This window comes from Ceratotherium simum, chromosome 16 (assembly GCF_057802395.1).
Source record: "Ceratotherium simum simum isolate JZ-2026a chromosome 16, ASM5780239v1, whole genome shotgun sequence".
Taxonomy (NCBI): Eukaryota; Metazoa; Chordata; class Mammalia; order Perissodactyla; family Rhinocerotidae; genus Ceratotherium; species Ceratotherium simum.
Window position 1 is genome coordinate 42735802 of NC_141915.1, and position 68947 is coordinate 42804748.

General features: G+C 53.2%; 4 protein-coding genes across 14 annotated transcripts in view; 1 reads left to right on the plus strand and 3 right to left on the minus strand.

Moving 5' to 3' along the window:
- The window catches only part of CD300LG (CD300 molecule like family member g), a 14085-nt gene extending 7367 nt beyond the window's left edge, over positions 1 to 6718 (plus strand). For 5 of the 6 annotated variants that reach the window (XM_014789061.2, XM_087441240.1, XM_087441239.1 and 2 more), the window contains 3 exons: positions 1319 to 1371; positions 5064 to 5183; positions 5690 to 6718. In XM_014789061.2, the coding sequence (XP_014644547.1) occupies positions 1319 to 1371; positions 5064 to 5183; positions 5690 to 5803 (287 nt within the window). In that variant the 3' untranslated portion in view covers positions 5804 to 6718. Of the gene's footprint in view, positions 1 to 1318; positions 1372 to 2915; positions 3117 to 5063; positions 5184 to 5689 lie in introns of those variants that run through there. The other variant, XM_087441238.1, reaches the window with a different exon arrangement.
- A 5261-nt stretch (positions 6719 to 11979) lies between these two features.
- MPP2 (MAGUK p55 scaffold protein 2) lies at positions 11980 to 43476 on the minus strand. 6 transcript variants are annotated; one of them, XM_004432537.3, is made up of 13 exons: positions 43319 to 43476; positions 40430 to 40493; positions 35303 to 35421; positions 23121 to 23273; positions 22851 to 23000; positions 22239 to 22466; positions 21290 to 21421; positions 21091 to 21196; positions 20938 to 21006; positions 20554 to 20715; positions 19654 to 19856; positions 19194 to 19322; positions 11980 to 17921 (listed from the first exon to the last, which is right to left on the minus strand). In XM_004432537.3, the coding sequence occupies exons 2-13, from the start codon at positions 40458 to 40460 to the stop codon at positions 17745 to 17747; spliced, it is 1659 nt and encodes a 552-aa protein (XP_004432594.1). In that variant the 5' UTR covers positions 40461 to 40493; positions 43319 to 43476; the 3' UTR covers positions 11980 to 17744. The 6 variants fall into 6 exon arrangements, with proteins under 6 accessions (XP_004432594.1, XP_014644546.1, XP_087297347.1 ...); XM_014789060.2 differs by lacking the exon at positions 43319 to 43476 and adding an exon at positions 42998 to 43045; XM_087441221.1 differs by lacking the exons at positions 40430 to 40493; positions 43319 to 43476 and adding exons at positions 36241 to 36333; positions 36851 to 37053.
- A 15870-nt stretch (positions 43477 to 59346) lies between these two features.
- PPY (pancreatic polypeptide) lies at positions 59347 to 60020 on the minus strand. The gene is made up of 3 exons (XM_004432539.2): positions 59830 to 60020; positions 59541 to 59612; positions 59347 to 59371 (listed from the first exon to the last, which is right to left on the minus strand). Exons 1-3 carry the CDS (start codon positions 60018 to 60020, stop codon positions 59347 to 59349), a joined length of 288 nt encoding a protein of 95 aa, XP_004432596.1.
- An 8172-nt stretch (positions 60021 to 68192) lies between these two features.
- PYY (peptide YY) overlaps positions 68193 to 68947 on the minus strand; it is a 2876-nt gene continuing 2121 nt past the window's right edge. The window contains exons 2-4 of the mRNA XM_004432540.3: positions 68771 to 68947; positions 68582 to 68662; positions 68193 to 68433 (exon numbers count right to left, since the gene is read on the minus strand). The exon at positions 68771 to 68947 is cut by the window's right edge and continues 11 nt beyond it. Coding sequence (XP_004432597.1) covers positions 68409 to 68433; positions 68582 to 68662; positions 68771 to 68947 — 283 coding nt within the window. The 3' untranslated portion in view covers positions 68193 to 68408. The remainder of the gene's footprint in view (positions 68434 to 68581; positions 68663 to 68770) is intronic.

Consider the following 68947-nt stretch of genomic DNA (forward strand, 5'->3'; position numbering starts at 1 on the left):
GAGCACTGGAGCTTGCGCAGGACAGACACTGTGGCCCCACATCTGCCCCTGGGTCTCCAGAGGCGCTTAGCCCCTTTCAAGGCTTGGGTTCAAATCCCAGCTCTGCCACTTTTTAGCTGTGTGACCTTGGACAAATCACCTAACTTCCCTGAGCCTCAGCTTCCTCAGATATACGTCAGACAGAAACAGAATACAGGCTGCATGTGACATTTAAAATTCTCTAGTAGTCACGTGAAAAAAAGTAAAAAGAAACTAGTGAAGTTAATTCTAATAATATACTTTACTTAACACAAGATATCCAAAACATTGTCATTTCAACATAGAATCAATATAAAAATATTAATGATACACATTCTACATTCGTTTTTTCTCATTGAGTCTTGGAAACTCTGTGTAACTTGGAGTAGTCACATTTCCAGTGTTCAGTGGCCGCGTGCGGCTTGTGGCGCCTGTGCCGGACGGCACAGATTAAGAGGGTTAACTGAAATAACGGTAATAGCAGCCACCATGGGCCAGGCACTGTTGTGTGGCTTACGTTGCTTTTATCTCCTTTAATCTCCTCCATCCTGTGGAGTTTGGAACTACTTATTACAAGTGCCCCCATTTTTCAGGGGAAGAAACTGAGGCACAGAGCAGTTAAGCAGCTTGCTCTGTCTTTGCACGGCTAGGAAGCGGTGGCACCAGGGAAATGTGTGTGAAAGCGCTTTGCAAATTGGCAATGTTGTCCCAGTGCAGGTGGCTGTGGGGGAATCCTGGGCCTGCATCCCGACTCCTCCCTGTGTGGTCCCCAGGAAGAACTGTCAGCTTTGCCCATGTCCCCAGGCCCCCTCAGAGGAGTCGGGGGCGGGGGGATGGGGACACAGGATGGGAGCATCTCCATCACCTCAGAGCCTCTTGGCACCTTGCCTCTCAAATTGTGGTCCCCAGCTAGCAGGAGTGACATCCCCTAATAGCCTATTAGAAATGCAGACTCTTACGCCCCAACCCCCACCCACTGAATTAGAATCTGCGTTTTAATATAATTTCCCAGGGTCTTGTATGCACATTGAGGTTTAAGAAGCAACGACCTTAGCACACAGAATTTCTTCCCTAGCCGGTTTCCAGCCCACACAGGGGATTTCCAGGTACTGATCTCAGAATGCTGGGTCATTGCCAAGGGGTTGAGCTGGAAGGGGTTTCTCTGCCCAATCTGCCTGCCAGCTCCCTCTGCGAAGCACCCACTCCCAGGTGCAAGGGGGCCCATCCACCGCTGCGGGAGCAGCTGCAGGCTACTCCTAGCTACTCTTGGCTTCAAGGTGCTCCTTCCGGTCTCTTTCAGCTCAACTGGCCACGGAGACACAGAGGAATGAGAAGGTCCACCTCTCAGACTCGGTAAGGAAGGAGGCGGACCAAAGCCCAAGGTTGGATCCCCGTGGGGCTGGACGTCAAGATGCCTGGGCCCCACCTCTGTGTCTCCCTACCTGGTCCTCCACAGCCTACCTCGAGGCAGGGCTTGCTTCCCACCTCCGGGGAATCTGTGTGAGCCCCAAGATCAGCCCTTCAGGCTGCGAGCCGGCAGAATGCCCCTCCTCTCCCTGACTTCCCACCAGGTGCCAGGCAGGGCTCGTCCCAGGCCCAGTGCCCTCTGCCCGTGAGAGAACATCAGAGCTGGATCCAGAGGGGGCCTTTGACGTCATCTAGTCAGCCTTTCTCTAAGTTTGGTGCAAAACCTCCTTCAGAACACCTGGCAGGGTGCCTGTTAGAAATACACCCTGCCAATCCTAGCAGAAACCTCTGGGGGGCCCAGGAACCTGAATTTAAAACATGGCCTCCAGGGATTCTGACAGCACACCAGAGTATGACAACTTCAGACTCTAGTCTGCTTTTGCAGAAGAGGAAACTGAGCCCAGAGAGGGTAAAAGTCTTCCCAAGGCCACATAGCAGGTCGTGGCCCAAATAGAGAGCAGGACCCATCTCTCCTCTTTCTGGAACACCCTAATGTTTTCTCTGAGCTTTCCTTGGCTCTGAGACCAAGGTGGCATGGCTACCCTGAGACCCAGGCCAAGGGTGGTGCTCTCGGGACCAGGGGGTAGAAGGAATGGGAGTCCCTGTCCTCATCTTCCTGGAGAGAGGAACCTGCCTTAAGGCTGCCTGCTTCAGGGCCCTTCCCTGACCCCTGCAAGGAGAGACCATCCCTTCCCACGCCAGCACTCCTCCAGAGAGTGCTGCAGAATTAAGCCCACCTGCCGCCCCCAGCCTTCCACCCCGGCCCTTCCTCCCTCAGCTGTTTACTGAGATGCCTCCACTTTGATTCCCTTAACCATGAGAGCAGGAAGCGGGGGCTACCATCACCTTCTTTCCTGGCGCCAGCAAGGACAAAAGACTCAGGCCCGATCCCTAGGGGAGGGGCTGGAGGGGGAATGGGGCGCTGGGCCCTGGCTCAGAGAGCAGCTGTTGTTGTCTCAGGAAGCTCAACAAGGCCAAAGGTGGGAAAAGTCATGGAGACCGCCACTACCACTGCCAGAGCCCAGCCTCCTGGCTCTGCCTCCTGGGGCTCACCCCCACCCACTCCAGAAGATGGGCTGGGGAAGGAGGGAGAACCTCTGTTCCGCTCGCCATGGGGAGGCCAAGAGTGCCCGTGCCAGCCCCTCTCCCTGCACTGCTGCCCTCCAGCTCACCTGGACCGCTGCCCACCTGAGGCCCCTGCTCTGGGGGAGGGACAGGAAAGGGCGCAGGGCCAGCAGGCAGAGGGGCTGGCAGGGGGCGGCCCCTTGTCGGGGGAAGGATGGAGAAGGTCAGAGGAAGACCCTGGGAATATGGCCAGTTGAGAAAATTTGCTTTTTTTTTGTTTATTTCCCTTTTGGCTTCTCTGTAGTTTTTAGCAGAGTCTGGAGGTGGAATTGAAAGGGTTTGGGGTTTTCTTTGCCCACATTCAGGTCAAAGACGGAAGAGGACACTCAACTCGCTCTGCCAGAGAGCCCCAGGGGGATGTGAAAACTCAGAGGGAAGTGTTAGGGGTCAGACCAGCATTTTCCTTCCCCAGAGAGCCATTGCTAGAAGCTCTCCATGTATCCTTTTCTTGAACACCTACTGTGTGCCAGGGGCTTTCCTATGTCATTAAATCTTCTACCCCCGCATGAGCTAGGTATTATTATTTCCTCCTCCTTACAGAATAAGAAATAGAGGCTCAGAGAGGATAAATAACTTTCCCACAGCAACCCAGCCTGAAAGAGGCAGAACCAGGGAAACTGACCTCGGTCCGCGGGGCTGGCTGCAGCGCCCTGTGCTCCTTCCACCCTCCACGTTGAAGGCCAGGGGCTTGAGGGATGGAGCCAGCTCCTGGGACCAAGACTCTCTCCAGACTTGGGAGAGAAACCCATCCTCGGGCCATGCACGTGGGATGGCCGTGGCCCCTGACTCCTGGAAGGGCCCAGGTGGGAGAGCTGGGCTAAGATCAGGACGCGACACGCTTCCCAAGGCTTCCCTGCGACATCTTTGCTACTATTTTTCCAGTGTCTAGAAGCAGAGGCTCTCATCTTGCGTGTCCATCAACCCAGAAAATGCCTCTGATTGTCCACAGTGTGGCAGAGGAACCAATGAGAGATGGAGACCCACACTGGACACAGGGTCGTGGTCCTGGCCACTGCCTACATGTGTGGTTTGGTCTCTGCCCCATGAGGTTCTTTCCTCAAATTTGGTCATCCTTGAGTAGGGGATACGTCCATGGCTGCTGGTGGTCAGTGGTTAGCAGTGGCTGGGTTTTGACTGAATCACAAAGCTGTAAATATGGGATTCATGGGAAATGGACCTGATGTCAGGGGGTCCTCTACTCCAGCCCAGCTCCGCCATGTCCTCACCATAGGCAGGGCTGGGAGGGCCAAAGGCCATGAGTGACAGCATTTGTGAAATCTCCTTCCCCCTGCCCTCATTCCCTTGTCCCTTCAGCCCCCCAGTCACTTCTCCTCCGAGAAATTCTGCTCTGAGTTTTATCTTGTAAGACTGAAGGTGTCACCAGAGATGGCTCAGACATCCACCTCTGCCCCCATCCCCTGCGGTGAGGGTACTGACAAAAGCAGGGGCCCAGTTGGTAGACAAGAGACACGGAGACAAAGAGAAGTGTGCGGCATGCCCTGTCAGGATGGCAGCATAGTGTAGGAAAAGAGCTTCGGTCTGAGGTCAAATAGTTGTGAATACAAGTCCCAGCTCAGCTTCTTGCCAGCTGTGTGACGTTTGGCAAGTTACATCACCTCTCTGAGCCTCGGTTTCCCTTCTCACAGATTGTGATTAGGAACAAGTGAGATGAGACACTCCTAGGTGTCCAGAAAATGGGAGCTTCTTTCTTTGGCTTCAGTGCCCATAGGGCCATAGGATTTGCTGGCCAGGGCACCTCAGGGCAGCTGTGCACTTGGGAGACTTGGCTGGGGGCCGGCTCCAGCCTCTGCTCTGCCCAGCTGCCAGGACAATGGGGCGGGACATGGAGGAGCCTGGCGTTCTGACCTGAGGACCTATGGGGACAGCCCGGCCCCGGGCTGGAGATGGGCTTCCCCACGCACTCTGGACTACCACCTCTCTCCCCTGGGCCTCAGTTTCCTCAGTGATCAAAGAGCGACTGCTCAGACTATAATCTCCTAAGACTTTTTTCTGTGTTGTGATTCGGTGAGTCTTTGAGGCGTCCAGCTTTGCTGTCTCCGGGCCTGTCACAAAGAACCTGCAGCCTGCGCGTTCTTTCTGCTTAAAGGATAGAAATAACAATACTGAAAACGAATGAATCATTCCGGGAGTTCCCAGTTGTTGAGTGATAAAACATTGTCGTGAATATTCACTGTAACCCTGAGGGAAGGATTCTTGTCCCCATTTACAGCTGATGAAGCTGGGCCTCAGGGAGGTTAGGTGGCTTGTCCAAGGTCCCCCGAGACTAGGAAGCTTGACCGAAGGGCGAGACTAGGAAACTTGGCCGAAGGGCTCTGACTCCGAAGCCCGCCTTCTTCCCCTTGCCCACCCCTCCTGCATTTCCCGCCTCCTGTTCCACTCACAGACCATCCCTGCTGCCAAGAACGGCCTGTTCTGACCCGTCTCTGTTTCAGCCGCTCCAGAACGGCGGGGTCCCGGAGTACACCGTGATCAACCTTGCAGGGCCCACTGGGCCTCATGCCAGCCCCAAGCCCTCCTCCAGTCCCTGCACGGAGATCCGGTGCCTAAGCCAGGTGGGACAGAGGGCCCGGGGGGTCCGGAGCCACCTAGCCTGGCTCCTCTTACAATGCAGGGAAGTGAGGGAGGGCTCTTTCCTCAGCATCCGCTCCCCAAACTCTGCTCCCCCGTGTCCACCCACCTACCCCATCATAACCATGGGCTTAGGCCATTTCACTCAAGAAACCAGGGATGTTGAGCTTACATCCTCTTTTTCCCTGATCCAGAAAATTCTTAATAGCTTGTCAGGAGTCACAGCTTAAAGATCTCTGGGCTGGCCGGTTTCCAACATCTGCAGCCAGAACCTGGCCTGAGGCCATGAGGATGCTCTCTCAGGGGATGGGTGGATGGGGGTGGTGGGCATGAATCAGAGTCGGGGGGTTCTGGGGAGGAGAACCTAGTTCCTGTGCCCCTCAGATGGGCAGAGGCCCGGAACTGTGGAAAAGGCTGGGATGGACCCAGCAGCTACTTGGAGACCCCTCAGCTGGGCTCTGCTTTTCAACCCCCACTGTTGTCTTTACAGACTTCAGAGGAAGACGAAGCCTCTTTGCACGACCCAGAGGGGGACACCATCCCAGGGCTTCCCTGCCACGTGTCTGAGGAGGAGCTTGGCTTCTCAAAGTTCGTCTCAGTCTAGCGGCAGACCACCCTCCAGGCCAGGCCTGCTGTGAATCTGAATGGCTGGATTTGCACTAACTCAGATAAGCTTTCTGCTACAGCTTCAGAGTTCACCCGCCAGACTCCAGGGCTCTCCTCCACCCTCCCCAGGCTCTCCTCCTGCATGCCCCTGCCTGACTTGGAAGCCTTTGTCAGCCCCGGAGCCTGCAGTGGTGGCCTCACAGTTCCAGCAGAGGCTGGGACCTCCATAATATGTTCACATCCCTGGGCAGGGAGGGCAGCCACTGGACCCTCACCAGGGCCAGGCAGGCCTCAGGAGATCTGGTCTGAATTTGTATCTGCTACAGGAAATCCCCTAGGCCCGGGTGCCCAGCATCAGGCCTCCCCACCCCCTCTCACCCCACCTTCTCCTCCCTTCCTTCCAGCCTCATACTCAGCACCACTTTCTCCTGCATAAGCTGGTGAGGAGGGAGCATGCTGGGGTTAGACTGGATTCAGATGTCTTGAAGCGTGGCTGTGAACCACCTGCATCCCAGTCCTTCAAGAAGCTGGTTAAAAATGTGATTCCTGGGCTCCACCAAGACCTACCAAAACCGTCTCTGGGGCTGGGCCCAGGACTCTGCATTTCTAACAAGAGCCCAGTGATTCTAATACTCGAGTTAGAGAATCAGTGGGCCTGTTGGACTCTCAGGTCCTTCCAGCTTTGAGTCTACATTTGGTGTGTGGGGTCTCCCACCTGCCCTCTATAATGGCTGCTGTGCCCACGACACCATGACCCATCCCGGGGCTTTCCAGGGCCTGCCCAAGTCCAGGCCCAGGTGAGGGGCACATTGGAAGGAGTGAGTACAGGACTCGAAGGAGAGAGAACAGAGTAGGAACCTAAGGGGAACCTGAAGGTGACCCTGAGTCTGGCTCCCTGGAGGGGGGAGGTGAGTGTGGGGGGTAGAATTACAGAACTATTATTTTTTCTCTTTCTACTTTCTTTAAAAAGTGAAATGGGAGGTTGCTCAGTATACAAAACTTAGAAAGATGGGGGAAGAAAAGAAGAAAACAGGTCACCCAGAGTCTCGCCATTACCCAGAGACAGTCATTACTGCATTTTGTTGTATTTCCTTCCAGTCTTTTTTCTCCACATCATTTGCTGGTGTTCTTTTACAAATGTTTTGTACGTACAACTTTATATCCTGCTTTTTTCACTTAATTATTATATCATAAGTATTTCTCCATGTTTTTACAAACCTTTTATAAATAAAATGTTTATCAGGTGTGTAATATTTCATCATATCAATGTGCTTCAATTTATTTCAATTCTATCTCACTAGATATTTAATTTGTTTCTATTTTTGCTATTAACAAGAAACATAACAGCACAGTGAATCTTTGCACAAGGCTTTATCTGCATTTGGAGATTTCTCTGAGAAGGATCTGCATATGTGGAAGTGCCAGGCCCTAGAGTGTGAACCGTTGTGAAGTTACTGAGACCCATTGCTAACAGCTTTCTGAAATGACAGAACCTATTTCACTCCCACCAGGGCTTTTCAATCGAGAACTGCTCAGGAATGCCCTGCAGAGAGACCCTAGAGGGCCTGGGGGGGGGGCGCTGGGGGGGGGGGCGCTGGGCAAGGGGGAGCCCCTCTGAAGAAGCAAAGGAGACTCACCAGAAGGTGCCAGCCCGAGACGCCTGGGTAGGGGTGAGCGCCACTTACCTTCTCTGCGTAAAGAGGAAGCCCCTGGATCTGAGCTCTGGGGGCTCTGTGCCCAGGTTTTGGGGAGTAGAGAGCAGCAAGTTTCAGGCGGTCTCAGACCCCAAAAGTTCACCCAAAGCAGACATTCCCCTTGAGAAATCCCTCGGCTGGAGACTGGTGAGAACTTTGAGAAATGCCACAGGAAGGCAGGAACCTCCTGTCACCCCGGCAGCCAGGGCTTCCTGGGGACCAGGAGGTGGTCAGCCAGGTCGTCCCAGTCCCACCTCTTGCCCGTTCTCAGAGCAAGTGTCCACTAAACAGACGGGTGTCTTTTGTGAGGCAGAGCTCTCTCCAAGGCAACCTAGGATTGGCGTCCATGGGATTCCAAGTTTCCATGGATTTATCAACACTCAAGTATCATTCGGAGCCGCTCGCACACTCCCCTCACTCCCACCACTGCTGCCGGGGTGCTGGGCCAGCTCCACCCACCAGGTAGGGGAGAAGGACCACTCCCTTACCACTTACCACTTCGAAGTCTCTTATCTTGATACACCTTGGTTTTATGTTTGTACAAAAAAATATTCAGCCTTGCGATCTTTTGTAGATGTGTGAGTCTCTTCAATCCCCTTCAACAAAGAATGCCACAAGTCACTCCTCACCCATTGAGAGAGCAAGCGTTTCCAGTTTGGGGACTTGCTGAGAGGTAAAACTTCAGAAAAAATTAGGGGAACATCAGAGTTGCTAACGTTTAGCTTTGCCAAATTGGGATATTAAATATAACAATAATAATAATAATAATAATAATAATAATAATAATAAACTATCCTTTATCCTCCCATTTGTTTCTTTAAAACAAACATTTTATCACGAAAAGGGAGTATTGATAGGAAAAAAGAATGATTTGGGCTCTCCCTTCCCCACCCTACCTCTCCATGTAGAATTGGATGTTGTAATCCTAATCCATTGAGGCCCATTGAGGACAGCTTTTCTAAGCTCATCCAGGAGGTAGTGGCTCGTAAGGGAAGAGAAAACAGAAGCAGAGAAGGTAGAAAGCCCCTGAGAGTGCAAGAGGATGTGATGTGATCAGAGGGCTTCCCCAAAGCGGAGGGAAGTGCTCTCCACTTGTAGCACTTTGAGGATGTGACAGGCACCCCGCACTGCAGCTGAGAGGGGCCCTAAGGGGCTGGATCTGAGTGTGCGGCCCCCAAGCCTGGTGCAAAAGCAGCAGATCTGCCCATCTTGAATGGACCACATGAACTTATCAATTTGTACCTCCAAAAATGCTTGCTGGGATTTTGATTGGGATTGCATTAAATACGTAGATCAATTTGGGGAGAACTAACATCTCAACAATATTGATTCTTGCAATCCATGGACACAGTATAACTCTTTTTTGTGTGTGTGAGGAAGATCAGCCCTGAGCTAACATCCATGCCAATCCTCCTCTTTTTGCTGAGGAAGACTGGCCCTGAGCTAACATCTGTGCCTATCTTCCTCCACTTTGTGTGGGATGCCGCCACAGCATGGCTTGACAAGCAGTGCCTCTGTGTGCGCCAGGGATCCGAACCCGGGCCGCCAGCAGCCAAGCGCACACACTTAACCGCTAGGCCACGAGGCAGGCCCCAACGGTATAACTCTTTATTTAGGTCTTCCTTAATTTCTCTTGGCAATACTTTATAGTTTTCAGTGTATAGGTCTAGCACATCTTTTGTCAGATTTATCCCTGAGTTTTTCATATTTTTTGATGCCATTGTAAATGGTATTGCTTTTTAAAATTCAATTTCTGATTTTGTTGCTAGCAAATAGAAACACAATTGATTTTGTGTATAGATCTTGTATCATACAATCTTGCCAAACTCACTTCCTAGTTCTAGTAGCTTTTTTTTGTAGATTTCATAGAATTTTCTACATAGACAATCATGTCATCTGTGAATAAAGACAGAATTACTTCTTCCTTTCAATGGGATGCCTGTTATTTCTTTTTCTTGCCTTTTTGCATTAGCTAAAACCTACGGCAGAAAGTTAAAAAGAGATAGCAAGAGCAGACATTCTTGCCTTGTCCCTGATCTTAGGGGGAAAGCACTTTCACCATTAAGTATGATGTTTTCTATAGACTTTTCATAGATGTATTTTATCAAGTTGAGAAAATTCCCTTCTATTCCTAGTTTACTGAGAGCTTTTTTTAAAATCAGGAATAGATGTTAATTTTTTCAATGATTTTTCTGCAACTACTGAGATGATTATATGTTGGGTTTTTTTAAAGTCTGTAAATATGACTCCATTTTTTTTTTTTCTAATGTTAAACCAACATCGTATTCCTGGGGTTAACTTGACTTGGTCGTGAAGAATATTGGTATGGAGTTTTCTTTTCTTAAGGTCTCTGTCTGACCTTGGTATCAGGATAAGTTGGAAAGTATTCCCTCCTCTTCAATTTTCTGGAAGATTTTGTGTAGAATTGGTAATATTTCTTCTTTATGTATTTGGTAGAATTCATCAGTGAAGGCATCTGGGCCTAGAGTTTTCTTTGTGGGAAGGTACAAACTAGACATTCTTAATTGCTATTTTATGCACACAGTGCTTGCTTAGATTCTTACATTTCAGATTTTCTTTTTAAAAAGTTCTGTTGATGCTAAACTCTATCAGTTTTTATCTGAAAATCTCTTTACTTCATCAACATTCTTGAAAGAGTTTTGCTGGATACACAATTCTAGATTGACAGCCATTTTCTCTCAGCATTCTGCAGATACCTGTATTACTGTTCTGCCTTCTAGCTTTAGGTGTTGCTAGTGAGAAGTCTGCCATCAGGTTGATTGTTGTGACTTGTCTTTTCCTCAGACTGCTTCTCCACTTGTCTTGGTGTTCTGCGGTTTCACTACTGGCCGTAAATTTTTTATTTTTCCTGTTTGGTGTAAATTCTTGTATATGTGGATTCATGCCTTTCATCAGTTCTAGGAAATTCTCAAATATTATCTGCACTCCATTCTTTTTAATCCCTCCATTGACCATGATTAAATTTTTTTAGACCTTCTCTTTATAGCTGCCATCTCTTAACCTCGCCTCCTATTTCCCTTCTCATCTCTCTGTTCTGCATTCTGTGTCATTTCTTCAGCTCTACTGTCTACTTTAGTACTTCAAGCTTGAGTATGCCTCCAAATCACTAGGGAATCTTGTCAAACTGCAGATTCTGATTCAGTAGATCTGGGTGGGGCCTGAGAGTCTGCATTTCTGACAAGCTCCCAGGGCTGATGATGCTGCTGGTCCGAGGACCATACTTAGGGCAACAACTTTCTGGTTCACTAATCTCTCTCCAGTTGTGTTTAATTTACCATTAAATCTCTCAAATTTAGTTTTTATTTTAATCATTGTATTTTTTATTTCCAAAAGTTCTAGATGGTTCTCTTTCAAACCTGATGGGTCATTCTAGTGTCTTGTTACTTGTTAATTTTTGTAATGCCATCTTTTATTTCATTAAACCTTTTACATGTAGATAGTCTGTTTACATTTTGTGTCTAATGTCAAAAGTCCTTGGATATACAAATGTATTATTGTTTATATCGACTATCACTCATGGTGGTTTTTTCTTTATATTTTGTGATCTCACATTGTCAGCTCATGTTTGGATGATCTTAATGTATGGAAAAATCTAGGGGCTATCTCTGAGGATTCCTTCCTCCAGAGAAGATTTGCATTTGCTTCTGTCAGGGTCCAGGACATGACACCAACTTGGGACCAGATTAGCCCCTTCCCAGGTCCCTGGGTACCAGAATCTCAGGTTGCCTTACCTGGCCCCTGGCTTCATATTTAACTTTCCAAACATGATGCTAATATTGGCATTTGCCTTTAGGGCAACTCCACCTTCCTGTCCACTCACCATACTTATGAGGGTTGTTTTGTGGCCTCCAGGAGACTTTCCTTCCCACAAGCCCAGCAACACAATACAAATTGTTTCACATAGGCTCTCATTGTCTAAAAGCACAAGGTACCTTGTTCACTACTCTGCCTGGACTAGAACCCCCGACTCCCATTTTCCAGGCACTGTGTAAGCCCTGTAGATTTTTGTGTGACTCTAGGGAAGAAGCCCTTCAAAACAGGACTGAGATGTCACTTCTTTCCACTTTGATGAGCAGGGACTCAGGGAAACATTTGATTCAAGTTAGAAAAATAATGAGGTATTACTTACACCCACATGTGATGGAATAAAATTTATAATCACTACCTCAGAATAAAGGATAATCCTTAAAATTAAATATATTCAGCTTGATGATAAACTTTATGCATTGTTTTTAATTTTCTCATGTTGCCACAGAGGAAACGGTCCACAGACTAATGCTTGGGCACCACTACCACACTCCGCTTCTCGGCGGTCCCACTGCAGCTTCTCATTACAGTCCTGATCAAGACCGTCTTCCATTTGCTCCCTTAGACTCTGGGCCTCTGGATGTAGGGACCCTGCCTTGTTCAAAGGGGCTCAGTAGATGGTCGTTGAATGAATACTTAAGGCTCTATGCCATAATTTTTCAAGGAACTGGATGATTTATTAGAAGATATAATAGAAAAAAAAGACCCTGTTCACAATAGCAACCCCAATACAAAATACCCAACAAAATGCAGGGCACCTGTGTAATTAAACCTACTGAGAGATCTAATCCAAGATTTGAGAATTCACAGATCTGCAAAATTTCCAAAATATATTTTGTTAACTCATACATTCAGAAACAAGAAAAAAAAAATCTAATATCACAGCCCTTTTATAAAAGGAAGACCATCTTAACCCCAAAGGTAGGGGGAGGAGAGAGAACCTCGAGATAAAATTCTTTAAAAGGAATGAATTTTGTTTGATAAGAAAGTCACTGTGGGGGCCGGCCCCGTGGCTTAGCGCTTAAGTGCATGCGCTCCGCTGCTGGCAGCCTGGGTTTAGGGCCTGGGTTTGGATCCTGGGCACGCACCGACGCACCGCTTCTCTGGCCATGCTGAGGCCGCGTCCCACATACAGCAACTAGAAGGATGTGCAGCTATGACATACAACTATCTACTGGGCCTTTGGGGGAAAAAAATAAATAAATAAAATTATTAAAAAAAAAAAAAAGGAAGTCACTGTGTTGTCTTTTTTATCGTGTTGCTGTTGGAGAAGAGGTCAGTCTGAACAAGCTGCTTGGCAGACAGGTGGGTGGGGGACCCTGGGCTGAAAGGAGACCCGAGTACATGGAGAGGCAGACCATGGTCCTGGAGGGGAAGACTGAGCACTGAAGAGTGCTAATTCTTCCCAAATTAATGGACCGATTTAATGCGATTCCAGTCAATATCCTGATAAGAAGAGAGTGTACTCTGACAAAATGATCCTAGAGCTCACCTTCCAGAATAAATAAGAAAGCATGACTGAGAAAAAATAACTGATCAAGAGAGTAGTTTGAAATTTTCCTTACTAGATAGTAAAACAGAGAAATTTCTAAATCATTAAAACTTTGATAATAGCAACTAGGTTAGGTAAATAGATCAATAGAACAAGCTAGATGGTCCTCCCTGCTCCCTTACACGGCCAGCTCATGTCCCTCCCAGACCTCTGTGGTCACAACCAAACCCAGCCCTGAGGGAAGTGGGGCCAGGTGGCTTTAGACTGTTGACACCTCAACCACCTACAGTGCGCGGAGCTCTTTTTTTTTTTTTTTAAAGGATAATTTTATTCTACTCTTTTTTTTTTTCCCAAAGCCCCAGTAGATAGTTGTACGTCATAGTTCCACATCCTTCTAGTTGCTGTATGTGGGACGTGGCCTCAGCATGGCCGGAGACGCGGTGCTGTGCGTCGGTGCGCGCCCGGGATCCGAACCAGGGCCGCCAGCAGCAGAGCGCTCGCACCCAACCGCTAAGCCACGGGGCCAGCCCGTGCGCTGAGCTCTTGAGGAGCTGAACCTGGGGATGGCAAAGTAGCCTCCACTCTCCCTCATAGTCCCTTTCTTATCCCATGTTCCTTCTCCAGCAGCGCCTTCTTCTCCAATTGCACCCCCACCCCCATTTCTAGTCAATCCCCTTCCACCTCTGGGAGGCAGCATGGGGGGGAGAGGGGAGGATTAAGAGCCAGGATTCTGGGAGTCTGGTTCCAGTTCTGCTAATGACTTTCTCTGTGACACTGGACAAAGCCTTTCACCTCCCTCGGTCAGTTTTCCCAACTATAATATGATAAGAATCCATTCCGCCCTACTAACAACCTGCTACACTGCCAGGAGGGGAAAAGGATTAAGAAAAAAGAAAAACTGGTAGCAGAATTCCTTTTAGAAATTCAATTGTCTTTATTAGGAAAATACCTTGATGCCAATTTGGAGCTAAAAGGAAATTTGCCCCACCCCAAGGGTATGGTCAAAGACAAGCCGTGGTCAGCAAACTTGGCTACACATTAGAATCACTTGGGGAGCTTTTGACACATAGGGCTTCCCAGGCTCCCCTCCCAGCCTAGCAGAGACTGGCTAGATGCTGTTGTCTTCCTGAGCACCACGGAAGACTATATTTCCCAGGCTCCCTGGCAGTAATCCAGGGCCACGTGACTAGATTCTGGCCAATGGATGTGGGCAGACAGGCCTAGCCCATAAAATCCCTGAGCAATTTCCTACACTCTCTGTTCCTTTTCCTTTTCCAGGCTCTCTGTGGAGCCTGCTCCTTAAAGATCGTGGTGTCACAAGACGGAAAGAGGTTGGATCCCGAAGTCACCGCTAGGAGTGCCACCCAATCTCTAACAGATGTGATGTGAGCAAGAAATGAATACTAAAGGTGTTAAGCTGCTGAGATGTTATGGTTGTTAGTTACAGCAGTTAGCCTTTCTGGAACTTCTGACCTAATAGATCTGGAGTATAGCCCATGCAATTGTATTTTTTTTAACCCCCTCAGGCGATTCTCACATGCAGCCAGGATTGAGAACCACTGAATTAGGACAAAGGTTCAAGTGCAGAGTTGCTAGGCATAGTAAAAAAAATATTGAATTTCCAGGGGGCTGCCCCAGGAGATGAGAAGAAGGTTGTCCAGAAATGAGAGAAGAAAGCAGGAGAGGGCCCAGCAATACGAAGGGAGGCAGGAAGACCTAAGGAGAAAAACTGACCAGGAAAACATTCTGGGAATGGTCAGGGGACATTTGAGATTGGGGTATTTAATATTTAATTCTAAATTCTCATCTGAGCTGTTAGGTGGGTGACATAAGCCCCTATGGCTGCCTCCACGTCACCAGTGAAGTCAGCCCCATGCTCGTCCCTGTGTGAGTGGATGCTCTGGGGGGATCAAAGGAAGGGGGCCATTTCCACATTTGGTTGTCACAGAGAGAAGGGCACAGCCAAAGCCCCTCCTGAGAACCCACAGCAGGCGTTCAGGGAGAAGTCAAGGTGGGAAGGCAGGCTGACCCCTTAACCTACAAGATCCGACACACACAAGCACCCCCATGGTGACAGCTCTCTATGGCACCAACGTTGGGCACCTAGAACCAATCCCAGCATTTGCACTGGGAGAGTCCATGACACTTTACAGAGGATGAACCTGAGGCCCAGAGAAGTAGAGGGACCTGCTGAAGGCCACACAGCAAGTTCCAGGAGAAGCTGAGTGAATTAGCCATGGAATCCCTGGGTCCCCCGGCCCCCCAAAATTCTCATAGACTCCTGGATACAAACATTTTGAAAGAGCATCTTCTGGGGATGGGGAGGGTGGAACAGCAAGGCAGGAAATTTCAGAAGACATTACAGAACACAAGACATGTCACCCTGACTTCCATTCCAGAATCATCTGTGCTGTGCTCCTGGCTCTCACCCTTCCCCGAAACCATCCACCCAACCCCAACCAAAGACAAACAGAGCCCAGAAGCCTTTGCTTTCACATTTAATCAAAGGAAAAGAAAGAAAACCAGTCAGAGAGAAAGCTCAAGAATTGGACGGCTGAGGGAGGGGAGAGGGGAAGGGCAACCGGGCTGGGACTGAGTGTGGACAGTGGGGGGCAGGGTCCTCATTAACCTGAGGTTCCTCAGATACAGGCGTCCACATGGGAGGAGGGAGGATAGAGTCAGGGAGCTAACATGGTGAGTGGGCACACACAACTGTTCCAACGTGGAGTGGGGTTTGGGCAGGGGAGGATGCAGTCCAGAGAGGGATGGAGACAGGAGAGCGGCACAGCCCTCCCCTGGGCTTCTCTAGAGGTGAGGGTACCAGAACAGCATCAACACTGGAGACTGGCCCTATAGGGCCAAGTGCCAACTGCCCAGCAAGGTACCCAGCCCCCAGTGCCTGGCTCCCCTACCCCCACCAGAGAGGATGGCCTTGTGGTCAGGGGGCTTTGGAGGTCAACCAAGGGGAAGAGAGTGGCTGCAACAGCAGATCCTTGCTGCCTCTACTCCCAAGTCCCCCAGGTGAGGTGAGAACTAACAAAAGACATTGTGGCATCAGACCAGCAGGAAAACACCCCATTTTCCTCCCACTCCCGGTCCCCTTAGACTGAAGGCGAGGGTGATGCAAGGGAGAGCTGAACTAAGACTAAAAGAACACTGACTAGAGGGAAAAGACAAGTATAAAGATGACTGCATAGTGGATGCAGAGCTATGCAAATGAGATGAGAGCTGGCTTAACCTTTACATCTCATTTGCATATCCCATGCAAATGCAAATGAGATCCCTAATATAATAAATATATTTCTACCTTTGTAATAAATATTCTGTTTCTTCTCCCTCCCCTTCCCTAGGAAATGGGCACACAGTGGTTCAGGAGCCAGCTTGGGCTGACACTGCAGCGAAGACAGATGAGATGCTCAGAACTGGGAAGCACAGGAGCTGGGGCGTCGGGGGTCGCCTGCAAGGGCAGGCTCGCCCCAGGAAGGATCAGAGAGGAGGAGGGAGGAGATGCCTGGCGAAGTCTAGGACAGCATTCTCTTCTTAAAAGGGATTCCCCTAGTTTACACAACTGCCCTCCCCCAAAACTGGAGGGTGGCATTTAGGGTCAGACGACAACAGGAGAGCTGGAGGAAGACATCTGGGGAGGGCCAAGCCTCTGGAATCTGGGACAAGGGCCTCATAAGAAATGGGAGCTGATGGGAAACCCCAAAAAAGAGGCCCCAAAGAGTGACCTCCAAAGCAAAACAACCCTTTGGTTCTCCTCTCCAAAAACCAAGCCTGACACACACACACCAGGGACAGAAACACAGACCAGGCCCCACAGCATGTGGAGAAGCTGCAGAAATTGTGTGGATGGCGCCCCCTGGAGTTGTGCAACGAGGAGCCTGCTAGAGCACAAACGTCCTTCGCCAAGCCCATGCTCCACAACCTACGGCTCACAAGGTTCCCTCCGCATCCCTCCTCAGCCCCCCACGCAGCCCTGATGTGAGTGGGCCACCTGGACCCAGCCAGAGAGAAGACTAAAATGGACAAACGGGCTGGAGAAGCCCAGATGTGCCCCCACCACGGGCCATGGAGAGCTTGGGGCTCCTCGGTCAGTGGTAGCAGGCTCCTCGTCACAGGGCTCAGCCCTGAACCCTCCCCTACCTGGGCCGAGCCTGCTGATCCCTGTGGCCTAGTCTCGCGGGGAGCAGAGCCGACCTCTCAGGGGCACATTGGAGAAGTCTGTGGAGAGACTTCGGCAGTGAAAGCTGTGGATGAGGGAAGGATAGGGCAGTGTCCACTCATGGAACCCCGCCCCAGTCCAAGGGCACTGAGAGCTGCACTTACCCCCGGCTGTGACAACTGGCTGGTGCTTTAGATCTCCCAGCCTTCAGGATGGCATCAGGCTGGCACCACTGCCCGGGCCTGCTTGGCTGCCAGGGGGCCACACACTCCCCTGACCACATGGAAACAGCCTAAGGCCTGCTCCTAGGCCACAGGGGTGAGGCGGGAGGAGCCCAGGAATAGGGTGGGTGTGGCCAGTCCAGAGGAGAAAATGTGACTGGAGAGAGATGGCAGGGGGCAGTGAACCTACTGACCACACGGTCCCAAAGCAGTTTTTCTCTCTGGACTGAGCATTATGGAGGTGACTCTGACACACTCCTGGGTGCAGGATGGCCCTCAGAGAGGGACATGTGGTGGCCCATGGGCATTGGGAGTGGGCAGCACCTGGGCATAGAGGTACCCCATGAACACCCACCTCCCCGGCAGTGCATGTCTCTGCGCTGAAGCCAGACTTAGGGCCCGCTACGAGCCATAACCCAGGGAGAGCCAGAGGGCCAGGGATGGGAGCTAAGGTCGTGGCTGGGGGTCACGGATGGGAAAGAGATGGATTCAGGGTTCTGGGTGACAACCCAGAGGGTGCGAGGTCCGGGTGATCAGGCTCAGTACACCCAGCTGACGGGCACCCACTGGGGCTCGGTCCGCAGCTTCTCCATGGCAGCCTGCAGCTCATGGAAGGTCCTCTCCAGGTTGCTGTTGACTAGGCTGAGGTCGAAGTAGTGCCCGTAGCCCCTCTGGATGCGGCTGCTCTCCTCCACTGTCCGTCTCAGGTCCACCTCCTGCCCGGCACAAGGGGACCGGTCAGCGTCCCCCACTCACACCCATCGTCAGGGAATCTACAGCTGCCCCATCTAGTCCCTCCCCAAAGCCCAACCATGGCGGTGTGGACTCCCCGGCTGGGGGGCAGGAGCCCCTCCCTGCACGCCCCAAGGTGGCTCTCCTGCAACCACAGACAGACAGACAGATGGGTGAAAGGAAGGAAGGAAGGAAATAGCTTTAGTAAATGCCAAGCACGGCACTAACTGCTTTACAACCACAGAATCTTCACTACAGCTCTGCAAGGCAGTATAATTATTCCCCGTTTACAGCAGAGAACACTGAAGTACAGAGAGGTCACACAGCCAGCCAGCGGCTGAACACGGTCTGCCTGACTCCAGAGCCAGTGCTCCCTCCAGTTTGATGAGGCCCCTCACCTAGGCAGCCTGAGAGCCATGCCTGCTACTCCCGCAGCCCACAGTGCCGGAGGCAACCCCCACCCCAGACCCAGTGGAAGCTGGCCCGGCAGGGGTGGGAAGGGAACTTGAAAACGGACTTAAATAAGCCGAAGCAGGAGCTCTCGGGCTGGCCCAGTTGTGGCCCAGCAGCTCCAGTTCCCAGTGTCTGTCGCCAGAGGGCCTGCGGCAGACGGGAGCCCAGCCCAGACTGTCCTGGGCCAGAGTAGCGCTCTGACCTGGGGAATACGATCTGCAGTACCGAGTGTGGCCAGCAGAGGGACCCCTGAGCTCAGAGCGCCACAAACCCTACAGCTCCTGGAAAAGGCTGCTGCTCCATGGGGAAGGGGGGTGCCCTGGGGTCTGCAACACCTGACTTGAAGCCTCTCCTCCCCTCGCTGCCTCCTCCCTGCTGCTGACTCGCCCCTCCAACCAGCCTCCCAGCCTCTGGCTTCCTCCCTCCCTTCAGCCTTACCCGCAGCTGTAAACAGCCCTGAGCCCACCTGGCCCACCTCTGCCCACAGATCTCGCACTGGCCTTCTGGTCTCCCTTTGGTCAGCACTCCGTCCCCGGAGAGTGGGCTGAGCCGTGGGGCTGGCAGAAGCTCCAGCCCCCAGCGTGGGCTAGCTGTGTCCCTGACTCTATGAGACTATGGGCACTTCCTCCCTCAGACCTGTTTCCACACCTATAAAGCTGGACTAGCAAGCCCCACCTCGCTGATACCTTGGGTGGGCGCCCCTCCCCTTCCCCGACATCACCTCCTTTTCTTCACCAGCTCCAGCCTGCCCCCCACCCCAGGCAGCCATCAGACCCCTCCCACCGCACCTCAGAGCCCCTCACCGTGAGCTGCTTGGTGGACACTCCGCTCTCCAGCGCAGCCCGGTTCATGGCCCGCAGGGTCTCAAAGTCAGGGGCCTCGATGAACACCACGTAAGGGACGAACTCAGCTGTTCTCAGCACCTTCACTGCCTGCAGGAGAAGAAGGGGGTCCGGGAGTATATCCCCACAGACGTCTGGGGTGACCGGGGTGAGGATGGGCACCTGGGGTTCTGGGACACGAGTCCTGGGGATGACTGGTAGAGGGCAGGGGCTGGGGCTGGTGTAACCAGAGGAGCCTAGAGTAGGGGACCCGGGAGGCTGAGAAGGAAGTTGTAGGTGGGCTGGGTCCCTAGCAGTAGCTGAGGGGTTATATGGGGGTGCCTGGGAGACAAGTGCCTGGAAATACAAGGGGGAGTGCTGAGGGTCAGCAGAGCGCGCAGAGAGGGTATCGGGCGGCAGGGAAGGGGGGGGCAGGCGGTACCTGGGGGTTGACGTCCAGCACGCACACCTTGCCGGCAGCTACCACGCCCCGGATGGAGTCGATCCGTGTGCCATACAGGTTGCCCTCATACTCGCCATGTTCCAGGTAGCGCCCAGCACGGATGTCAGCCTCCATCTCCGCGCGGGACACAAAGCTATAACCCTGGCCCTCCCGCTCTGAGTCCTTGGGCCGCCGGGACGTGTCTGGGGGAAGGAGGGGTTGATGCACAGGCAGGCCACACCACTCAGACGCACATGCATGTGTTCCACATGGCCGCACAGCCCCGGGGGTGCAGCCTGCCCTCCACCTTCGCAGCACAGCCGCCTTCCCACACACCGTCCTCACCCTCACCATTGGCACACACACAGACTCGAGATGTCCATACTGACTGGACCTTCGGAGATCACCTGCTCCAACCCAGTGCTCACAGATGGGGGGCTGAGGCCCAGAGAGGGCAATGTACAGCCTAAAGCCACACAGCAAGGCCAGCAGACCTGGAGTCAGCACTCAGGTTCCCGCCTCCAGGAACCAGGAACTTTCACCACCCCAACTGGTTGTGCCACCAAGAAGCCCTGTCTTCCACAAGGCCACACAAGGCAGCTCACAGCCCTGTTTCACATGGGTCCCCAGCTGGGCTTTTAGCAAGTGAACATGAGAGAAGGAAAGGCAAGACTAGCCCAGCCCAGCTCACCTGGCCACAGGTTGTGGGGACAGCTATCTCAGCCCTTCCCAGCCTGCAGTGCCCCCACCCACCCACAGAGGGTGCACACCCCACACCTCACATCCAAAAGTACCCCTTGACCTGGTGCCCATGCAGATGCCCATTCAGGGAACCCAGCCCTGGCCTCAGGGCAGCCCTGCTCCCTGCCCCCCATCCAGCAGGGCCCAGATCCCACTCACAGGGCACCGTGGTGCCATAGCGGTCTGGATCCCACATGATGAGCTTGTTCTTCAGGCTGCGCCGGCCCACACCCTGAGCCCCGATCAGCACCAGGGTTTTCCGGCGGAAGGGGGGCATGCGGGCCACCTCCTCATAAATGAGCAGTTCGTGGCGGTCAAACTCTGGACACAGGGAGATGGCGCTGCTCACCAGGCTGCTCATCAGGTGGAGGGGGTGGGGCGGGGCTCTCAGGGAGGCCAAGGGTAAGAGAGCTAGGGCTGGGAGCAGAGAGAAACTGGGCAGGGCCTGGGGGCAAGGCCGGCAGCATCAGAACCAGTTGTTGGTGGGGGAGGGAGGGACATGCCATGTCAAGAGGGGCAGGGGAGGTGGCCTCCAACACCCACCTGCATTCTTGGTGGTCAAATACATCATTCGCTTCTTTTTCTTTCCTGAAAGGCTGCCACATAAGGTCCCTGGCCATAAAGAGATGGGCGAGTGAGGCCAGGCAGGGCCGTGTCAGATCCCAGATTAGGGTCTGCAGAAGAGGGACCTCATACCTGAGGTGGGTGTCAGCTCCAGGTCCCGCTTGACGAAGGCTTTCCGCTTCTCCTCCAGCAGCTGGCTGGGGATGAGCCCCGCGCTGCCCCCTTCTACATGGCACGCCTGAAATGACATGTGACAAAGATCTGCCTGAGTGAGAGGAAACCTCCCCCACACACCACACCTGGAAAGACTGCCTGGGCGCCCAGGGCTCACCTGCCACCAGTTGGCGTCGTCCTGGTTTACAATCTGGAGCAAGTCCCCAGCGTTGAAGCGCAGGCCCGCTTCCTTGCAGGGGATGAGGCTGTCTCGGGCGGGGTCATAGTCAAAGTGGCATTTCACAAATACCTGGGCCAGGGATCAGAAAAGAGTCAAGGGAGGAACCAAGGGAAGGCTGGATGGGATGTGCCCTCTCCCACCCCAACCCTGGAGGAGAGAGTGTCACACAGTCCACCCTCTGTCCCCTCCCCTCACAAAGATGAAAGAGGCCCTGGCACTGCCCCTCTAGAGGCATGATGCCTCCAGCCCTGCCTGGCCTGCCTCCCTGGTACCAGCCTCCCTTTGCATCTAGAACAAAAGGACTCAGATAGAGGGATGGGGGATCTGCTCAGGCCTGGGGCCGTGGCCCCACCCACTGAGAAGGCAGGATCACCCAGTAAGGGACATGACCCTGGCATCTAACGAAGGATCCCTCCGTCCACCCTCTCCCTCCCCTTGAAGGAGAGGGCTCTGGCAGAAGGCGAGAGAGCCAATAGGAGAGGTGGGCAGAGCAGCCAGACCTCCACAATCCACCAGCCAGGAGGCAGCTGTACAGGACACGTGACAACCCAACTCTGCACACCCACGCGGATACTAGGCACGCAGACTGCTGTACACGATGCAGGCACTCATTGCACGCTCGGGTACCCCAGGGCTTGGATGCACGCACGTCCCTTGCACATGCGCATGAATGTCCAAGATCAGAGCAAATGCACAATGCGCGCATTGTGCACCACACGCAGAGGGCTGTAGGTGGATGGGTTCACAGCCCCAGCCTGCAGTTCTCGCCCCACGTTTTGCTTTGAGAACACCGATGGGAGAGGAGGAGCTCCTAACCCGAGGCCTGTGACCCTAGCAGCCACCCCTTGGGCCTTGACTGTGTGAGGGACTTGGTGGATGGGCCCACCTGGCGGGGCAGATGAGGCTCCTGGTAGCTGGGCAGGATCTTGAGGATGACGCTGCCGCTGGCGCTGCGCAGGAGCTCCTGCAGCGCGCGGGGGTCGCTGCCCACCGGCTGCCCGTTCACCTCCTTGATGATGTCGCCCACGTGCAGCAGGCCTTGCTGAGCCACCATGCCCCCGTGCAGAATGCGCGCGATCACCAACTCGCCGCCCTCCACGCGGAACGTCACGCCCTTGGGGACGGAGGGCCGGTGTGATGAGGCCCCAACTGCTCCAAGTCAGAGTCTTCAAATGGGTCTCCCAATAGCCCCTCCATTCCGTCCCCATCCCTCCCCCCCACCTCCCTCAGAGTCCTCCTCTTCCATCCTTCCGCCCAAATTCTTCACTTACAGGAGCACTAATGGCAGGAAAGGGGCAGAATGAAGAGGGTCCTGGCACATGAACGTATGCAGCTCATATGCACAGTGTCTGCGGTCTCCTGAGTCTGCGTGGGCCCAACCCTGGGCAAAGCTGATCCCATCTTCATCTTCAGCCCTCTCCTGACTCGACGTGCCCCACTCTGATTACTCTCAATCCCCCCTCCAAACCCCACGTCTGGCCCTGCCCAGAACTCTCACCAGATGCTCTCCAGCAGTCTTGCGGATGCCCACCATGCGCACCGCGTCAGGGGGTACGGGCTGGTTGCTGAACGTCGGGTCCAGGCCGGGGCTGGGGGGCGGTGTCTCATAGGTCTTGGAGGCCACAGAGTCGTGTGTCTCCAGGAGGGACTGAGGAAGTGGTGGAAAGAGGAGGGACCATGGGGCAGTGCTCTGCAGTCCCTTCCCTATCCTGGCTCTAACTTCCTGCCAGCCCCTCCCCCAGTCGCCACCCCAGCCCAGGGCGGAAACCTGGAAGTGGGGCTCCTGGAGGATGCGGGCCAGCTCCGCCGCTGTGCTGCTCTGCTCCGCCAGCTGCGCCAGGTCGCGCAGGATCTCCTGCACTAGCTCCAGGTTGTTGTCCCGCACAGCCTCTAGCTTCGTCTCCTCCAGCCGCTCATGGGCCTGGGGGCGCAGAACAGGTGAGGCCTGACACTTCCCCAAGAGCCCTGGGGTACCCAGCAGTGCCCCCATCAGCATCTAGGCATCTCCCACCCTCAAATCCTGAGTTCAGGCCCCACCCACGGCATTGCCCCTGGCATCAGCTTCAGATCCTCACTCGCTCAGACACAAGCCCACTCACACGTGTGCACACACACCTTGCTTTCTCCTTTCTCCCCCAAAATGGTGATTAGGACCCAGTTTAGGGAAGGGAGAATCCAAAGGACAAAACTGCATTTCCATCCTCTTGCCATAGAAGGTCATTAAAATTATCATACTGTCCCCAGCCCCCAGGACACTATAAGCACCTGAGTTCAAGGACAGCTTCTTCCACCCAACATCATGGTTGGGTGGGGTCTTGGACAGCCTGTAGCTCAGGATGAGGAAGCCAGGAGGTGGAGTAACTTGCCCAAGGTCACAGGAACTTGAACTTGGGTCTCCAGGCCCTCAGCCCAGTGCTCCCAGGGAGGGAGGGGATAAGAAATCAGTATACAGTACCAGGGGAGGGCCCTGCACCTACTTGTTGCTCTACTGACTCTGGGCCCCACGACAAGGTGCCCTGAAAAGGGAAAAGGAAGCCTTCACCAGTGACCAGCCCAGCAGGGAGAGTTATATTAGGTGAGTCAGGAAGAAACGAGTCCCATTTCAGGGATGTATAGGAAGATTTTTTTCCCCTCTGAATCATTTGAAAGATAGTTGCAGACACAAGTCACTTTACCCCAAAATATTTCAGTATGCATCCTCTAAGTACAAATAAGAGATCTGCTACATAAACTACAATAACTTATCACACGCAAGGAATTCAACATTGACACATTGATATAATATTATCTAATTGACATTCTGTATTCAAATGTTCACTATTGTCCCAAAAATATCTCTTATAGTTTTGTTTTGTTTTGTTTTTCTGATCCAGGATCTAATCAAGGATCATGTATTAGATTTGGTTGTACATCTTTTTACTCTCCTTTAATCTAGAACAGACCCCAGTCACTTCTGGTCTTTCAGGGCATTTTTAAAGAGTCCGGGCCAGTAGTTTGTAGAATTTATCTGGTTTATCTGATTGTTTCCTCACAATTAGACTCAAGTTAACCACTTTGGCACGAGTTCTACATAAGTGATCTTGTGTCGTTCCCACACCTTGAGACCATGTGACTATTCTGTTCCCCAACAATCTTTCATTAATGGGTTTAGTGTCCATTTATGACACTTGCCTGAATCAATTACTATTTTGGGCGTTGCGAAGTAGTGATTACCTTACCCCATTATTCTTTCTACATTTATTTGTTGGCATTCTACTATAAGAAAGAGCTTTTCCTTTTTCCCTCCCACCCCACCTCCCTCTCCCTCTCTTTCTCTCTCCGTATCACTACGGATTTGTTTTACTTAATGTGTTCTAATCCATCACCATTACTATTCTCATCATCTCAATTTATCCCAAATTTGTCCAGTGGGAGCCCCAAGCACAAAAGGCTTGTGTCCCTTTGACGTGTTCCCATCAGTCTTTGGGCACCTTCTTCCCTCTGCCACAGGCTCATCTTGTATCTTCCCTACCCCGGGTCTGCCATCAGCAATTTCTCCAAGAAACTCTGATTCCTTTTGGTGGGGAATGGTGTTTAGAAATCAAGACCTGGGCCCTCAGTGCTCATTGCCCCTGGGGTGTCATGTCTTCAGTAGAGATTCGTTGATACTGATAGTTCCGATTAAAATCAAACTACAGGATTTTCCTCATTTTCTCCCATTCCATATTTGTGTCTCCCTTCTCCTTCAGTGAGAACTTATTTCCCAGTAACATTAATATACTTACTTATTTGTTCTGTCCATCAATATTCGAAAAAGTTTCAGAATTGCAAAACCATTGCTACTACCTATCACAAACCTACTAAGTAAAAATCAACATTTACCTGCAGTTCTTTCTGTCTTCAGGAGAGTGCTGTCTAAAAGAACTTACAGCGTTAATGGAAATGTTCTTTTTCTGTGCTAATATGGTCGCCACTAGCCACATGTGGCTACTGAGAAATGTGACTAGGATGACTGAGGAACTGGATTTTTAGTTGTATATCAGCATTTTTGTTTATTTAAGTATTTAAATAAATAGCCACATGTGGCTAGTGGCTACTGTATTAAAGAGTACAGCCTTAGCATTTATCTACTTAGGGTATACAGTCAGAATATCGTGAGCAACAGTTACTTGAATTAATTCCTTTTTCTGTATGATTATACTAACAATTTGCTATATGGATCAATTCACTTATCTGCACTTAATTTCAGGGTTTGCTTTTTTCATTCTTTTAATTTAATCTTATTTTTTGAATATGTACAACATTCACATAGTTCAAATTTCATATCTCTATAAAAAGCAAATTCAAAGAAGTCTCATTTCAGGGCCGGCCCCATGGCTTAGCGGTTAAGTGCGTGTGCTCCACTACTGGCGGCCCAGGTTCGGATCCTGGGCGTGCACCAACGCACCGCTTCTCCGGCCATGCTGAGGCGGCGTCCCACATACAGAAACTAGAAGGATGTGCAACTATGACATACAACTATCTACTGGGGCTTTGGGGAAGAAAAAAAGGAGGATTGGCAATAGATGTTAGCTCAGAGCCAGTCTTCCTCAGCAAAAAGAGGAGGATTAGCACGGATGTTAGCTCAGGGCTGATCTTCCTCACAAAAAAAAAAAAAAAAGAAGTCTCATTTCCATCCTCATCCTTTCTACCCCATTCACACCCACATTCTAGAGGTAATCATTTTCATTAGGTTCTGGCTTATTCCATCTGTTTCTTTTCACAAAAATAAGTAAATATTTCCCTTTCTTTCTAACATAAAAGGTAGAACACTATATACACTCTTTGATACCCTGGGTTTTTTGTTTGTTTAATTGGTTTGGTTTTTTACTTAACAATATGCCCTGGAAATCACTTTATGCTGCTACAGGGAGATCTTCCTTTATTATCATTATTTTTTAGCTACTGCATTTGACTCATTGCGTAACTGGAGTACCACAATTTATTCAACATGTCTCCATGGGTATTTAAATTGTTTCTAATATTTTACCACTGCAAATAAAGGTGCAGTGAATAACCCTGGCACAGCTGTTCTGTAGCTATGGAGAACATTTTCCATGGAAATTCCTAGAAGTCTTGCTGGGTCAAGCAGGAAATACATATGTGGTTTTGTTAGATATTGACAAACTCCCCTCCATGGGGCTCTGGCCGCTTGCCCTCCCACCAGCATTGATGAGAGACTTTCCTAAAGCCTTGCCACCAGAGGGTGTAATCAAAACTTTGAATGTCTGCCAATCACAAGGATGAGAAATGATCTCTCAATGGGGCTTAATTTGCATTTTGCTTATTGAGTGAAGCTGAGCATCTCCTCATATGTTTAAGGGCCATCTGTATATCTTTTTCTGTAAACTATCTGTTCATGTCTTTTGCCAATTTTTCTAACAGGTCTTAGTTTTTTTCTTTTTCCCATTTTTTAAATACTCTCTGTGTTAAGAAGAGAAGTGCTTTGTGATATTTCTTGCAAATATTTTCCCCTAGTTTGTCATTTGTCTTTTGACTCTGCTTGTGGTTTTTTTGTCAATGCAAAAAAAAATATTTAATGTAGTTAAATTTATTAATCTTTTATGCATCTGAATTTTGAGGCACAGTTTTTTTGTGTGGGGGTTTTTTGGGGGTTTTTTTTCGTGAGGAAGATCAGCCCTGAGCTAACATCTGTTGCCAATCTTCCTCTTTCTGCTGAGGAAGATTAGCCCTGCACTAACATCTGTGCCCATCTTCCTCTATTTTATATATGGGATGCCACCACAGCATGGCTTGATGAGCGGTGCGTAGGTCTGTGCCCGGGACCTGAACCTGCGAACCCTGGGCCACCAAAGCAGAGCGCAAGAACTTAACCACTACGCCACCAGGCTGGCCCCATTTGAGGCACAGGTTGTTTTTAAAAAGAAAGCCTTCCCCCACACACAGATCCTTGTTTTCTTTTAGGACGTGTACGGTTATTTTTTCACATTTAGATCTCTGATCTGCTTGGAGTTTATTCTTATGTATGGTGTGAGGTATGGATCTACTTTGATATCTTTCCAAATGACTATCTAGATGTCCCAATACCATTTATTGAAAATCCATAAGCAAACTATTGTTTAATTTTCTACATGAGATAATGGTATTGTGATTATTTTTAAAAACTAATCTTTATCTTTTAGATACACATACTGAAATACAGACAAAATTATGTCTGAGATTTGCTTAAAAATAATTCAGGAGAGAGGGAAGTGGTTGGAGGTATGGATGAAACAAGATTGTTCAAGAGTGGTTAAATGTTGAAGTGGGACAATGCATGACGGGGGATCAGGAGACATTTTTGAAAATTTTCGCAATAGAAAAGTTTTTGTTTGTTTGTTTTCCTCTCCCAAAGCCCCAGTGCATGGCTGTATATCCTAGTTGTAAGTCCTTCTAGTTCTTCTATGTGAGCCGCAGCCACAGCATGGCAAGTGACAGACGGGTGGTGTGGTTCAGCAACCAGGCAGCAAACCTGGGCTGCCGAAGCAGTGAGAGCACCCAACTTTAACCATTAGGCCATGAAGGCTGGCTCTAGAAAGTTTTTCAAGCCCATGAGATGGGGAGATTTTAATAACACCTCACAGGGATACTCTGAAGATTCTGTGAGATGGACATAGTGCCTGGCACACAGCAGGTGCTCAATAACGGCTAGCTCCTTTTTGCATGTTGGCCCCACAGTCACCTAAACCCCCTCTCCAAGATGGGCAGCATTTCAGACTGACTCCCACAGCCTGGCTGGGCAGAACATTCCCGCTGGGGAAACAGACAACTGAAGGGGCAAAGGGATAGCCCTCAGAGACCTGTTATGCGTTGATGTCCCTCAGAAGCTGGAGGGCAGGGACATGCCCTGGAAGGTTCCACCAAACCCTACATGATCCTCATTTAGCTCAGCACAGCCCATGGACCTTCCTCGGCTCTGTGTTACTACGTGTCTAGGTCAATGCCCCAGGAGTCCAGGGTCCCAGGAACTGCGTTTCAAGAATGAACAAAGGCACTCAGGCACACGATGACCTGACCATGGTGACCCTGGCCGGGCTCTCTCAGGTTAGCAGAAGCTAGCTCTGGCCCAGGTGTCCTGACATGAGTGCAGAGGTCGCTCATTTTAGCCTCCGCATCTTCTGCTCCATTGATGGATGGAGGACTAGTTTCTAGAGGAGGCCTCGCCTTACCAAGCAGGAAGCCTGGGCGTCTCCAAAGCCACCTACCTCCCATCTTGGACTTGACAACCCCTCCCCCAGGCCGGTCCATTCCTCCTCCTGTGGCCGCTGCCAGTGTCTTACCCAGAGATTTAAAAGCACAGATCTCCAAGCTTGACCTTCATGACCCAGAGGAAACTTTAAATATTTAATCATTCAAATACAAAAAACAAACTACACAGGCCAATTTAAACAGCTGATTGACCAGGACTGAGAACATCCAACGTGTGTCACAATTTGCAACACACGTTTCTGGGACTTTGGAAACTCAGAGTTGGATTAATCACAATCCTTGGTTCATGACATATTCTCATCACTGGTTTGTGCATGGCTTCCTTTTAGTTAGTCAGTATTAAATTAGATATTTTTAACACTATAACAAGGATCTGGGAACCCACCACTCAAACCATAAATGAGGATCTTTACAATCTCCTACATCCATCCACGTGCCCCAACCACCCATCTACCCACTCATCCACTCACAGAAACCACTGTCTTGATTCCCTGTGTTCATCACACAGTGGCCTCCCATTTTACATAGTATTATTGTATCTATATGTATTCTACATATTCCTAAACTGAATGTTGTTTTTAGTTGTTTTTGCCTTTAAAAAAAGGGAATTATGCCATATATAATCCCTGGGAGCCTGATTTTTTCCCACTTAATATTATTAAGTGAAAAGTTATTTCACTTACTATTTTTTACTATTAGTTTGCTAAGATTTATTTATTTTTCATATTATTAAGTGAAAACTTATTTTGCTTATTATTTCTCACTTAATATTATTTTGCTATGATTCATTCTTTTTTCCCTCATCATGTTACTTCATTCATTTCAATCACTGTATTATATTCCATTGTGTGAATACGCCACATTTTATTGATCTCCTCTCTCCTTGGGAGGCATGAGGGTCATTTCAGGCTTTGCCATTGTGAATGATGCTGCTGTGAACATTCTAGTCTGTGTCTCCCGGTGCACATGCAAGAGTTTCTCCCAGGAGCAGGATTGCTGGGCTGTGGGATATGCATGTTCAATGGCAAAATAGCACACTTGCAGAACATCATCCCATTTAAACGTCCCAATGACCCTGTGAGATTAGCAGTATTAAGGCCATTTTCCCAATAAAGTGTCTGAGCCTTGAATGGGTAAAATGAAGTCCTTAACAGCATGCAGCTCATCACTGTACACCAGGGACTCCAGTCAGTTTCCTGACTCTCTGAGTCCCCCACAGCTGTGGTGGCACTATTTGAGCACATGTTCTTGGAAAGCCACGTTCTTGGTACAGCACACACTGCAGTATTGCAGGCCCTGGGCCCCACAACCAGGAGAGTGGTTTTGAGTTTCTGTGATAACCATTTGTTTAATTCTGCTCTAAAACTCATCCTCAGCCCAGCAGAGGCTCAAGCTCATTATAGACCAGAAGCTTGGGCCAGGTACACAGCTAGCTAACAGTAGAGCCAGTACTCGAACCCAGATCTGCCAGCTCCCGACCCAGAGCCAGAAGTAGACTGCAAAGGCAGAAGCACCACACAGCCATTTCTTTGAAAAGCTTTTCTCTCCGCCCTCCCCCTCCAACCTCTCCGATCTTGGCAGAAGACAGGGAATTCTCATTTGAAGCCCTGCTCATAATTAAATAGTCCAAAGACTAAGAGGAGTCCGAGAGAGTGCTGTGCCAGAAGGTAAGGTCACTCTCCAGTCTGGATCTGACCACGTGATTCGCTTTCGCCAAATGTGATGCAGGCAGAACCCTGGAAAGTGCCTGGGTTTTGGGGCTTGTCCCCCCTTGCTGCTTGAGATCGCCGTGTAAAGAAACCAGGGCTACCCTCCTAGGATGAGTGACCACACCATCCTAGACCTTGCAGCCTTCTCAGCTGAGCCACCAGACATGTGAGTGAGGCCATCTTAGACCACTTAGCCCCAAATGAGCAAGAAAAACCACCCAACCAATCCACAAAATCAGAGAAATAAAACATGGCTGTTTTAAGCCACTACGCAGTAGGGTGCTTCGTTACACAGCCAAAGCTAACTGATACACTGGGCTCCCCACCACTGTAGCCTCTGCTTGTCATGTCCCCTTGTCAGAGTCTCTTATCTTAGTGACCTCTCTTGACCCTCATTCTTCTAGGGCTCTGTCTTGCTCTGCGAGCTCTCTCACCTCAGCCTCACCATAGGACTGGAGTCCTTCCTGTGAACTCCAGTCCGATGGCCAAAACTACATTATAACAACTCTTTATGGCTTAAAAAGACTTCCACATCCATGACCTCCCCCTCTTCCTACCATAACTCTGCGAGATAGGCATCATTATCCCTACTTCTCAGAAGAAATAACTCAAACTCAGAGAGGTTGTCAGACATGCTGAAGTCACATAGCCTGTCAGTGAATCTTCTGACTGCAAATCCTGTGTTCCTTCTCCTCCATCCCATGTGGATTAGTTCCCAGGCCTTGCAGCTGGCAGATGTCCCCACTGGTGACACTTTGCCTGAATTTCTGAATGTCACCTGCCTAGGATTCCTCACTTTGGCCTTGCTTGTTGTTAGAACACCTGCTGCTGGATCCATGTCAGCTCTCCCAGATGCCACCCACCTGCCGGAGCTGCCACCTGCTGTCTGCAGCCAACTCCCTGGATTTATGACCTGCCTTCCAGATTTGACTTCCCTCCAGAGCCTTTAATTCTCTGAATTAGTCCCCTCAGGCCCTGCCCCTCCCTAGTCCCAGATTTACCCAGCCCGGCCCCTCCCACACTGTCTGTCATGTCCCCGGAGAGGAGAGTCAAGCCCACTCCACAAGGCTGAGGGAAGGAGGTTGACAGCCACAAGCAGTTCCAACTTGATTCCTTTCCTGAGGGTTTCTGGGCCACTCCGCCAGGAGAACCAAGTTTTTGCAGCTGGATCTTTGACCAAAATACATTGTCTATTAGGTTAGAAATTTATCTGTGTAGACGTAATCATTAACATTGGTGAGAAGGAGTAAGAAGTGGGTCCTGCTGTCCAAAGCAAGTCACATGGTCAAGCCCAGATTGAAGAGTGGAGAGAGCAACTCTACCACTGATGAGAGGGTGGCAAAGTCCCATTGCAGTGTCACACACACAGGGATGAGAGGGATGTTTACTGAGCTCAGACAGGCCTTCATGGAGATTCACTTCCTGCTTGTTTCACAACTAGATGGAGAGAAGAAGTCACTGGGGTCCCTTAGCCCACGAGCCTCTTTTTGGGGGTCTCAGAGTTGAAGAAATGTCCACACCACCTTCTACTGTGCTTTATGCATCTGGAATCATACTAGGAATTTCTTGAGAGGAAATTCTGACCAGCTATCCCCAAGAACATTTCTGGAGAAGGGAGTTTATTCACGGTCTCATACAGCACATGGAAAGTTCTCAATTAGGCTGAACTGTGAGGTCCCAGGACTGGGACAACGCAGGGCTCAGTGAGAAGATGAGACTTGGGCTCCATCGAGAGAAGAACAAACTATCTGATAGTTCATTGCCGTGGCCCTAGCACTGTGCCTGGCACTTGGTAAGCACGCAATAGATGTTTGTTGAATAGATGATGGATAACTAAATGACTGAGTGACTGAGTGAACAGCAGAGCCATCCAGCCAGCAGTCCCACCATTGGAGAGCTGTCAAATGGATTAGACAAAGCCACCAGAGAGGAATGCTATCGAGGGGAATCACGCTGTGGAGGGGGCTGGCTAGAGGACCTTCTAACCCTGAGATTCTGCCATCCCGAGAGCCCCTACTTACTTCACTGGCTGTCTCACTAGAGAAGCAATGGCTAAAGTGACTCAGAGACAATGTGGTCTAATAAATCCAACTCTGAAAACAGCTTTGGAAGGTTACAGATGATGAGGTTCAAAATGCACATATTCAGCAATTCCACTGCCAAGTGACCACCCTGGAGAAGCTCTTACACACGTGCAGAAGCAGATGGCTAGGAGGATGTTCCTGCAGCATTGTCCCTAACAGAGGCAAGTCAACAACAGCATACCTGTCTCTCAGCACGGGAACCAATCAACAAAGACCCTGGGCTCTGTTCATATACTGGAATTCCACACAACAGTTACAATGAATCTATCTATATCCACATCTACGTCTATTCTTATGTCCATTCCTATATCCATTCCTATACTCCGTATATGAACTACAAACCTCAAAAACCTAAGCAGCTCACACTATCATTCCATTATGTAAAGTTTAAAAACATATATACAGGGGCATATTGTTTACATCAAGTACATATGTAGGCAAGACATGCAAACATTGAGGGGTATGACATCATCAACCTCCAGCCAGTGGTTACCTGTTGGGAGCGAAAGCAGGGGAGGAAAAGGGGGGAGGCACTGGCTGTAGCACACTTTTTATTTCTTAAAAAGGAAGAGCCAGAACTAAAGCAGATAAGGCCAGCGTTCCCATCTTGGAGGTGGGCACTCAGAGGTCTGTTATGTTATTTCCTACGCTCTCTGGTATTCATTCACTCAACAAATATTCAGTGAGCAGCCACTACGTCCCAGGCACTGTTCTAGGCTCTGGGGACACAGCAGGGATCCCAACTGACATCCCTGCCCTCGTGGAGCTCCCATTCTCTCTGTTTGAGACATGCATAATTCCTTGTTTTTATTTTTAATACATGAATACAATATTGACCACTGAATGAACAGCAACCTGCCTTTCTCTAATCTGCTTAGTTTTCTCCTCCCCAGAACCGCCCACTATTGACCCTCTCAGACCTTTCACCTTCCATCCTTAACAACCTCCCCAGATCTTTATACCCACTCCACAGATGACAACGTGACCAGGCTGTGTCCCCTGCGGCAGCTCTCTCCCTCCAGTGGGGCCTGGTCTCCCTCCACACCCCATGCCAGGGCCGGCCACAGCTGTCCTGTGACAGAATCCCCACCCCAACCTGGCTGTACCACCCTCTCCCTCCCCACATCACTGTCATTGCCGACTTCCTGGTCACCCCCACCACCATTCACTGAAGACCCTGGGACTGCCTCAGTCTTCTCCCCACCCCAACACTTGCCATAACCCTAGATTCCAATGCCATCCCACATCTGAGCCTTCCATTCTGGACCACTTTAACATCAATGACCTGACCATCCACTGCAGCCACACCCTAGATTGTCGTGTCATCCCCCAGAATGTCCTCCTTGGAAATCTTTCACCTCCCACCTCTCTCTCTCTGATTTCGGCTGCCTTCTCTTCCAGCTACACACTCTCTCTCCAAACACTGCGACCTCACAGAGCCCCCAGGCCTGCGCCTCCATCCCCTCCCTGCCTCTCCATCTCCTCCTGGTCCCTCTCTCCCCTCCCAGCCTGGGCTCGAGGTGATGCTCTCAGCCACTCTCACCTTCGCCTTCACACTGTTCCCTGCACCTCAGCCTCCCACAGCTCCCGTCCAGCACAAGCTCTGGACCAAAGCTACCCCTGTCAGCTCCGCATCTCTGGACTGAGTCACCCTCACCCTGGGAAATCGGGCACCTGCCACAGAGACTCTGGGGCCCTGGCTTTGGTGGGGTCCCTCTCTCCTCCTCTTCAGCAATTAGTCAAACCCTCACTTCCAAATCCACCCCCACCTCCTGATGGCTAATTCCCAGCAGATGACTGCCTCACCTCCCCTGAGAAATTTGAGCAATTAGGCATGATTCCGTGGACTCCCAGCCTTGCCTCCAACACAGCTATGCACACCATTCTCACCTCCTCTCCTCCTCCTCTGTGGAGGGGTCCACCCCCTCCCCTCACCATCCTGGCTTCTTCTCTCAGTTGAAGGCAGCCTCAGCCTCACACTTCCCCAGGCAGAATCCAGGGGCCTTGCTCCCCCACGCCTCACCTTCCACACCCCAACACCAAGTACTGCTGATTAACTCCTGAAAGCCCTGTTACCACAGGTCTAGTTCAGAGCCATTCCCAACTCCGGTCTCTCCAGCTCTAGCCATGACCCTCCATCTATCCTCCACGTGCTGCCAGACGGGTGCACCTAAAATGTCCACGTGCCGTCATCATACCCCTGCTTAAAACCCACGAAAGGCTCCGTGTCGCTCACAGGACGAGGCCCAAGCGCCCAGTGCCCTCCACACCTGCCAACATCTCCGCAGCTCACGCTCTCTGCCTCGCCCTGCAGCTCCAGCCTCACACCGACACTTACAGTCTCTGTGTACTTCCAGCTCTTTCTCACCTCTGTTTCTGCTCAAGCTCTTCCTGTGGCCCAGAATCCCCTCCCCCTCCTCCTCATTCCTCAAGACTCAGCTCAAGTGGCCCTTCCTCCAGGAAGCCTTCCCCACCCACCCCAGGCTGGGTTGGGCATCTGCCCTTTATGTTTCCAAAATGCCTAGTGCATCTGCCTCTATCAAATGGTTTTATAACTTTCTCTTTTAGCGAGTCTTTTCCCCACCTGATGCATGGCAGGTGACCTTGAAAAGACAGCTGCACAAAATGCTGAACGGCAGAGGGACAGGCAGGATGAACTCTGGCGATTCCGACGCACAGGCAGGCTCACCCCCACCACTCACACTCTCCACAAGCTGGCAGCCACCCAACAGCCACCCACATGGCCGCGTCCACACACCCACCAGCCAGGCGTGGAGGCAGCCCCCCACCTGCAGTCGCTCCGATTCATCACCTGGCCATGAGTGTTTGTGCATACCCCCCTCCAGCGGTCTCCTGCGGCTAACACCCCATCCCCCAGTGAGCCTCCCCAGACACAGCGCCCTTGTGCCTACCTCCCTGGAACACTATACCTTGGCCAGGGATCTTACTATGGGACTTTCCATAATCCCTCGAAGGAATATCAGGTCCAGTTCTGCAGCGCCTGTGGCGTTGGGGAGGGATCCCAGGTTGTCCAGGACTTGCTGCATGGCTGGGGGCAAGGGGCAGGCAGTGAGACACACAGGTGCCAGCTGGTCACAGGAGACCAAAACACACCACAGCAACCCCACCCCTCCCACCCCACATCCCACAGAAGACAGCCCCTCCCCAGCAGCACTTCCCTCCCTGCCAGGCATGGGAAGGCCTGGGGCAGGGGCCCGGGGGAGGGGGGAAGGGGCAGTTTCCTTGGCCTGTTCTCTAGGCCTTAGGTAATGCCAGCCTGGGCAGGTGGGAGGCTCCAGGCAGCAGGAAGTAGACTCTGAGGTGGAGGGAGGGGAGAAAAGGAAGCAGATATCAGGTTCTAGGTTCTGCCCTGAACCAGAAAACCACAGGTGCCTCACTCAGTCTCTGGATGGACTGAGCCACCTGCACCTGGCGGGCTCACGGATGACAGACACAGTGCTTGGAGCATGTTCCTGAGTGCAGGCCTAGAGTCAAGCAGGCAGCCATGCAGGAAGCCAGGGCTACCCAGCATCCGGTACCAGCTGCACCATTAATCCAGTGTAATTTTGCACAAATCACTGTCCCTCACTGGCCTCAGTCTTTCCCTCCTGTAAAATGGGTAGGTTGGGCCAGATGGTGTCTACAGGCCCTTCAGTTATGACAGACAATGATCTATAATCATTGAGAAATTAATATGGATCGTAGGAAGCCAAAGCTGAGGCCTGGAACATTGGCAGAAGCTGGGGAAACAGGCCCCCCGGGGCTTGGGATGGCTGTGGGTACCCAAGGGCAGTGGTCAGACCAAGTCATCTCAGGTTTCGGCAAATCCTCAGCCTGGAACAGGACACAACCAAGGACATGAAAACACCTGATGCTGGGCCACAGCACTGGCTGCTGAGATCTGAAGTGGGGGTTGTCTTCACCCACCAGCAGAGGTGGGAGCTCCTGGCTGTGGCAGGTTCTGAGAGAAGGAAGGGAGAAGCAGAGTGTGCCCAGCTGGCGGCAGAGATGGGCAGGGGGTATCATTACTCTGCCACTCTGCCACCCACGCCTACATCGGCATAACAGCACCCAAGCCATGGAGGAGGGGGGTGCATACGGTGCCTGGTACCCCTCCTCCTCCCCACCTTCTCCAGAAACAACATCCAAACTGCCCTCCAGACCCCTCCTGCCCAGGCCTGGGCTTGGCATCGGTCAGAGAATGCAAGGCCCTTAGTGGGCTCAGAAAAAGGCCAGGGCAGGGACTCTTCCCACTCTGCCAGAGTATCCCGGGGTCCACCCTCCCCAGTCATCCTTACACACAGACTCCCCAGCCTGCTGGCCATGGGGGAAGACTGGTGCCCTCTGCCCAGGCCAGCACTCCAGGTGGGCCGTCACCCTAGACCCTAGGCTCTTGGGAGCCCGCTCCTAGGGCACCCTCTCCAGACTCCCGCAACCCCCAGCTTTCCCCCCAGCCTCCCCTCCCGGCCTTCCCCTACCTTCCCTCCGGAGCTCGGCTTCCTCAGAGGAGCCCAGGGATATGCCCTCCAAGGAGGCCCTGCTGCCTGGGCTGCCCGCCATGGCCTCCCCCCACCGGCCCGTGGCTCCGGGAGTAGCCTCCACGCCACTGTCGGCGCCTTCCCAGCCAGAGGGGGCTGCGCTGGAGGAGGCGGGACTCGGGGAGCGCCCTCTGCAGGATCAGCCAATAGTAAGGCTCAGCTGCCCTGACCACCTTGCTGATTGGCCAAAACTCCAACAGGAGCAGACAGGTCGGGAGGGGGCAATGGGAAAGAGAGAAGCCTCGTCCTACCCACTGCCTGACCCCAGCGGCGGCGCGAAAACCAAGGGGGTGGGGACTCGGCCCCATCTTGTTCCCGCCCCCCTTTCCTGGAAGTCCCTCCTCAAATACACCCCATGCCACCTCCTCCTCGTGCCCTGCGACCTCTATTCTACGTCCCCTGTCCAGGCCCCTTTACAATGGCCCCCTCAGGATCAAAGGAAGCCCCCCAAAATGACTCTCAGTCCTCCGCCAGGACCTGTCGCACCACTGTGGTGTGGGGCAAATACCTCAGCCCCAAATGCCTGCCCCCAGCTGCCAGCCATGGGGGGCAAGGAGGGGGCAGGGAGGAAAAGGAGGGGGATAGCACCACTGTGGGCAGGGAAGGGTACCTCAAGCCCTTCCGACCCCACATCTCAGCAGCAGCTTCTCCCCCTCCTCCATCTCCCATTAGCTCTCCCCCTTAGGTAGGGGGGACACACGCCCCATAGGCAAGTCAGGCATCTTGGAATTGGAGAAGGAAAAAGGTGAGGGCACGTTCACGGAGGAGGGAAGAGGGTGGGCAGGAGGGGGGGACTTGGCAGTTACACCAGCCCAGAACCTCCATTCCTCTGAGACTTTGTACCCATGAGGCCACCAGACAGCCATTCCCTGAGGATTGGCACCAGGTTGCCAAGGCAGCAGGGGGGGATTACACACCAGGACTTTAACCCTGGGATGTGAGAGAGATTTAAAGGGACAGCTCCACCCAAAAGCAGCCTCAATTCAAAGAAAGGAGGGAGTCTGGTAAAGAGGGGAAGAGAGGGAAAGGCTGCAGTTCTGGAGACTCCAGGGGCAAGTTCTCTAAACTCTCATTGTTTAGACAACATGCCATTGCCCATATATCTCCAACCCACTCCCAACCCTCAGGAAAAGGGCCTCTCCACCTTACTAGAAATAGAGTTAGGGTTTCTCTGCAAGAGGAACACACCCACCCATTTTCCTCCCTCCACAATGACAATGACCATGTTGACCAGTGGGGAAGGGTGGGAAAAGGACCTTGCTAGCTTCACTCTCTGCAGGGCCCAAGGCGGGGATCTCTGGGGGAAGGGGGAGGTGAACCTGACCTCAGAGGCCGGGGTGCAGCTGTCTATGAGAAGTGTGATGACCACCAAATGGTCTAACCCACCATTAGATATTTGAGGCCAGGAGCCAGTCCAGCCCAGAGTGAGCACAGAGGGCTGCCTGAGGGAGAGGCTACGAAACTCATAGCCTGTGCGTCTCACATCACCTCTTTACAGAAGAGGAAACACAGGCTCCAAGAGGTTACACAGTTTGCTCCTGTCCTTCTTCCTTTGGATATAGGAAGGCAGAAGCAGCCCACGGCACAACATGAGGGGAGCAGGGGCCCCAGGAGTCCTCAGAGGAAGCAGGCCCCATACCCACACCCCTGGGCTCCACTCCCTGCCCTGTCCCCCACCCCACACCACCACACCCCCATCAAGTGGTCTGTAGCAGGGAAGCCACATTGCTGGGCCTTCTCACCCCTGCCGGGCACTATTAATGGGTTTACTGGACAGCCCCAGATTGATAGGCCTTTAATCACCGGCTCAAGGATGGGCTTGATTAACCCCTAAGCAGCTTACAGTGGGGCCCAGGCAGGCTAGATCAGGGGGAGCGCCCAGGGGGCCCAGCAGGCTGGACAGGAGGTGGAAGCACTGAGCCCTCCCAGGCTGCAGAAGCTGAGGGACATTGGCACAGTCACTCCACCACCCGGAGAAGAGGCCGGGGAAGGGAGGAACGGGGCGGGGGGCGGGGGGGGGCACGGACAAAGGTGTCACAGTTTAGGCTCTGGCTTACTCACAGCAGCCTTCACTTTCCTGGTTCAGTTTCTCAAAGGGGAGGGACAGGGGAGTCATTCTAACCAGACTGGGAGGCCTGGAACATCTTGCAGAGGCAGCAGCAGGGCCTAGAGTGCGGGGAGGAGCTGCAGGGGCGGGAAGCATCCAGGCAGGGGAAATTCACATACATCAGAGCAAAACCAGAGCAGTTCCCAGCTGTTAGCAGGACGCTGAGCGAGCCTCTAGCACAGGGAATTCCCCTAGTGGATCTCTGAACGCACTTAAGGGGGTCCATGAACCCTTGGAGTGGAATGCATATTTTGTGCAGAGAAGCATTTGTCTCTGATGAGGGCCTGTCACTGACATCAGATTCTCAAAGGATCCAAGACCAATAAAAGTTAAGAACACTAATCTTGGGCCGGCCCGGTGGCTTAGCGGTTAAGTGCGCGTGCTCCACTACTGGCGACCCGGGTTCGGATCCTGGGCGCGCACCGACGCACCGCTTCTCCAGCCATGCTGAGGCCGCGTCCCACATACAGCAACTAGAAGGATGTGCAACTATGACATACAACTATCTACTGGGGCTTTGGGCAAAAAAAAAAAAGGAGGAGGATTGGCAAGAGATGTTAGCTCAGAGCCGGTCTTCCTCAGCAAAAAGAGGAGGATTAGCACGGATGTTAGCTCAGGGCTGATCTTCCTCACACACACACAAAAAAAACACTAATCTTGTCCCATCCCCTCATCTTACAGATGGGGAAACCTAGGTCCTAAAAGGGAGGTGACTGACTCAAGGTCACAGGTTAATGAGGTAACAGTAACTCAGCAGCACAGCATAATAACTGTGAATATTCCTAACTACTGTGTTGTTCCCTGTCATCGACTTTGAGTTTCACCTCAACCTCTTTACAGAAGAGGAGAAGCAGGCTCCAAGAGGTTAAGTAATTTGCTCCTGAGGCCTAAAACCTCCTCAGAACCAAGTCAAGGCTTCCCCACCTGGCATTCTCCATGCACAGCTTCCTGTGCCCCAGCACACACACGCCCACATCTCTAGTTTATGCTGGTCTACTCCACCCATCTGGTGGGCACTGCTCCATCACCTTCGCAGCCCCAGGCTGTGCTGCTGCAGTCCCTTCACCCCCAAGCCACCCTCCAAGGCCCAGCTCCTGGAGGTCCCTTCTCTAACCAGCCTGGCCCCATGCCGTTCCCTCCAGCAACAATGTGGATCATCTCTGGAGCATGCATCCCCCTGCCCTCCACGGAGGAGAGTTGTGCTGTGTCTCCAGCCCCACCTTGGGGCAGATGAAGCAGGGTCAAAGAAGCTGCCTGAATGATTGGCTGAGTGGCTGGGTAAAGCAGGGGTGGGGGGCAGTTCCTTCTCACAGGAAGCTGCGGGAGTGCCTGACTGTTGCTCCCCACCCTCGAGTCCTTGCCTGGCACCCTTGGAACCACTGACACCAACGACAGCCTCACCCCCTTCTTACCAGTCTCAGAGTTGGTGGCAGCCACTGGCATGGTGAGGTCGGCAAGGGCTCTGAAATGTCTCTCCTGGAGGAGAGGAGAGAGGAGGATGAGAAGGCTCAAGGGCAAAGCAATGGGGAAGGGGCCTCCCCTTCAGGATCAGCTAACAAGGGAAGGGAGAGGGAATTGCCCAGAAACTGGATGATCCCACGGTCCTCGGAGGCAGGAAGAGCAGATATTACATGCCCATTTCTCCAAGGAGGAAGAGACAGAGGATTAGAGAGGTTAATTGATTTGCCCAAGGTCATAAAGCTAATAAAGAGACCTACAATGAAAACCCAGGTTTTATGACTCTTAAAAAAAAAGTGTTGGGGGGCTGGCCCAGTGGCATAGTGATTAAGTTTGCATGCTGCGCTTCGGTGGCCCAGGGTTCGCGGCTTTGGATCCTGGGCGTGGACCTAAACACCACTCATCAAGCCATGCTGTGGCAGCATCCCACATACAAAAAATAGAGGAAGATTGGCATGGGTGTTAGCTCAGGGCCAATCTGCCTCACCAAAAAAAAAAAAAAAGTGTTTCTGCCTGTCACATCTTTTTCTTTTTCTTTTCTTTTTTTTTTTTTTTTGAGAGGGGGTGGGTAAGAGTCCAGAATTTGAGTCAAAAGCAGGAAAGATGGGTGTTTCCAGACTGTAAGCTCCATGAGGTCAAGAACCACATCTGTTTTATTTGCCTCTGGATCCTAGGCCTAGCACAGTGTAGATGCTCCACAAACATCTGTCCAATTGGCTGCCAGAAATGATGTCGCACCTCCCCCAGGCCTCTCTGTCTTCCTCATTCTCCCCTTGCCCCTTCTTAGCCCAGAGCTGGGACAAGGAGAGCAGGGGGCTCTGGGCAGAGCCAGCCATGGAGTTTACAGCCCCAGTTCCCACCCCAGGGCCTCCCCAAGCTGGGGTTGGCTCCCTCATTCTCCAGGGGAGGGTGCAGGAGGGTAACCCACAACCCTTCCTCCATTTGCCTTCCTAGGCATTGCTGTTGGAGAAAACCCTAATTCCCAGTTGCCATAACAACAGGAGGTAGTGGCTCACAGCAGGGGTGGGGGAGTGGAGGGAAGCAGCTGGCAGTGCCCACTTTAGGACTGAATGCCTGCTGGGCCCTGGAGGTGGGGGAGCCGCAACTTCATCTCCCCCCAAAAAAGGATTCTTTCTAGAGGGACCACTACATGATTTTAATAAAACCCTCTCGACTCCCATCCCCCTCTCAGGCCTAAGCTGGTCACTTGAGTTCAGGTAGCAGAAATTATAAAGGTGAGGGGACAACTCCCCTTCCTCCTGGATCTGCCCCTGAGGACATGAAAGAAAGGAGCTCTCAGGGAGAGGAAGGGCACCCCCTGTCAGGCAGGCACCCAGGCTGGGAGAAATGCCCAGCATCCACTGTGCCAGCTAGTGCTGCCAGTGCCAACGTCTGCTGTCCCTATTCCTAGACAGCTGCCAGGAAGGAATCCTTCCTTCCCCATCCCAGGTCCTGACGACCTGGAACCTGGAGCCCTCTCCTGGCTACTAGCTCTGCTGTCCCTGACAGAGGTACTGGCAGTCAGAGGGGACTTTGGACGCCCTTCTTCTCTAGAGGGTGGAGGGTGGGAAGAAGCAGGCAGGATCCTGTCCCCAGAAGTCTCACCCAGCCTGCCCAGGTTTTCTCCCTGGGGAGTCGGTTCCCACAGCATGGCATCAGCTAGCTCTGCCCCACCGCCACCCAAGCCTCTGAGAGGGCGGAGCCTGGCTGTGCCCACAGGAGAACAGCAGTGCCAGGCAAGCCAGCCTGGCTCCGTGCCAAGGTCAGGGGCCCAGGCATCTGGGAACCGGCACCTCGGCCCCGCACCTCGGCTTCCAAAAGCCTGGGCTCAGGTGCCCTTTCACCCCTACCTCCAGACTATCCACATCATCCAGGGTTGGTAGATGATGCGGGCCAGCCATGAAAGGGGGAGGTTTCCTCCAACCTCTCACCCACCCCTCCATCAATACACATACAAAGAGATGTAGAGGAGAAAGGTCTGACAAAGGCGCTTTGAAGACCGACAGCTCGTGGGGAGGGGTAGCCACACTGAGGGCCAAAGGATGGGGGTCTAGAGGCCAGGCGAGCCTGCACGCACTGACAATCAGATCGCCCCCGCCCCAGAAGCCCAGCCCTAACACGCTGGGCGCTAGGACCTGGGGGGAGGGGGGCGTTCTGTGAGCCATCAAAGAAGGCTCATTGCGTGCGCGCCCGCGGGAGACCAGGGGATGAGGTCACTGAACAGCTGTCCTCCCGCCCCCATCCCCACTCTCCCCCCTTAGTTGACCTAACTTTCTGACCCTGGCGCCTCGCTCCTGGCACTGATCCCCTCCCAGGTCTCCAGGCACTAACTCTGGCCCCCGACCCCGACCCGCCCTCTCTACAGCCTGGGAGGCGGGAGAAGGAGCGCACCTCTTCCCAGGACGCCCTCCCAGGCAAGACTGAGGTGTTGGCCTCCCAAGGGAACCGGAGGGCCACGGGAATCCATGCAACCTCTGTCTCGCGCCCCCACCCCCCGGAAGCGCAAACAGCGCGGTTCTTACGTAATGCCCGGCTCCAAAGTCCCCCGAATCCACACAGCCCCTGGAGAGGCCGGGCGGGTACCCAGGCCCCGCACGGCTTACCAGCTCTGTGCCCTCGTCATTTTGGAGCCCTCACCGCGGGGGCAGGGGCCAGCGTCAATGGGCAGCGGGGTTTGGTCTCTAAGAGCACGAGAAGGGAGGGGCGGGAAGGGGAGAGGGAGGGGACCGCCCTGGGGGAAGGAGCCCGGGGAGATTGGACCCAGAGAATAGGGGCCCAAGTGCCGTGCCAGGACGAAGAGGAAACAGGGGCCCTGGGGTGGGTGCTGGACTGGGGGCGCCTACCTGCGCCCGGGGAAGCCCCTAGCTCTCGGCGGCTCCGGCGCAGCCTGGCGCTCCGCGTTTATTGCTTGTCAATCGCTACCCGGCTCTTAAAGCGGAGAGGCCTCCTCTGCGCGAGGGGGCGGAGACCGAGAGGGGAGAGAAAGGGAGGGGGATGTGGACGCCGCGGGACAATCCGGAGGAAAGTAGTCTTTTGAAACAGCTAGTGAGTAGGCAGGGAGGTGGCGGTTTGGGAGACACCGCACAGCCCACGACCCCTGCTCGCTTCCCCCTGACCGGGACCTCTACCCAATAGTGTCCCTCGGCGCTCAGAGATCCCTTAAAAGGGCGATGGTGAAAGATTACTCCGCCCTCTCCTCTCAGCTTAGATTTGCGTTCCAGTTGCAGGCATGCCTCACCTTCCCTCGTTATCCTGCTTCCCAACTGGGAAGGGGATCAGAGGAGTTTAGGGAGACCCCCAAGGAGCAGGAGACCCACCCTCATAGAGCTTCCGGCTCACGGGCAGCTTTTAAGGACTCGAATGGTGGATCCCTGGATCCCAGACTCTCCAGAAGAATTTGCAAAAAAGAGCAAACGTCTTCGTGAAGGAGTTCGAGATCCTATATTAAGCCTGCATGGAGGAGTTGCTCCATACCCCTATCTATGGAATGCAGAAAGAAGTAACTCTCTATCCTTCCTCAGAGTCCTATCTCAAGAAGTTAATAAAGCGTTAAACCCAGTTGCCCGCCTTTGCCCAGCCTCCGGCTCCACCCCAGACCTGCTAGTAAAAGATATTGTATGGCCTCGGAATACTGGAGGATCAGCCCGCAGACCACCCTTAGCTCAGTGCGCCGCGCATTTGGCGCCAGCCGCAGTACTACTCCGGCCTCGGTGTCCCCCCACCCCCCACCTGCTGTTGCCCTCTGGAGTGAGCAGAGGTTATCCCTCTTCCTTACTAGCTGGGCGCCTAAGATCAGAAATAGACTGCATCTTGGAAACTTGCTTGGAAATCTCAGAAAAGGGTTTGATTTGGGAATTCTTCCCGGTAGCAGGGGACTGGTCCCCGGGTCCCAGGATACTCAGCTCGCCCCTGACCTCCGGAGGGAATAGATTTGGGTATAGGTATAGAGAAGAAGCCACAGGACCAGGCCAAACTACTGAAAGCCCGGATGTATCGGTGCCCTCCGCCCTTACTGAGGGAGGAGAAGATGGTTAACGACCCCAGATGGCGGGGACTGGAATTGCAGGTTTCGGTCTCCAACCAAAGAGGCTTCCTGGAGCGCACTGCTTCCAACCCTCTTCTCTGCCTTCAAGCCGGAAGATCCTCCTGATTCAACTCAGGAAGAAGTCCCCTTCCCATTATGAAGGCTACCCTCCACTCTCACCTGTCCACCTCTGGGCGGGGAATCACTCAGCTATTTGCATCTGGTTAGGAAGTGGAAGGATCTTGGATCCCTCCAAAATGTTAATTACTTCTCAATCAGGCAACTCAATCAGGCAACCCCATAACAACCCACAGCAAACCTTCAATTCCATTCAGGATCCCCACGACAAGGTGGGATCCCAGATTCTGGCCCAGAGGTGGAGGTGGAGCCCAATTCATTATTCTTACAAGCTGCCTGCCCACATTAATCAGTCAGCAAGCGTGTCTCTAGTAAGCGCCTTATAGAATGCCAGCCTGTCACATCTGTTCAGGACCTTACAACTGATAAATTGTTCGATTCTTTACAGCAGCCTCATGAGGTTACGGAGTAGGGAGAAACATTTCTTAATGCAGAGCAGGATGCTCCTGTTCTGTTCCAGACAAGGTGCCAGCTTCAGTGATACTGAGTCGATATTAGCTTCGGTGCCAGCTTCAGTGATTCCTGGTCCCTGGGAGCTCACAGTCTGGGGTGGAGGTCGGGAAAGGGGTTGTCAGACACAAAAAGCACTTTCTGATGGTATAATCGAACCTTATGGCAGAGGTGCAGTAAGTGTTCTAAGCTGGGCCCCAAGGGAATGCAGGTGCTACTGGTGGGAAATAGAGTAGCCGGGAAGGGCAGCAGGTTTGAGGGGTCCACAATGCTTCCCATGGCAGTTGGGGGCTGCCCCTTCTGCCGGGGGACACGAGGAAGTATGGGAGGGGAGTCCTCCCCCTCTGGGGTCTATAATTAGCTCCAGCTTCCTCCCTGCCTCCGCCCCAGAGGTCACGAGGGTGCAGGCGGTGTCACTGCTTACTCTGAAATCAAAGTTCCCTTGTGGTGGATGTTTGTCCTAGGGCTTTGGGAGTCAGGGCACCGAGGGAAATAAAACTCAGAGCGGTGTTCCGAATTTCCAGCGGGTCCGGCGCTATATTGAGTGATGCTGCACTTCCGGTAATGCCCAGCAGGGGCCGCCAACAGCTCTCCCGAGTCTTTCTTCTGTACATCCACCCCCTCCGATTCCTCGCCCCAACCCTGCAACTCGCCAGAGTCTTGTTCTGGAAACCTTTCCTACTGGCTATATGTCTCAGTAAAAAAAGGTTTGGAACCCTCAGTGCATATATATATATTTATACATACTTATATTTACATTTATATATTATTATATCTATGCTGTTGAACTAATACGTACATTTATAAAAGGAAATTTTTAAATGATTATTTTTTAAACTATAAATAGAAGTTCCAATATTTTCTTACACCTCAAAGAATCATCTTGTGCACCTCTAGGTGCATGCCCTCGTTGGAAACCACATTTCTACAGAAAAAGCTGCATCCCCACCCTCCCCAGTCCCAGCCTCAACAGGGCATCCAGACAGGGAACGTTGCCTCCCCTCCAGGACCAAGCCAAACCCTCCCTGGAGGACCAAGTGTGCTGACCCCGTGCTTCTCTCACAACTCTCAAGACCCTGAAACCCCCTCCACCACCACCACCACCAGCCTGCCCCACACCCACATCAGATTGCCTGTCTGGAAGATAGAGACCCAAAACCTCTCCCGGACACAGCCTCTTTGCCCTCCTGCCCCCACCTACCCCTGGCCTAACACTCATACCTCACCCTGGCTCCTTGCTTTACTGGGCCACAACCCCATGGGGTGGCAAGTTCTGGAACTAGACAGTTCTGTATTGAAATACTGGCTCAGCCAAACGGTGTGTGTGTCCTAGGCCAGTTACTTAACCTCTCTGAGCCTCAATTTCTTCATTGTACAATGGGGATAACAGCCTCCACCTTGGGAGACAACAGATGTAGAGTGGCTGCCACAGTGCCAGGCACACAGAAGGTGCTCCATAAATGTGGTTCCCTTCTGGGAGTAGGTCTGAACAGGTGCTAGCTAGGTGCCAACTGGGCAGTGGGTAGTTAGCCTCTGTCTCTGGCTGTCTGATGTGCGCTTAACTGACCTCAGGTCCTCCTGGGGAAGGTGAGGGTCCAGCCTAGGGCTTCTGGAGCCCCAGGTATCTGGTACAGATAGCATGTCCTCTTCCCGCTGCCCACACACTCATTAGTGGCATCTTGCCCAGCCCTATCTGTGCCACCCACTTCTCTTATCCTCTCTCCCTCCAGTGCCCCCACCGAGGTGCCAAGGGCTTTGCTGTGGGCACCGTGTAAGGGGGCCAGGAATAGGCAGCCCATCGCCAGAGTTGGGAAGAGCTTGCAAAAAGCAGTGCAGACCCTGGGAGTGAAAGGGAGAACTGCTAGCCACCCCAACAACCCAGTGTCCATCGCTGGAGACCCCCACAAGCCAACTGTGCCTTGGAGTGCCCCTGTAGACTCTGGAGAGGACAGGGACGGGGGTCGAAGGTGAGGGAGTGGAGGGAGGCTCCAGACAGTGGGAGCAGATGCCCTGGGGACTATGTGAGTCACTTGAGTTGCTATGTGGATGCAGAAAGGAAGGAGAGAGGATTGTCCCCTCTGGAACTGGTGCCCTGGTGGAGGGCTGCATGTACACACGCGCGCGCGCACAAACACACACACGCGCCCTGTGCTTCTTCCCTCCTCCTTTGCCCTGGGCCAAGGGAGCACTTACAGAGTGGGCTGGGGCAGAGACAGAGGGACAGGGCCTGGGACTGTGGAGAGCACTGGGACGACTTGCTGAGTGACCGCAGGCAAGCCCCTTGGCCTGGCCTGGGCAATATCCACCTACGGGCTCTGTGTAGACCAGAAGGGATAACTCATATAAAAATGTTCTATGAACCATGGTGGGGGGAGACGGGAGCCAGGTCACCCAGGGCATGGCCTGGCCGTCTCCCGTTCCCAGGAATGCAGAGAGGTCCCAGTCCCAGAGCCATTCTCCGCCCCTCCCCTGTACTACCGCCCAGCAACTGCTCTTTTCCCCAGCCCTGCTTGGCGCCAACTGCTCAGCTCCAAGCTCCCCCAGGATCTTCTCCTGCCCTCTGCATTGGGGTCTAGCCACCCTGGGCCCACCCTGTGCACCTTTCCTCTCTGAGGCACCTGGGGACAGAGTGGGGGAACTCCTGCCCATCCCAGGGGGGCTCTAAGCCCTCTGGCTTCTCCACCTCCAGCTGCCTGTCCTAAGGTTGGGATGTGTAGAGCAGTGGGGCCCTGGGAGGGGGAGAAGTCCAGATCATCTGTGCCTACCACCACTTTCCTTTTACAGGCCAGAGCCATTGGGGGAGGGGCTGCTCTCCAACCCCCACCAATACAGAGAGTGGGAGGGCTGCCATCACCCAAAGCAGACTAGGAGTGTGCGGGTCCTGGGCAGCAGGCCTCAGGATCTCTGTTGGAGGTGCGGGGAGGAGGGGCATGGTCTGTGCTGATGGCAGGAACACCAGGGCATCCCCCCTGCTAGTTGTCCCCTACCCCACCCAAAGGACCAGCACTGGGGTGGGCAGAAGGAAGTGCTCGGGTGGCAATGTCCCCCCAGGAGCTCCAGGCCTTCCTGAGTCAGGTGGGCAGATACCTGTGAGGTGTGCACAGGCACACACAGACAGCAAGCATGGTTCTAAGTGTGCCTGCGGTGTGTTTAGGGATGTGTGTCAGGGTATGTGTTTATATGTGCACAAATGTGTTCATGATGCATTTGTGTGTCTGTGTGGATATGTGTACAGGTGCACATAGGGGGTAGAAGGGTGCTGCGTCTATGCACAGCCTGCATGTGTGTGTGTGTGTGCATGTGTGTGTGATGTAGGGGATTGCTGGTTTCTGTCACTGTGGGACCCTGAGCACCCCTCCCCAGCAGCCCACTCCTGCTTCCCCCACTGCGGTTACTGAAAATGACCCATTCCGGGTAAGAGTTAAAACCTGGGAAATCTGTCCAGTGCCCAAGGTCTCTCCTCCTCAGTCCACCACAGAATCCTTTGGCAGCCAGTCCCAGGATCCTAGAGTGGTGAGCATTCAGACTCGGGGGCCAGGAGGAAGGATGCCATCTCTCCCATACATGAATCAGTGTTGGGGTTGGGCATAGGAGGTGGAGGAGGAGGCCTCTGGAGCACCCTGAAAGAGTCTCACTGGGCCCCGCACTGCCCATCCCAGTGCTGACCATCTCCTGTCCTGAACTCTCCCCACAGCCCACCACACTCCCTGCTTCCTCTCATCTCCCGTCTCCCTCTCTTATTCACTGAGATCTTAATTCTTTGGAGGAGCTTGACTAGAGTGACTCAACATCCCCTCAACTCAATCCCTGAGTCCCTGCTATCAGAAACTCGGTTGCCATAATCCAAGGGCCCAAGTGGATTTTCTCCAAAGACTGTGACCTCGAGGCCTGAACTTCTCTTTGGACCTTCTCTTCTCCCCTGTACCGAATCTCCTCAGCCTCCAGAGGGACTAGAGACAGATCAGCCATGTGGGCGGTCAACCGTGCCTATGTGATGGAGCCCCAATAAAACTCTGGACACCAGGCTCAGGTGAGCTTCCCTAGTTGGCAATACTCATGCATATTGTCATGTATCATTGCTGCGAGAGTAACGCTTTCCACAATGCCATGTTTGGAACTTTCCTGGCCTCTGCCGTATGTGCCTATTCCTGTGGCTGACCTTAAGCTGTATCCTTTAGCTGTAATAAACAATAACCATGAGTAAAACAGCTTGCCTGTATTCTGTCAATCCTTCTAGCAAATTATCAACACTAACGGTGGTCTTAGGGACCCCTGAATTTGCAATTGGTGTCAGAAGTGAAGGTGGCCTTCTGAGCTGTCCCTCTACCTTCATAGAATAACACATGCTACATGGATGAACATGGATGAACCTTGAAAACATATGTTAAGTGAAAGAAGCCAATCACAAAAGACCACGTATTAGATGATCCTATTTATGTGGAATGTCTGGAATAGACAAATCTCTACAGAAAGTAGGTTGCTGGCCGGCCCCGTGGCTTAGCGGTTAAGTGCGCGCGCTCTGATGCTGGCGGCCCGGGTTCGGATCCCGGGAGCGCCCCGAGGCACCACTTCTCCGTCCAACGCGAGGCCGAGTCCCACATACAGCAACTAGAAGGATGTGAACCTATGACGTACAACTATCTACTGGGGCTTTGGGGGGAAAAAACTGAATAAATAAAATCTTTAAAAAAAAAAAAAAAAGAAAGTAGGTTGCTGGTCATCTAGGGCTGGGAGGAATGCAAGGGAGTATGAGGTTTCTTTTTGGAGTAATGAAAATGTTCCAAAATTGATTGTGGTGATGGGTGCACAGCTCTGTGACTATACCAGGAACCACTGAATTGTACACTGTAAATGAGTGAATTGTATGGTATATGAATTATATCTCAATAAAACTTTTACCCCCCCCAAAAAAGGGGTGTGTGTGTGGAATTAAAGCTCCTGGAAAGGGGACTATGTTGTGCTCACTGCTGTGTCCCCAGTGCCTGCAACCCCTCCAGGAGGACAGGTGCTCAATAAATACCGTGCAATAAATACATCAAGTGACTCCTGGGACTGAAGCAGGCTCCTGAGGACTCCCCGTCTGGAATTTTCCACACCACTCCCTTTTAAAAACAAGAGTTGTTTTTAGAGTATCCACACCCCTACTCTGCTTCAAGATCCAGCTGAAAGGCTTAGGCAGATCAGGTCAAGGCCTGTAACCTAGGAGTGAGGGCAGGACAAAGGGGGATGTGTGAGGACATCAACAAGATTGACCCATGGGGTCTCACGCATGGAAACAGCCCCTCCAGGCTCCCAAGCGTTAACCTAAATCATCGAAGGGATTCCTAGGGCAAAAAGTTTGAGTCTGAGGCTCTCAGATCCAAGGTTCTGTGAGGAGAGACCCAGGCCTGTCTCCTTTGGGAGGAGTCTCCCAAAGCGGGTTTTGGAGGCTCCAACCAAGCTCAGGCATGAAGAATCACGTTCAAGAATGGATGCCCTGGGTTAAGTGTGCGCGCTCCGATGCTGGCAGCCCGGGTTCGGATCCCGGGCGCGCACCGACGCACTGCTTCTCCAGCCGTGCTGAGGCCGCGTCCCACATACAGCAACTAGAAGAATGTGCAACTATGACATACAACTATCTACTGGGGCTTTGGGGGAAAAATAAATAAATAAATAAAATTATTTTTAAAAAAACTATTAAAAAAAAAAAAAAAAAAAAAGAATGGACGCCCTGGGCCGGCCCTGTGGCTTAGCGGTTAAGTGCGCGTGCTCCACTACTGGCGGCCTGGGTTCAGATCCCGGGCGCGCACCGATGCACCGCTTCTCCGGCCATGCTGAGGCCACGTCCCACATACAGCAACTAGAAGGATGTGCAACTATGACATACAACTATCTACTGGGGCTTTGGGGAAAAAAAAGGAGGAGGATTGGCAATAGATGTTAGCTCAGAGCCGGTCTTCCTCAGCAAAAAGAGGGGGATTGGCACGGATGTTAGCTCAGAGCTGATCTTCCTCACACACACACAAAAAAAGAATGGATGCCCTCCTTTCTCTCTGAGGTTCTCTGATCCTGCCCCAGATGGCTTTGGCCCCAGCTGGGAGGTGACCCGCCTGCCCTCCCTCCTCCCCCTCAGAATGTGCGATGAAGTGAAATCCACATCCTGATTTTATATAGTCCGTTTCTCAGGCAAGACAGTGTTCATTCGACTAACCCCGGGCATCTCTTCTATTCCAGGCACTGGGCAGCGTCCACAGGACACAGAGTAAGTAAGGCACTGTTCTCTCTCCTGGAGTCCAGTCTGGCACGGGAGCCAGACGTGGGCTTCACCTGGCAGAAGACCTGACAAATGTTGTCACAACCACCTGAGTGGAACAAGGGCCCCAGGAGCCCGGGGCAGGGCAGGGAGGGGACTAGGGAGGCTTCACAGAAGAGGAATTGCTGGAACTGGGCCCTGGGGTGAGGGGATTCTGCCAGGCAGAGGAGTGGAAGCGCTCATTCCAGAGAGAAGGAGCAGCCCAAAGGCTGGGGGACATGGAAGGCAGGGCTGTGCAGGAGCCACTGGAGCCTAAAAGCTGGAGGGTGGGACAGATATGATGAGGGAGGAACAACAGCAGATGTGGCTAAAGAAAGTGGGTTGACAGGCAGACGTCCAGAACAGGGGAATGAGAAACAAAGAGTGGGGCCTCCTCGCAAAGGACCCGTACTTCTCTGCAATAAAAGAGAACAAACAGCCGATCTGCCTAACAGCACAGAGAAATGTCAAAAATGTTATGCTGATTGAAAGAAGCCAGCACAAAAAGAACACACTGTTTGATGCCATTTATATGAAGTTCTAAAACAGGCAAAACCAATCTACAGAGATGGAATCAGCGGCCGCAGGGGCCGGATGAGCTGGAAAGGGCAGGAGGGAACTGCTAGGGTGATGGAAACGTTCCGTGTCTTGACTGTGGGGTGGTTACGTACGTGTCAAAACTCATCCAACTGTACCCTTAAAATGGGTAAATTCTATTGTGTGTAAATTATACCTCTATAGAGTTGTTTTAAAAATTTTTTTTAAGTAGGCTGAGGTCAAACTGTGAAGGACCTTAAATGCCATGCTGAGAAGTTTGACTTGATCCAGGAAGTCATGGGAGGCTTATCAGTCAAAGGCTTTTCACTTTGCTTTGGTTTTGCTTGGTAGCAAGTGAAAATCCAACTCAAGCCAGCTGAAGCAAAAGAGGGACCTTCTCTGAAGGGTCCTGAAGGGGCAGCTCACAGAATTCAAAGAAGACTTTGAGGCTGACAGCCTGAGGACCCCTCTCTCAGCTCTGCCTCCCAATAACCCCATGATCCAGCTCTAGTGTCCCCCATAGCTGAGGACACCGTGCTCAGAGAAGCACAGTGACTTGTCCAGGGACACACAGCCAGCTAACAGTCTTGTCAAGCCTGGAACCCGGGTCAGTCTGACGCCAGTGCCTGTGGCTTGACCACCAGACCTAGAGGAGCAGAGAAGAATTCACTTGAAAAGGCCCCTGTGAGAAACACAGCCAAGCAGACAGAGGGAGAATGGGAGGAGGAGGGGGCACAGAGCATGGCAAGCAACCTGCTGAGTCAGGAGCAGTTGATGGGCCAAGGGTCTGGGAGGTGATGGAGAAGGACTCAACAGCGCAGGTGGCCTGAGGCCTGAGGGACAGAGGGGCATGTAACTGGCTGGGGGTAGCTTTCCAAGAAGGTGGGACTGCTTCTCCAGATCTCAGTCCGTCCTGAGCTTGAATCTCAGCTCCAGTGAACTTGGGGAGGTCTCCTAACTTCTCTGAGCCTGCTTCCTCAATGCAAAAGGAGTTAATGATGCCTACAAGTGTCATCAAAATTAGAGACACTGGAGGCCAGCCAGGTAGCATAGTGGTTAAGTTCATGTGCTCCGCTTTGGCAGCCCGGGGTTCACGGGTACCAATCCCGGGCACAGACCTACACACTGCTCGTCAAGCCATGCTGTGGTGGCATCCCACATACAAAAAGTAGAGGAGGACTGGCACGGATGTTAGCTCAGGGACCATCTTCCTCAAACAAAAAGAGAAAGATTGGCAACAGATGTTAGCTCAGGGCCAATCTTCCTTACTGAAAAAAAAATTAGAGACACTGCAACAGAATGATCCTCCCAGTACCTGGCCCTGAGCAACTGCAATGACGATCAGTTATTAGTATACAACGATATATTCATAGAGCTATTTTTGTTGATAATAATAGTGAGTCCTTTGTGCCTCCTCCCCCAACCTGCTCACCCCATCAAGCATTTTCTCTTGTTCTGGGCCAGGAAGGAGAGTAGCCGAGCACTATCCCTCAGAACTTGACAGTTCCTGGAATGAGTGAGCAAGCCCGAAAGAGAGAGGTACTGAGAGGTACTGAGAGCCGAGGAAGAGCCCCTGGGTTTGCAAGGGCAGCCTGGGTTCTCTCAGCCAAAGCTGCAAGAGGATACATCATTTGAGCTCTTTTGGGGATGCCTAAGTGGAATAAAGGATAGCCTGTTTGTTGAGATTTCAGGTACCCTGGCCCCTAGATCTCTCCCTCCACCTTGTACTATGGAATTTTATCATAGGAATCTCATTTCTTTTTCTGGAGATTCTTGGCTCCATGGAAATGCAGTCCTGGTCTCACTCGGCTACTGAGCCATTCCATAAAGTTCAGTGACATTGACACTGAGTTTCTCACCCCTTCCCCTGAGGAAAAACTGTGGATAGGGAAAAAGAATGCTTCCAAGAGTGGAGGGGCTCCCACATGTTCATCACCTATTCTGTGCCAGGAGCTGTCCAATGGCTAGAGCTGCAGCTTCCGACTCCACCCTCCCGACAGCCCTATGCCACAGGTGCATCAGCTCCTCTCCTCCAGTAGACGATCAGGGGAGATGATGTCTCTCAATCAAGGTCACACAGACAGGAAGTAGTGAAGTCAGGGTTCCTACCCAGAAGTCCCTGCTCTTTCTACTCTGTCCCTTCTGGGGGTGGAGTGTGCATGAAAAAGCATCAGCCCACATTTCACAACCTTGCCCCAGAAAACCAGCAGTGTTGAGCAGGTACAGGGACCCTGAGGCTGCCAGAGGCCTGAGTTCATTATTCAGGCAGCCAACACATACCACGCTACAGAAGGCTCTGCAGGTCACCCATCAGGGGCTCCAAAGTGGCTAGGCAGGCTGGGATGAGCAGTGGGGCCTCAGGAGCAGTGCACCTGAAGGCAGAAACCTCAACTTCACCCTCACCCCATGCCGGCAGGCCTAGAGGCCAGGAATAGGGGTGCTAAGGCCCCACAGCAGCACTACAGGGAAAGCAAGAACCCTGGATCCAGCCAGAAGGGAAGGAGCACGTGGTCTCTCAGTATGGCCCCCCTCCCAACCCCGAGAATAGCCCCCGGGAAAAGCACAGCCACTGTCAACCCCAGAGACAGTTCCTCCCTAGGATCTGTACACTTGGAGGAAAATGTTACCCTATTCCCCAGGGCCTCCCGCCTCTGCCACCCATGCTCGGGGCCCCTGGCAGGGACTGTGCCCTGCTCAGGACAGCAAGCAGCCCATGTGCTTCCACCCCCACCCTCTCCTTGTTCCCAACTCCCAGGTTATGACACAGGGGCAGGAGAAGGAGACCAAACTGGGGGTGGGGCCTTAGAGGGAAAGGGGGCAGGGATCTGAAAGAGTATAAAGGGCCTCAGAAGTCCTGGCCAGAGACTCTTTTGCTGTGCCGCTCTGCACCTGCCCAGCGCCATGGTAATGTCTGGTGGCCGAGTCCGGGACCCCTGCCAGCTGTGTTCTCCAGGAACTTGGGGGTGGGGGCGGCACCAAGGGCCCCTCCTAGGGCATTAAGGGCATGAAGGAGCAAGGCCAGGGCAGCCCCCTCTGCCGGTCTGATGGCCAGGACAGCTGCCAGGTTTCTGTGCCTGCTTTGGATTTTGGGGATGAGAGGAGTTCCTGATGAAGAGAGGGTTGAGGGTCTCAAGGGCTCCGGGTGGGGGGGGGGTCATGTGTATGGATACCATAGTACATGAGTCACTGTGTGTGCCTATGTGTTGCTGGCACAAAATTCTTTGTGCACAGCTGGGTGTGGTGGAGGGGATCCCTGGGCTGGTGTTCCTGTGTGCAACTGTCAGTCATTCATTTAACGTGTATTATTGAGCATGTACCAAGTGTCAGGCACTGTTCTAGGTGCTTGTGATACATCAGTGAGCAGAACAGGCAAAGAGCCCAGCTGTAATGGTGCTTACATTGGGAGGGGAGGTGCTGCTGGGCAGGGACGAGGACAATAAAAAAATAAGCATAGAACACAGTGAGTTAGAAGATGCAATGGGGGGAATAGAGCAAGATGAAGGGATGGGTTGCGATTTTAAACAGGGATGTCAGAGTAGGACCCATTTAGAAGGCGAATTTTGAGCTGATGCCTGAAGGAGGTGAGGAAGCTGGCCATGCGTATATCTTGAGGAGGAATCTTCCAGGCGGAGAGAACAGCATGTCTGGCATTTTTGAGGAACAGCAAGAAGGCGGGCGAGGCTGGAGCGGGGTGAGCAAGGAGTTTCTGAAGAGGTCAGCGAGGTTAGGGAGCTGACCAGTGGCTCTAGGCCGTCCTCATGTGTCCACCTCAGGGCGTGCCGCCCTGTCCATCCCCATCCCCATCCCCACGGTCCCCGTTTCTCAGGTGCTTTCCGCGCATCACTGCGCACGTCCAGGTGCACCATTCCGCCTGGGCACCTGGACTCCCTTACGGCGCTCGTGCACCTGTGTACGTCCCAGAGGCAGACACGTCAACGGGTCAGAGCGCCCCGGCAAGCCAGCTCGCCCACCACGCCACAAGTCGAGGGTCAGGGAGTCACGTGACAGCCCGCGCCTCTGTCTGTCCCGCCCCCTCCAGGCGCCAGCTCTGCGGTGCGCGTGCGCACTGGCCCTGGTGTGCCTGGTGGTGGTGCTGCTGCTGTGGCCGGAGGGCGCCGTGGCGGAGGAGCTGCAGCCGGAGCAGCTCCCTGGGCCCAGGGCGGCCGAGTGGCTGAACTTCAGCCCTTTCAACAAGTACATGGAGAAGTTCTTCAGCCGCAGGTGGGCGGGGAGGGCGGGAGGAAGGAGGGGTGGGCGAGGAAATGGACCCCACCTGTCCCCCGCCCCCCCGCGCATCACGGCTCCGTAACCTCTGCAAAGATGTGTTCTCCAGCTTGAAGTCTAAGGACAAGAAATCTAAAGGACACAAGAAAACCGCGAACGCCCCAAAAACCCCACCAGGGAACGCCACGATCCCCCAACAGAACCCCACGAAACTCCCCCCGCAGCACACCAGGAAAGCCGGGCCTCCTCCCAGGGCCCCGGGTAGGGGGAGCCTGAGCACGGCTGGACCAGTCAGCGGCCTCAGAACTGGGGGGCAGGCTGGCGGGTAGCGAGAGGAAGTCCTGGGGGTAGGGGGGATACCAGGGCCCCCGGTCTTACTTCTGCGGGCCGGGTCTGGACCTCCAGATGCTCGACTCCAGTCTCCCCGCCCACCGACCCCCTTTGTATTCTGACAGGGGCCTTAACTCCTCCCCACTCCCCAGTGAGAATAAAGAGAAACAAAATCTCTGTTGTTGCCGTGACTTCTGTGGGCCCTGGGCAGGAAAGGACCTGTTCTACAAGGGGGAGAGGGGACGCTGGAACTCCTGCTGTGGGAGAAAAAGACCTCAGCTGCAGCGTCTTCCCTGCCTCCTCCCTGCAACCCATCCCCCTCCCCCACCTCACACACACGCCACTCCCAGGGTGGGGGCTCTAACGAGAGGGAGAGCAGAGGAGAGAGAAGCAGGTCCCAGCAACCTCAAAGCCAGACCGCCCCCGGCACCAAGTTTCAATGCAGAGCAGGGCAGCTTCAACGCCGGCCTGGGATGTCTGTGGCACAGTGACAAGCAGAAGTGCCTTTGCCTGCCCTTCAATGTGCAGAGTGCAAGGTCCTGCCTTTGCCTCCGGGACCCTCTTGTCCTCTCTGGCAGTGAGGAGAGCAGGGGGAGGGGCAGGAGCCTAGCCAGGGCCTGTCCCTGAGCAGCTCAGTGTGAGGGTGGCACTCTCATCTGGGGGCTGATGACCATCAGAGAGGCCTAGGCAGGGGCACCTCTCGTGATCCAACCCTCAGACACAGGTATGTCCTGAGCAGGGTCCTAATTCCTGCCCCTGGGAAGTATCTACACATCTCCCTACTCAGAGCCCATCTCCTTAACTGCCAGAGAAAATTCTGGGACTTCAGGCTCCATCATCCAAACTCAAGCTCTGTTCTGCTGAAACCAGCCCCTTCCCAGACACCCCCTTGGATTTAAGAATCCACCTGAGCCGTGCGTTTGCCTGGTAGCTGCATCCTCTCTAGCCCTTTGCCTTTTAGGGCCTGGTTCCACTTTCAGGTTATTGGCATACACCCTCGCAGCCAGGACTTGAGGGCAAACACATTGTGGTGTCGTTGCCATGGGGTCTGTGTGAGGTGCCGAGCCCAGAAAGTCGACCCCCTCATCCACCAAACCACAAGCTCCATCCCTTCAGGCGGAGCATGCGGGGGAGGCAGGAGAAGCCATTGCAGGAACCGGGAAGGTTCTGATCCTCTTATTCCCCCCTCGCCCCCAAATGACTGTGCTTTATACACAGGTGCTCTCAGCCCCAGGAAAAGCGAAGAGGGACAAGACCCCCCCTCCCAGTGACACACACACACCACCCCATCTCCACCTATCAGGGTGCCTGAGAAGGGCAAGGGCTGGTGAAGGCCCCTGGGGCCCCTGGGACTCCTCCTCAATGCAGGCCTCCCTGGGCAGGATCTGAGTCCTCGCCCTCCCAGGGCTGGAGTGTGGAATCCATAGATTGGACCCCTGGAGGTGGCTGGAACTCTCGGCTAACCCAGCCTCCTCCCCTACGGCTGCATTCCCCCTGCGGCCTCCCCTCCTGCAGCTGCTCGAATAGCAACTCCTCCCAGGAGTTCACTACCTCTCCGGACAAGTTCTCTCCAAATTTCTGGTTCTTCAGAGATGCTTCTATAGAGTCACGGAAAGCCTGCCTTCCCGAGCCCCCTCCTGGAGCCATATGGAGTTAACCATAGTCCTCTTCCGCAGATGAAACTTCACACGCTTGAAGAGCATGTTCTCTCTCTCTGCCAGTCTTCCCAGCATGCTTCACAGGCACAGCTGGTTGCCCGGGGGCTGTGTCACAAGTCTGCCCCTCAAAAGCTCCCATTTGCTGAGCATTCACGTGGGTCAAGGGCCATACTAAATGTCTCATATGCATTATTTTCTCATGCTCACTGAGACGTTATCATTCTTCCCATTTTCCAGATGAGGAATCAGGCTCAGCGAGGTTATATCCCTGCCCAAAAGCACATGGACAGAAAGTGGCAGATCCCAGATTCAACCCCAGGTTCATCTGACTATAAAGCCGATGCTGTATTCCTATGTTAGATTGCTGTCTGCTGCAGGACCTTGGACAAGCTGCTGTACCTCTGTAAGCGTCGGTTTTCTCCTCTGAAGAGTGATGATAACAGTATCTCCCTCACAGCGTTGTGGAGAGGGTGACATGCCCCTGGCACACAGTAGGCTCCTTTTCCCTCCCAACAATCTGCATATGACACTGTCTCCAGACCCCTCCCCATCACAGCCCCCCTCCTCCTGCCGTGCTTCTGTGCCCTGCCCTGTGCCCCGAATGAGCTGTGCTCCAGCTGAACTTGCACAGTGACACATCTCTGACCTGTCCAGAGGAGGGCAGCTGTGATGCCACTGATGCAGCTGGTGACTGTCTTAGCACAAGACATTCCTCTGGGCTGGGCTGTCGCCCCTGCCCCCATGCCAAGACACTTTAGTATAAGTTTAGTACTCCACCTACTGCCCAGGCTATAGGAAAGCATTGGTGGTGGGTACATTTGGGGACAGAGCTGTCGTCAGGCCGATGATCAGGAGGGTCTAGAGGTGCTGCAGTGGGAAGATTCACTGACTTGCTGAATGACCTTGCGGGAGTCCCTGCCTCCCTCTGGGCCACAACTTGCCCCTCTGTGACGTGGAGAGAATGAGCCGAATGGCTCTGATGACCGTACAGATGTTCTGGATCATTAATGCCACTCTCCTTTCCCTTGTTCTCTCCCCTCCCCTTGTCTCTCTGGTGCATTTGGCCCCTTCTACCCCCACAGGGGTCCGCAGACACACACACACACACAGAGGCTGTGACTTTGATTTGCTTTATTTAGCCTGTGTGGGAGCAAGGAACAAGCTTCGGTGGGAGATGAGGGTGCAAAGGGGAGAGCTGGGCCGGCACTGCCCTTGGATTAGAGGAGGCAGGAGGCGGCATTACAAATCCATCGGGCTGAGCTCCCTGTGAGGAGAGGGCAGAACATGGCAGTGTGAGTGGATGGTCCTCATGCCCTCAGGAGATCTCAGGCCAGCCCTGGGTCCCTGTTCTCCCCTCCCTCTGCCTCCACCTCCATCCCCACCCCCGTTTCAGCCCCAGGGAGCTGGCAGACAGGGCTGGGAATCAAACCCACCTGGGGCCAGGTGCGTCGGGGGAGCCCCACTCCAAGAACTCCAGCGTGTCTTCTTTGTCTCTTTTCCCATACCTGGGGGCGGGGGGTGCAGAGAGGCAACTGGGGCAAGTGCTGTGCCCAGGCGCCAGCTCACCTGCCTCCTGCCTACCCTTGGGCACCATCCCACCCGGGACCCAGGCCTGGTCAGTAGAGATGCTCTGCATTCCCAAGAGCATGGAAGGGGCTGGGGCTGGGGGCGTGGCCCAGGGTCCCAGCGGCTGGGATCTGTCTCCCTCTGTCTCGCACACACCTGGGCCTGGTCAGCATGTTGATGTATCTGCGGAGCTCAGCCGCATATTGGGCCATCTCCTCTGGCGTGGCATTGTCCCCCGGGTACACTGGCTCCAGCGGGGATCCCTGGGCACCCAGTGGTGGCTGCAGCAACAGAGCCACGCATGTGGACAGGAGCAGCAGAGAGAGACAGCGGCGTGTGGCAGCCATCTGAGGAGCAAGAAGTGGGGAGATGAGGCAGAACAGAGTCCACCCGCCCAGCCCTTTAGCCCATCACCCATTTCTCCAAGCCTGGGGACTAAGGGACAAAGGAAAGGGCTGCTGGGACCTGACCACCCCACCTCCTAGCCACTGCCCTGGAGAGCACGGACAGCCCCCTCTCACGAGCAGCACGGCTGCCGGAGCTCAGCCAGGGCTTCGGCAAAGTAGAAAAGCATAGCAGAGAAGGTGGGGACATGAGGCAGGAGACACAGGACTCATGACATTCAGGGCCTGATGGCTCTCAGGAGGCAGATGCGGGGTGGGAGTTGGAGGGAAGGGGCTGGTGGGAAGTAGGGGCACTCCAGCTCACCTACAGGGTGGGGACACAGAATGAACTTGTGAACCAAAGGACAGAAATCCATGGCCTTGTAGGTCAGCGCCCCCACCCGCCCCCAGGAGTAGACATGCAGATGTAGGTCCTAGAGAAGACACTATCGCCATGTTACCCTGGACAGACGGGCACAGTCACACACTCGGATCTCACTCACTAGGTCGCAGTCACTCACACATTTGTGTTCACAGCCACCACCGCTTCCCCGCACACATTTGCAGTCCTCTAGCCAGCAGACTACTCTTCCAGGGTGACAGATTTGTCCAGATGTAGAGCCAGACCCAAGCAGGACCTCAGGCCTCCCAAGTCCCCCAGTCCTGCAAAGCATCAACTCCTTCCCCCGATCCCAGGCCCTAGCCTTCCCTGGGCAGGCTGAGCCCACTTACCCTGAGTCCTCAGCGAAAGGGAGCTGGGACAAGCAGGTGCCCGCCTCAGGCTGGATGGGTGCCCTGCCCTCAGCTGTGCCCCTTTATAGTCCTCAGCCCCCCAGAGTCCCCGCCTCCTGTCAGCCTCTCTCACTCCCCAGCCTTCACCCCCTCCTCCCACTGTCTCCCTGGTACCCGCGACGCCAGCGCTGGGGCCAGGGACAGGAGGGGGACAAGGCAGTGTCGTGGTGCCAGACCAGTGGCATAACAGGTGAAAGTGGACAGATAAAAGTCCCCTGTGGGCCCCCATCTGCCTTTGGGCACCAGAGCAGGCTTGGTCCAAGAAGGACAGGGTTCTGGGAGCACAGGATGACTGAAAGGTTCCGGTCGCAACCTTGAAACAGCTCCTCCTGCCTCCCAAGGATTAACCCAAATCATCAAATAGATTCCTCAGGGCAGAGGCTTGAGGCTATGGCTCTGAGACTCCAGGGATGAAGGATGGAGACTCAGGACTTCCTTTCCAACTTGTGATTCTAACAAGGTGGGAATGGGGGAGGTGCCTCAGGCACTATGCGTTGTGGAAGGAGTGGGGCCCCAGGCAGGGAGAAACCGGCTCCTGGGCTGGTGCACAGGAGGCAGAATGAGAACTGACGTACCTGCTTTCAGGCGAAATGGTGTGTGCCAATTTCTAGTCGCCGTTTCCCAGACCCTCCATTCTAGGAGAGGGATAAAAGCCAGCATCATTTGTAGAGCTTTGAATTTTCTAAAGTGCTCCCAGCTCAGTCACCTCACTGAGTCCCTGCAACAACCCATTTTACAGATTCAGAACCTAAGGCTCAGAGACATTAAGTAACTAGCCTCAGGCCACATAACTAGTCAGTGGGAGATCCACGGTTTGAAACAAAGTCTAACCCCAAAATCTGGACTCTTTTTTTCTAAGTGGGGCTGTCAAAGTATTGCTATAATTTCCCACTTTTTGGCTCAGAAATGTGAGGCTCACAGAGGGGAAGACACTTGCCCAAGATGACACAGCTGTCTGGGACTCAAGTTCTGGCTTAGATTCCAGCCCCACCGTCCCAGCCCCACTGCCTCTGGGAGCCTCCGAGTCTCCTTGCTCAGGTCCCTTCCCCAATCCCCGGCCCCCTCCCCAGTTCAGGCTGAGGAGCAGTAACTGGCTGTGTCCGGATGACACACTGAAGCCTGAGTAGGGAGCAAAGGATCTCTCACCCCTGAGGATCTGCTGTCCCAGATCAGGACACCAAAAGTGTGTTCTGGAAGAGGAGTCAGGGGGAGAGGCCTGGAGGTGATGTGGCAGGGATCTGAGCTTCGATTTTCCTCAAGATGTTGAGGATAAGGAAGTTCGGTGAACATCAGTGTTCTTTCTTGCTCCTCTCAATTCTGATTTCTGGTAACAAGAACAATAATGCTTCACCTGACAACAACTTACATTCCACAAAGCAAATATGGAGGTTCTTCTGTTTCCCAAGCCTTGGCCCTTCTCTGGGCCTCCAGTTCCCACTTTGCAAAACATGGGTGGTGAGTTAGTGGCTGGTCCCCGGTGGACCTCTGGTGAGGCCGGCAGAGACTGCAGTCTGCCACCAGGGGGCGCCTGGCTCCATCCCTAGTTTGAAGGGTCTGGGCTCCCCCAGGACTGTAGCCTGGTGGGGACCTATTCTGACAACTACTCACATCAAGACCCAGTTCCTGCCGACAGATGGTAGATCTGGCAATTAACTCAAGTGCTGAGGCCATTTATAGTTCGGTCTTGTCACAGAGGTAAACAGCTTTGTCAACCTAAGAAATGACAGGTACTCCACAATGTCAGCTGCACCCATGGCTTTCATTTTTCTCCTTTGCAAACAACAGATTCTTCTTCTGGGTCCTCTCAGGGATGGTGTGACAATCGAGGGGGAAGAGGCAGGGGATGTGCTTTCTAACTGTATGGCCATGTCCAGAACTGAGCAATGGTTGGGTCTCACTCATCTGCATGTGTTCCGAGGGCTGCCGTGGAGCCCTGCTGGGGAAGCCAGCAAGTACTTACCTGCAGATGGACTCAATGAAGTGATAGTGGTCCCTCTCTGCTGCCCAACCGCACGCGCTCTGGGGCAAGGAGAATGGCCACCAGGCAGTGTCGGGGATAGAGTGAGGGTGATGAGACTAGGGAAGGAACACCCCAGAAACACCGGGGATGAAACACCTTCACAGAGTGAGGGTGAGTGTACAGTAGCAAGGGGCCTGGGGGTCCACACACAGGGGACTGCAGGGACAGGAATTTGACCAGCATTGTGTCCTCCATCACCTGCCTCTCACAAGAGTGTCTCCAAAGCAGCCTGGCCCAACTCTTAGGCCTACGTCATTCCTACACTAGGTGGCAGCAGCAGAGGTGGGGAAAGCTGGGGTATGGCTGCCCTGGGATGCCAGGAACCCATGGAGTCCCCCATCCCCTGGAGAAACCCTTGGGCTGAGGATAGCCGTCACACACACACACACACACACACACACACACACACACGATGCCTGCAAAAACAAATCCTATCATTGTCAGCCCAAATATTTCCTAAAGAGGAAGGCTTCTTTCTTGCTAAGAGAGAGACTAAACCAATCTACAAAACAAAGTGGGGGGTGGGGGCGGGGACCATAGGGGCTGGGTGTGGAAGGAGGGGAATTTTTCCCAGAAGGGAGAAGTTCAGAGCAGTTTTGAGATGGGTAGGAAGCAGTAGGAGAGTAAAGGAAGAGAAGTGGATTTTAGTAAGCATTGCTGTAGACCTTAGGATGGATCTGTGTGATGTACCCTGAGGACTGGAGTGAAAAGTGGAATTTGTTTCCATTGCTTTGGTGTGGAGCTGTTGTTCCTTAAACGCAGTGCTCCTTGGAATGTGAGCCCTGTGGGACTTTGGGTTTATAAGGGTTACACATGTGCCAGGCTGTGCCAGGCTGATCAGGACTGTAGACTCAGCTCCACCACTCACTACTCTGCCATTCACCAGCTGTGTGACCTTTGGCAACTTACATGATCTCTCTGAGCCTTAAAGCAGCAGAGGGTTATTATTATTTAAGGTGTCAGTATCCTGTTTAACCAGGGAAGAAATAAATGCAGGGAAATGAAATGTCTAGGCCAAAGTCACAGAGTCCATTAACGGCGGAGACAGGACTCAAATCCAAATCTTTTGTCTCTGAGGCCACTGCGCCCACCCTGGGGCCCTGCCCTTGAGGGATGGTGTGGGATAGCCCTGTGTGACGGCTCATATTCAGGCTACAGATATACTCAGGGCATGGCAGGAAGGTTCCTGGAGGACATGAGGCTTGAGGTGGCCTTGAAGAGTGGTGGGGGAATGCTATCTCACATATGTAGGGAGGTGGCAGTGGGACTGAGCAATTTAGGGGCACACATTGAGGAACTGGGGGAGATGCCACCAGAGGAGAAAGAGAAGTGTTATGGAGAGCCTTGCAGCAGAAGAGTTTAGACATAATGGTCAGTGGAATCAGAACTGGCGTGGGGTGGCTTTCTTATCTCTGTCCCCAACTATATGGCCTCCTGCAAGTCTCTCCTCCTCTCTGAGCCTCAAGATTCTCATCTGCTCAGTGAAGAGATAGGACCAAACGATTTCTGGCCGATGTTCAAAGGAGATCGTGTTTGCAGCAGATAATGCTGGTTGCCCCAGTATCCCCTCTCTCCTTCTTCCCTCGAGAGAGTGCTTGAGACGGGCACATGGCCACTCAGCTAAACTCATCTTTAGGTTGTTCTTGTAGTGAGGTGGGACCACGTGACTGAGTTTTAACCAATGAGATGAGAATTTAAATGACATTAAATTCTGGTGCCATTCTGGTTTCAGGAGTGGATGCACCCTCCCGTGGCAAATTGTACCAAAGATGACCACAAAAATCCCTCCTATCCCACACGCAGTTCTGCAGTGAGGTCTGTGTGCCCTCATCCTGAATGTGGGTGCACCTGTGACTGCTCTGACCAGTAGCGTGTGGTGGGAGATGCCATGTGACTTCCAAGGCCAGGTCATAAAAGGCCATTGTTGTGGGTCGAATTGGGTCCCCACAAAATCCATACGTTGAAGTCCTAACCCCCAGTACCTCAGAATGGGACCTTATTTGGAAATAGAGTCATTGCAGATGTAATTAATTAAGATGAGGTCATTGTCTGTTGTCTTTATTAAAAGGGGAAATTTGGACACAGGAACAGACATGCACAGAGGGAAGACGATGTGAAGAGACACAGAAAGGGGCACTCATCTACAGGCCAAGGAGAGAGGCCTGGAACATACCCTTCCCTCACAGCCCTCAGAAGGAACCACCAAGATTTAAGACTTCTAGCCTCCGGAACTGTTGTTTAAACCACTCAGTTTGTGGTACTTTGTTACGGCAGCCCTAGAAAACCAACACAGCAGTGCAGCTTCCTCCTGGTTCTCTTGGCGCACTCTCTCTGGGGGGAGCCGGCTACCGTGTAGGTCCAGCTGCCCCAAGAACGTCATGCTGGAGAGGCCACGTGAGGGTGCTAGGTCGGCAGCCCCAGCTAAGCTCCCAGCCAATAGCCAGCAGCCCCTGCCAGACACGTGAGCCAGGGGAGCCCTCAGATGACTGCAGCCCCAGCCAACCTCTCACTGTCACTGCACAAGAGACTCCAGGTGACAACTGCCTCATCAAGCCCTTCCCAATCCTGACGCATGATGGTTGTTTTAAGCTGCTAAGTTTTAGGGTAACTTGTTACACCACAGAGTAACCAGCACACCTACACTTTCCCCTTCTCTCCCTTCCCTCTTGCCGGAACACAGAAGTGGTGTTGGTGGGCCATCCTCAATCCTGTAGATGAGGGCATGGAGAAGCCACAAAACAGGACCCTGGGCCCTTGGATGCCCTCATGGAGTGGAGCTGCCGACTCCCCAGATGCCACTGGCATTTTATGTAGGAGAGAAATAAACTCCTATCTTGTTTAAGCCACTGTTAATTCTGTCTCTATTTGAAAAGCCAAATCCATATCTTAGCAATATACTGTGTGTAGAACAAATAGCTCAGTGTCCAGCATGTAAGTGCTTTTTTTTTTTTTTTTATTGTGAGGAAGATCAGCTCTGAGCTAACATCCATGCCAATCTTTCTCTTTTTACTGAGGAAGACTGGCCCTGAGCTAACATCCGTGCCCATCTTCCTCCACTTTATATGGGACGCTGCCTCAGCATGGCCTGACAAGCGGTGCATCGGTGCACGCCCGGGATCCGAACCCAGGCCGCCAGCAGCGGAGCGGGCACACTTAACCACTACGCCACGGGGCCGGCCCCCACAAGTGCTTTTTTAAAAAGGTAGCCATTGCTATTGTCATCATTAATATTACACCTAAGGCACCCTCCACCTCCAACATTGGGTGAGACAGATCATCGGTGGATTAACCACCTGCTCAACACTCCTCCACGTGAACATGAGGGGAACCCACGTCACTGATGGTCAACCAGACATGTCGAGCCGGGCAGAAATTGTCTGTGGTCATGCATAATTCATACCATCCATTAGCCTCAAACTGACTGCGGCTCTCCCGGTCAGACCAACAGACAGGGGACCACGGGCACTGACACAGGTACACATCCTCTCACTCCTCTGACCACAGAATGAACCAACGCTTGTGGCAGCCATTGCATGCTCCCATCCCCCCTCTCCTGGTGCAGGGGAAGTGGGATTGGAGGAGGGAGACAGGAAATGGGATGGGAAGTGGATCTCAGATAATGGTAATACAGTGAGGAGAGGGAGCCAGAGAAACTAACCCTACCCTGAAAAATCAGGAAAGGCTTCTGGGAGGAGGTGACCACTACCCTGAAGATGTTTTCCAGACTGAAGAGAGGGAAAGGCCTCTGCAGGCAGAGGGAGTGACCTTGGCAAAAGCTTAGAGCATCAGAGTCCACATAGCTCGTGACCTGTACCAGGCCTGGGACCTGCCTCCACCTCGCCCTTCCGCCCTACCTCAAGGGAGGCTGGAGGGCAGCTCAGGGGAGGATGATAGGCATCAGAGCCCCATGGTCCCCTAGGGCATGTTGTGTCTGAGCAGGGGCCTCTCTTGCAGCTATGTCAAAGCCAGCTCTAGGTTCTTCTCCCAGAGACACCTAACTGCAAATAGTCCTGGAAGGGCACTGCCCTCCGAAGTGACACCGCCCAGCCTTCCTGCCTTTCTTACCACCTCTGGGTCTGGGGTTTGGCTTCATCCTGATTCTCCCTCTCATTCCCCAGCTCCCTGCCTCAGGCTTGGCCAGGTCCTGCCGAACTAGAGGCCTAGGAGAGAGCCCACAGATAGAGGAGGCCATGTCTGAGGGGGGAGACATAGGCCCTTCTTTCACGGACCCCCCAGACCTAGAAGGGAGACAGAACACAGAGACACGGACAGAACAGAGCAGTGGCCATGAGAGCTGGGCAGCCACACGGGGCAGGAAGAGTGCAGATCAGGGACAATCAAGGCAGACTTCCTAGAGGAAAGGGGCTGGGAAGGAAGAGTGTCAGGGAAGATCAGCCTGCAAACAGGTTCTAGAATTCCTCACAGTCATAGGTGCAGAGTGGTGAGGGATTCGGGTTAGACTCCAGTCTGAACATCCAAAGTGCCTCCAGTCTTCAGTGTCTTGTCCAGGGGAATGGGGGGGGGGGGGAGGCGTGCACAGGAGGGTATCCCCTGGCCTTGTCACCAGGAAGGCACAGTTAGCGGCTTATCCACTGAGTGTGAATTCAGCAAGGTGGAGGACAGCAGATAATGAGGGAAAGGGCAGAAATTGTCTGTGGCCGTGCATGATTCATACTGGGGGTCTCTTCATTCCCATCTCCCCACACTCCTGTTGTTCCTCCTGCCCAGGGAATGGGAGATGTTAGAAATGACCCTTCCCCCAGCACACACACCCACCTCACCCCCCAAACGACTCTTTCTCCACAGCCCCATCTTGGAGCCCATCTCCACCCCCAGCCACTACAACCCTGGGGGCTAGTAATACCTCTCCTGGGGTAACCGCCCTGGGGTGTTGGTGCCTAGCCCGGGCCCGGAATGGCCTTCATCTTTGGGGGAATGCAGCTCTGTCCCCATCTACTCTCCCAGGCTGCCTAGCATGCTCCTCTCTGCCCTCCTCATCCTCGCCCTCTCCATCCTCGGATGACTCTTCTTCCTGCTCCTCCCTGCCCCTTTTCAAGAACTTTCATCCTGCCCCCTCCTCCACCGACTGGAGTTTCACCGAGGTCCCTTGTCTGGGCGCTGTGCACTGGCCGGGCTGGGCGGTAGTGTCTTCTCTTAGCTCAGAGCAGAGGGAGCCCCCCACTCCGCCCCAGTCCTGACCTGGGGCGCCTTTGGTCTGAGGTGCCGAGTCTCCTCCCGGCTCCAGCGCCTCCACCCTCCACTCCCACCTGGATGCCACCTCCACGAAGGAGAAGGGAAAGGAAGCACAAATGCACACATTCCGTTTCAGTGAAATTTGCTCTTTATTTGGGGACCAGGGGAGGACCACACAGCCCTCCAACCCAGAGGGCGGTGGCAGCGAGAAATGGCAATGAAGACCCCACCCGGATCCCTCCCCAGCCGCAGCGGGCAGGGAGAGGAATCCAGGCTCCGGGGCCAGGAGCAAACATGCAAATGAGGTCGGTGTCGTTAGCACATCTCCCAGGAGGCCTCGGGGGTCGTCACCACACGTAGTCGCCTTCTGACCTGGAGGAGGGAAAGAAAGGAATCTGGAGCCCGGCCTCGGCTCTGGGAGAAAGTACCAGGTGGCCGTGCCGGGGTGGGGGCTCCGTGGTGCAGCAGGACCAGGCCGCGCTCCAGAGGGCAGGGCGTGTGGCGAGGGGGGCGCTTTTACCGCGACTTGACCGAGCGGTCCTCGCCGTCGGGGAAGAGCAGTTTCGAGAGGATGGCTTCGGGGCTGTCGCGTTTCCCATACCTGGGGGCGGGGCCGGGAATGGGCGGGGTCAGGCCTGGCCACGCCCCCGGGTGGAGGCGGGCGGAGGGCGGGACCCCCGCGGCGCCCGCCCGCCGGGCGCACGCTCACCGCTGCCGGGTCACCAGGTTGAGGTAGTGGCGCAGCGAGGCGTAGTAGCGGCTCAGCTCTTCGGGCGAGGCGCCTTCGCCGGGAGCCTCGGGTTTGGCGGGGTAGGCGTCGACGAGCGCCCCCAGGCAGGCGAGCAGGGCCAGCAGCACGGTGGCCATGGCGGGCCACGGCCTGCGC

Coding starts and splice junctions, on each gene's coding strand:
- MPP2 (XM_087441221.1), bottom strand. CDS start 36,932: ATGGCGGGCAGCCCAGGCAGCAGGGCCTCCTTGGAGGGCATATCCCTG. Junction 35,422..36,240: donor GTGCTGTGGCCCAGCATCAG/GTGTTTTCATGT, acceptor CCTTGCCCCCAG/CCATGCAGCAAGTCCTGGAC. Junction 21,007..21,090: donor GGAGCTGACACCCACCTCAG/GTATGAGGTCCC, acceptor CTTTATGGCCAG/GGACCTTATGTGGCAGCCTT.
- PPY (XM_004432539.2), bottom strand. CDS start 60,020: ATGGCTGCCACACGCCGCTGTCTCTCTCTGCTGCTCCTGTCCACATGC. Junction 59,613..59,829: donor AACATGCTGACCAGGCCCAG/GTGTGTGCGAGA, acceptor CCCCGCCCCCAG/GTATGGGAAAAGAGACAAAG. Junction 59,372..59,540: donor CCCGACGCACCTGGCCCCAG/GTGGGTTTGATT, acceptor CTCTCCTCACAG/GGAGCTCAGCCCGATGGATT.